General features: G+C 33.2%; 3 protein-coding genes and 1 long non-coding RNA gene across 19 annotated transcripts; all 4 read right to left on the reverse strand.

Annotated features, from left to right (window-relative positions):
* Positions 1 to 2,853: 2,853 nt before the first annotated feature.
* CPSF160 (cleavage and polyadenylation specificity factor 160) lies at positions 2,854 to 27,095 on the reverse strand. 4 transcript variants are annotated; one of them, XR_011085509.1, is made up of 26 exons: positions 26,601 to 27,084; positions 24,057 to 24,203; positions 18,451 to 18,604; positions 16,500 to 16,635; positions 14,657 to 14,802; positions 13,996 to 14,091; positions 13,781 to 13,833; positions 13,449 to 13,580; positions 12,731 to 12,782; positions 12,494 to 12,613; positions 12,151 to 12,282; positions 11,854 to 11,982; positions 11,569 to 11,646; positions 11,069 to 11,209; positions 9,979 to 10,073; positions 9,500 to 9,696; positions 8,475 to 9,253; positions 7,999 to 8,079; positions 7,826 to 7,891; positions 7,662 to 7,739; positions 6,697 to 6,924; positions 6,476 to 6,607; positions 6,233 to 6,359; positions 5,720 to 5,905; positions 3,829 to 4,211; positions 2,854 to 3,455 (listed from the first exon to the last, which is right to left on the reverse strand). XR_011085509.1 is itself a non-coding variant. In XM_068646835.1 (26 exons), the coding sequence occupies exons 1-26, from the start codon at positions 26,903 to 26,905 to the stop codon at positions 3,341 to 3,343; spliced, it is 4,338 nt and encodes a 1,445-aa protein (XP_068502936.1). In that variant the 5' UTR covers positions 26,906 to 27,095; the 3' UTR covers positions 2,854 to 3,340. The 4 variants fall into 4 exon arrangements, 2 of the variants coding, with proteins under 2 accessions (XP_068502936.1, XP_090157288.1); XR_016520361.1 differs by having other exon boundaries at positions 4,930 to 5,905; positions 6,183 to 6,359; XM_068646835.1 differs by having other exon boundaries at positions 6,183 to 6,359; positions 26,601 to 27,095.
* Positions 27,096 to 30,564: 3,469 nt separating this feature from the next.
* LOC150028114 (cleavage and polyadenylation specificity factor subunit 1-like) lies at positions 30,565 to 48,666 on the reverse strand. 7 transcript variants are annotated; one of them, XM_090301746.1, is made up of 10 exons: positions 48,167 to 48,666; positions 45,623 to 45,769; positions 40,017 to 40,170; positions 38,066 to 38,201; positions 36,223 to 36,368; positions 35,562 to 35,657; positions 35,347 to 35,399; positions 35,015 to 35,146; positions 31,065 to 31,122; positions 30,822 to 30,960 (listed from the first exon to the last, which is right to left on the reverse strand). In XM_090301746.1, exons 1-9 carry the CDS (start codon positions 48,469 to 48,471, stop codon positions 31,113 to 31,115), a joined length of 1,179 nt encoding a protein of 392 aa, XP_090157872.1. In that variant the 5' UTR covers positions 48,472 to 48,666; the 3' UTR covers positions 30,822 to 30,960; positions 31,065 to 31,112. The 7 variants fall into 7 exon arrangements, with proteins under 7 accessions (XP_090157868.1, XP_090157872.1, XP_090157873.1 ...); XM_090301742.1 differs by lacking the exon at positions 31,065 to 31,122 and having other exon boundaries at positions 30,565 to 30,934; XM_090301747.1 differs by lacking the exon at positions 31,065 to 31,122 and having other exon boundaries at positions 30,940 to 30,960.
* Positions 48,667 to 52,130: 3,464 nt separating this feature from the next.
* LOC150028115 (cleavage and polyadenylation specificity factor subunit 1-like) lies at positions 52,131 to 62,724 on the reverse strand. 7 transcript variants are annotated; one of them, XM_090301885.1, is made up of 8 exons: positions 61,583 to 62,215; positions 59,632 to 59,767; positions 57,789 to 57,934; positions 57,128 to 57,223; positions 56,913 to 56,965; positions 56,581 to 56,712; positions 52,631 to 52,688; positions 52,388 to 52,526 (listed from the first exon to the last, which is right to left on the reverse strand). In XM_090301885.1, exons 1-7 carry the CDS (start codon positions 61,604 to 61,606, stop codon positions 52,679 to 52,681), a joined length of 597 nt encoding a protein of 198 aa, XP_090158011.1. In that variant the 5' UTR covers positions 61,607 to 62,215; the 3' UTR covers positions 52,388 to 52,526; positions 52,631 to 52,678. The 7 variants fall into 7 exon arrangements, with proteins under 7 accessions (XP_090158007.1, XP_090158011.1, XP_090158012.1 ...); XM_090301881.1 differs by lacking the exon at positions 52,631 to 52,688 and having other exon boundaries at positions 52,131 to 52,500; positions 61,583 to 62,724; XM_090301886.1 differs by lacking the exon at positions 52,631 to 52,688 and having other exon boundaries at positions 52,507 to 52,526; positions 61,583 to 62,214.
* Positions 62,725 to 65,781: 3,057 nt separating this feature from the next.
* Positions 65,782 to 69,891, reverse strand: LOC137837731 (uncharacterized). The gene is made up of 2 exons (XR_011085510.2): positions 66,282 to 69,891; positions 65,782 to 66,177 (listed from the first exon to the last, which is right to left on the reverse strand). It is a non-coding gene; the product is annotated as an uncharacterized LOC137837731 (long non-coding RNA).
* Between the last annotated feature and the right edge of the window lie 2,198 nt (positions 69,892 to 72,089).

Raw genomic sequence — 72,089 nt, forward strand, 5'->3', positions numbered from 1 at the left:
CAATAAATTATAATACAATCTATATAAGAAATCATGACACATTTTTAATTCAAGATCATAAAATTATGAGCTTATGAATTTCTTTCTTATATACTATTTAATTTTATAATTTTTACTTAATATAGAACTCATAATCACACTTAAATTATTAAGAGAGTGACACTTCAATCATTTCTATCCTCAGCCACCACCATGAAAATGATTATTGTCTATAAAGTAACCTAATTGTGTGTTTTTTTGCCTTTTCTCATCATCAAATTAAAATGGTTACATCCATGAGTTCAGACTTGAGCATCTTCTTTCTTTTCCATCACGTTTCTCACAAGACTCCACACACATGAGGACAAACTCTCTTGCTCTTAGAATCAATCTTCTTGACTTCCTTGGTGGAAGTGATAAACTAGTTAACCACAACCATCAAACCTTAATCAAATATTAGATCAATAATATTCTTGCACACATTGGTTTAACCTTAATCAAATATTAGACCGATAATATTCTTGCACTCATTGGTTTAAAATTAGTGACTTGTGACTTCACCACTAATATTAATCCTCACCAATGCTAATATAAATATTATGTGTTAAGCTATAATACATTATAGAGTAATATTATAGGTTTGAACTTCGCTCACGTCTAAGTTTCTCACAACTAGTTTTTCTTTTTCTGATTGGTGTCTTGTCCCTTTAGTGTGTCTGTATTCACTTTAGTTGAATGTCGGAGAAAGTTTCTGTCAGATTTTGCCAGATTATGTAAGAGTTGCTTTGTTTCTTAAATGTTTAAAAAGTGTTATGCAATTAGGTTGTTCATACCTTTTTGTGTAAGGGTCGAATCTCCCCTGAAGTGATTCTGGTGTATATATATTCTTGATTGTTGATAAAAAAATAAAAAAATAGAGTAATATATTCATCAATTTCTTATATAAATGGGTGGGTGTGTAGTGACTAAGACAATTATCTGTATTGGCAAAGAAATGTATATCATTGTTGCGTCTTGTCGGCATAAACTTAGTGTATGTTTTATACTAAAACACCATTTCATTTTTGAGAAAAAAAATATTATTACGAAAGTTGTCTAACCATTATTAGTTCTTCTTTTCAGTTGGGACCGTGATGTTCTTCATTTCACAAAATTATATATATATTGACATAAATGTTTTTCTGCAATGCTGTAATAAAGAAATATTTATTTGGGTAAAATTTGCAAGAAATGTTGGTGTACGTATTTCAAATAATGAAGTGGAGAATCTGAAAAGATAATGTGAATGTGTAGAATGATTAAGAATTTCTCATTGGATTTACGCAACTGCAATCCGAAGCTGCCTAACTCACTATCACTTGCGTGTTGAAGAAATGGTGTGTGAAAATAGCAGCAATACTGTGAGGAAAAGTTTATGGAGAAATGGATAGTGGCGACAAAGAATTTACCAACAAATTGGAAGAGTTGTGTCATGTTTGAGTTGAACTGCATCATCTCAACATGTTGATTTGATTAATACAAGACATGTGGAGTTAACTTCTTCCCACTTTCACTTTCAACTTTAATTAGGTTAACAGCTTCAACACATCTAAAACAGACCATTGGTAAAGCAGGTTTACGTGGTTTGCATTTATGTTGTGTTTGCACGTGCAATCATAATTGGATTACTGTTTATTTTTGGAATGGATCCAAATCATAGGTGTTAGTTATCTTTTAACTCATTTTGGTAAGTACCAGATTTTGACTCGCTGAGCTGTACCATGCATACCAAATTGAAATGAAGAGAATAATAACTCAAATTTTGAAGTATGGAGAAGGGAATAGAGAATAGGGGTAACAATGGTAGTAGCTAATAAGCTTGAGTTTTAACTTCAAATGGTGATATTTCAATGTGCATGGTTATTATAGATAAGGGAAAATGTTGGAAAGTGTATAAGAAAACGAGTGATGTAATGAAAAAGAGATGAAAATAAGTTATGAAGTGATTATAAGACGTTATATAAATAATATAACTCTTTCTACAATGTGAGGTATAGTATCTGGTCACAACAGTTTGCTAATAGAATCATTGAATCAATGCCGAAACACTTCATTCTGTGATTTTGTGATGCCGCAAAGAGATTCAACATTCATCTTCATAGAAGTGGACATAGTTGGTGGCATCCTATCATCCTTTTTTGTATCGTGTCAGGGGAGGAGCATGAAATGAATGCTAACTTTTCAGCAGCCACTGCCCTTTGTTCCATGGATTAATCTTAACCTTACATAAGATTTTGATAGATAGGGTGGTACTTTTAAATTTCATCTTCTACTTCAAGGGAGCAAGATTTAAATTGCTATTGTAGTGGGGATTATGATGCGATTGGTAAATTTGCAGACCTGTATAATTACAATGACGATTGTGAAGATGTCTGAGATTGCATCCTTATGACCATAATTATGGTTGCAAATACAATTTACAATATTGTTAATTAAGATGAGTCTAATTTTCATTTTCAACAGAGAACCATTTTCAAAATATTAGTGGAGACACCCATGTATCATAACTGTCACCCAGAACAGAGGCGCATGACAACTTGTCTTATCTACCGATGTTAGTTATTAATGTTAGTTTTTGTTAACGGGAGAATTCGAACTCGTGACTAATCTTTCTCTCCTTCCACTTTTACCACTAAACAAACCCAATCCCAATATATCTCAAAAGCCGTGACAGATTAAAATGTCATTTGCAGTGAATCCATTATTATGGTGTGAGCAATAAGGGAAATGATGGTTGATGTGATGGATTTAAATATAAATATATATAATAAAGAATAAATTTATAATTAAATGATATAAAAAAATATTAAAATAATAATATTAGAAGATATAAGGTGATTGTATAAAAAATTTGGATTGTCAATATAAGCAATAATAATACTAATAATTACATGTTACAGAGAACTCTGAATGCTGACATACAGAAGAATATCTGGCTTTCTAGTGGGTTATGTTTCCTACTTGTTTCTTTAAGGGAACAAAATCCATTTTACATCCACCTCGTCCATTAGGGCATTAAACAGACTCCCCTACCACAAGGTCTACAAAACTATAGTTGAAGGACATCCATGAGCCACATGGCAAATTGACCTTTGATGTACAAAATACAGAATATGAAACATCCATTGGAATCAATTTTGGATATCACTATCCAAATACTGTCTGCTCTCACTGTTTCCAAGGGCTGTAAGAGAATTAAGCTATATGATATAATATCTTACCCAACCCCAACAAGACCTAATTGAATCCAAAATAAACAGATGCTAACAGCATGGGAAAATATGGGCAGCACTGTTCCTTGATCTACAAAAGATGACCGCGTTTACAAGAAGCTTGTTCCAAGAGATAGATCACTTAGATTTGAGAGAATTTGTGATCGAGTTGTCCCAACCTGGTGAGCAATTTCAAGCTGTTCCTCCAATGGAAGCATTTCATAACTGTAACAAAGAAGCCGAATATTATGAAATGTGCAGATACAATTGTTAATATCTGAAACAGGTAAGGTCTGAAAGTACAAGGTATAGCTTTTCACCACATTGGCGGTCATAGAAAGACTATGCAAGTGAAGAAATTTACCTAGATTTTCTTGCACTGTTACTTTGGTTTATTATCCACTATTTATTCCATTTCTGTTTGGAAGTACACAAGTTTAATGCATTTTATAGAGCCATTAATTTTTGGATGCAAATCGCAATTCTTCAACATTTATAGAATAACCAACAACCTCTTTATTTAATTTTTACACAGACTCGGTTTAACATTCATTTCACAACCCCCCATACAGTCATACTGGCTGAAGAATAAACTTACTGGCATAGCAGCTCGCAGTCAACTATACTGTCAGGGCCAGGTCGATGAGCCTTTCCATTTGACTGAAATTTTCTGAAAGCTCTGGGGTTCAGGCCAGCAACATGGGCTACAGCATCAACAAGCTTTTTCTGCAAAGACTGCAGTCTGCGAAATGTGATTTCATCAAGAGGGGCAATGCAGCCAATACTGCCATCCAAGGTCCCAAATAATAAGGCAAAACGATTAGTTTTATCTGAGCCTGGAGCTGAACCCGCTCTATCCGAAGTAGGTAGCATTTGCAACCTTAAGAATTTAGTCACATGAGCACCAACATGAAATTCAGCTCTTGAAAGAAGCTTCTGTCCTTTCCAACTCTCGGACATCTTTGGCGCATAGTAAAAAATCTGTGCGTCATACATTTCAAAGGACTTATATCAGGAGAAGGACAAGATAATAAAACAAAAATAAACACACAAAAAAACTTGATAACAATATTTTCATACAATAGCTTTCAACTTTTTTAAAAAAGAAGCAACTTTTCTGTTGGTTGGATAAAAAAATATATAAACAGAGAGAAGGTAAACTGCGTAGGAGTATATGAAATCCCAGTAAACAATAATAAGTCAAAATTACAGCCAAGAGAAATAAGGTAAATGGACAAACACCAAACTATAGATAAGGAAAGAACTGAGGGGAAGGAATACTTTCAGGTTAAGCTACCCTTAGTGAATTCTTCTAAATGGGACATCAAGAAGAAAAAAACTACCTTGGCAAAACATTTCCAGCAGCCTACAAGGTATTCTGATTCAATTCTATGCTAAGATCAAAGACAGATAGTTCAACCCATATAGTCAAAATAGAGAGCTAGATCGTGGAATTGTACGATTCCACGATTTCAAATCTTGTGTCCATTCCAGTGCCTATGTATGATAGGAACAGTTCTAGATCGGTGGAATCATCGCAATAAATAAAAAAACAAAGAATCACCATTCTGAGTTCTGTTTTGGGTAGCGGTCTTTGTTTGTTTCAAGCCCAACAAAGAAAATGTTCATCTATTTTGATGCAGGTGCATGCTGCAGTTTCATTTCTTCATTTGTGTTTTATTCTAGTACGGTGTGGTACCTCGTGCTGGTTTTCGTTTCGTTTTTCCTTCATCTACGTGCATTTACTTTTCATTTCTTCGTCTGTATGTGGTTTCTTCCGCATCTCCTTGCTTCCTTGCTCACCACGAAGCAATCGTAGTCACAAGTCACGGTTAGTTTCTGCTTTCGCATCTCGGTGTCATTTTTATCTCTTTCGTTTGTGACTCCTCTTTTATAAACATATATTGATTTTACAAAAAAAAACACAAAAGCACCAATACGTTATAATGGTTTCAGGAATTGAGGCTTCTAATCCCTCAGTGATGCTGCTGCTAATAGTTCCTTCTCACAAAATGTTCTTTAAAAAGTGGTAAAAAATGCTCCGGGTAGTAGAACAAACTTGGCTTGGAAGCCTGGAATATGTACAAACAGAGATCAAAGAAGAATTCAATGCAAATTTTGCCAAAATACTATAATAGGACGGTTTCTTTGCAACATCTCTGATAAACATTTTTTTGTGAGCTTTCGAAGCATCTTGACTGAAGGCTAGATAGGGGTAAACCCCAATTACAAAGAGAGCTTAGACTTTAGTTAAGATGAACCTTCCAATGGTAATTAAACTGGAAAAGGTCCATACAGACTAAAAATATTCCTAGGCACAAGTCAAAAAAACCAATATGCATGTTATTATTCTTCATATTATGTTCAAGAAGAAATTTTCAATTACAAGAACTTCATTTTATTTGCCAGAGATAAGTATCAAAAAGTGAAAATGCATATCATAAAAAATAAATGAAAACAATAAATTACCATTCAGTCGTAAGACAAACCTGGATATTTCTTTTATCATCTGAAACCATAAGACTAAGAGTACTTCCATCAATCAAAAATTCTGTCGCAAAACAATCGAGAGAAGAAAAATCTTTCGCTAATAAACTCAATTGAGCACCCTGCTCTTTCCAACTAAGAAAGTATATGCTTTTATGGATGTCGCCAATAAGGATGAAGTTCTTTACCTACACCAAAATGATGACAACCATTAAAAAGACAGGAAAATTAAAAACTCGATAGCATACACTTATTTGTGTTATTTGTTCATGTCTCATTGCAAAACTCTTTCATATCAAGCATCAACATGAAATATTATTGCTCTTGAAAACAACATAGAACACATTTCTAATTTGACCCAACCAACAAATTTTAATTCAATAAGAGAAACCTCAGAACGTTAAAGATGTTTTTTAATGGCCATTTATTCATCGTAATAAAAAGATTTAAGGAACAATCACTCACAATATTTAAGCTCACAACATGTAATGGCGGTGCATCAAAAAATGCAATACCATTCAACTCAGTGCCATTCCACTTGTGCAGAATAATTTTTGGACCAGACGCTATCAAGAGATGGCCCTGAAGTGAGGCCAAGGCAGATATAGCACCTTTTAATTCCTTAGAATACACCTCTGAAACCTGTAAAGAAGAAGGATATTTATGAGTCTCCAAATAAAGGCATCACCCAAATTTAGAGTGAGAGGGGGGGGGCACAATTTTGGTCACATTTCTGAAGAAAGCATTCATATGGATACCAGAGATTGTGGATTATCGGTATTTTTTCCCAAAGAAAACAGGAGGATGCGTCCTCTTGCAGCAACATCCTCTCCTTGCACATAAGCAGTCCCAATGGCTAAAAGTGTTTCATTTTCTTTTGAGGTTGTATTCTACAATAAAAATACATTTCAGAGAAATTTATTGAGGATCAGAAGCAATCAGTATCTCATTTTGAAAAAAGTAAAGAAAACTACATTACCAGCAGGGTAACCATCCTCACAGTGAGGGCATTTTCAGAACTTTGCATAGGTATTGTTGCTTTTGTTTGCCAAGGGCCACCAGACTTTTCTGGCTCCATAATTCGAACCTCAAATTCATCAATAGGATAAAAGCGGTTTTGCTCATCAGAATTCATATTCTGACTCTCATTCTGATGGTTGACATCTTGGTCAACCAAAGAAATAACTTGACTTAGTGGTTTAAGAACCTGATGAGAATGATTAGAATGTAGCATCACTTCCTGAACAAAAAAATCTGACTAAAAGACTAAAAAGCAATCAATCAAGTTGCTGCTTCTAAATTACAAGAATGAACAGAACAATTTAATTAATGGAGTAGGGGGAAAAAACTTTTAGCATTAGGACAAAAAATAATATAAAAACCATCAATTTTTAGTTACAAATATTGAATGCAAAAATGGGTTAAATTACTTAACAAAATTGACAAACTAGCGACCAGTTATTACTTGATAAGAAAATCCTAAATGTATTTTTTGTGGTATAATACGAAATACATGGACAAGATAGAACATAATTACTAATCACGACACAAGAATCTTTATAGGCAGGATTAATTTATGCAATCTAATTCTTAGCACAAAAGTATGAAATAACTTGATGTACTGAGTGTAAGTGATTACAAAATACTTGGATTATTAAAAATATTTGACATCTTGTTCGGGCGTATTAGAAAAATAATTACATTGTGTCAAGATTTTTCATAAGTTGAAAGAAATAAAAGTTTGAAAATAAGCTGATCTAAATTTTGACGAATGTTGAGTCTAAGACTCAAGCCACAAAAAATGCTTGTAATTATTATTAAATTAGTAGAATTATATGATTATTATTAAATGAGTAAGAATTATATAACCTTGTAAGCCTAACAACTATGCTCTTGACCATTTCAAGCAAATTAAAATAAAATAAAATAAAAAAATGTACTTACAGGAAAGGAAACAATAAGTGGATATAAATTCTTCTCCGCAAAATATGTCACTTGGTGTGGAGTGGCTTTTAGTGGAATCTAAGAATGACATCACAGATTAGAAAAGATCCAACCAAATCAGGTAGAAAATCTAGATTTCAAATTCTGAGGTGAAGAAAGCTAACTTTTTGTACAGGCCAGTAGCTGTCATAGTTTGAACCAGAAGGCAACTGGCATATCTTCAAAACACCCTATAGAGTACATTAAAAAAAAGTTAGCCACAAATATATATATATATATATATATATATATATAGTTTGAGATCATTTATCCGAAAAAGCAAAGTATCATCCTGTACCTGTGATGTAACATATATAAGTCCATGATTGCAGTTCACGTTGTGAAGGACAGTAAAAGCAACAATAGACCCATCACATAGCTGACATAGAAGACAACAGTGAGATAACTTTTCAAATTTCTTCTGTATAAAAAATATTACCAAAAGGAATTATAATGTACATTTAGGTAGTAAAATCAAGCAAAAAAATGCAGTAATGTGATGGCCGACCCATGAGGGTTCAAACATGAAATGCAGACCAATCAGCTGGTAAATGAAACTTGAATTGCAATTGGTAGTTGAGCCTACTCCAAAGCATATTAAATTAAGAGCATCTAATTTATTGTAACTGCCTTGTCCAACTTCTTCAAACATACTAATTGCAATGATGAAGGGAAATGTAAAATGTTACTCATAGGTATCCCAACAAATCTAGAAAGAAATTATAACACAAACACTTAATGTATATGATTACATAATGGTGGATTTGTTCAGACCTGTGGATGAACACGAAGTCGTTCCCTCAACACCATGACCCAAGCTGGTCTTGACCCTGATAGAAAGAATCCTTGATAACTACCAATATTCTTAAAAATAGTAATTTGTTGATGAAGAGATCCATTAGATGTCTCCTCCCTGGCATACGCATCTAAGGACACACGAACAAATCTCAAATTTCTAAGCCTGGAAATATTGGTAGTGCCAAGGCCAATGGACCCTCCTGCTGATGCTGAATCCTCAACTTTAGAAGTACCGTCTGGACTTTCATAAAGATAAGCATGGTAACAAAGAATAGTTCCATCACTCAAAATCCCAAAAAGAAATGGACGGCTATGTTGCCCAGACCATCTCTGCATAGCCAACTCTACAACCTTCATATCTGGTACATTTTCCTTCCTCCCTTGGATGATCACTCCATCTCTATCCCCCTTTTTAGAATCTTTTAGTACCTCTTTCATCAGAGCATCAACAAGATGGCTCTTTCCAGACATGAAATTTCCCACAGAAAAGACACAATTGAAATTGGGCACATCAAATATTTCAAGGTTACCATTATCAAAACAAACAACACAATAAATATCCCCATGGTCCTGAGCAGCACCATCAGTGCCATCAATAGCCTCACCAACACCAGTAGAAAGCCATGCATCAGTACTAGTCTTCCTCAGCCAAGGCTCAGGTCCTTTATCATGGTACAATGTGCATGAAGAAACTGATCCCTTGGTACTCTCGAATGAAGCTGGCGAGGTCACAGAAATGGTGCAAGTAATAGGATCTGTATATTGAAATGACAAGGAAAAAGGGCATCACAAAAAAGGGAAAACAAAAGCTCAATAGCATCCATAGGTTCCTGCACCATGTTACTCAATCCATGATTGTAGGTCCAAAAATAGTGAAACCAAGCAGCACAAGTATGCAAGCAAATAATAGACAAAAAGGACAAAGCTTATGAGAACTATGAAAGTGGAACTTAAAAATATATATAATTTGTTAGAATGAAAATAACTAACCAAAAATTTACCTCCAATTAGAAGTCGAACACTCCCATCACTCATTCTGAGTAAGACAAATGGATCAGCTATAGAAACAGAAAGTGCTATAGCACTCTCAGAAGCAGAAGCAGATTCTGAATTTGAAGCTCCAAAGGTTACATCTTGGGTCATAAAAGAACCATCTAGAATTCGGGCACCACGTTCATAGACTTGGATAACTCGACGCCTACGAACAAAACCAGGACAGCATTAGTTGTATTTATATAATTTTAATTTTAAATAAATCAACTGCATGGAAAATTGTGACATGACACTGGACTATATGAAAATTAACAGGGAGGTAAAGGTACATAGAACACACTTTCCATTTCACCAGCAAGTGATAACAGTCCATGGCTCCAAAAAGGAAATCAATAATCCCAGCCAAATGGTAACAGAAAGTAAAATTATAACCGATCTTCAAATTTTATTCTTACAGAAACATCAATACCAACCAATAAAGACCCACCTTCCAAATAAATTTCCCGCAGCAAGTGTTTTTCCTTGAACATAATAGTCCACACTTTCAGTAACCTCACTCAGAAGATCAGCTGTTTCTAGTACCTGTTTAAATTTGGCCCGGAAAACAAAAGTAACTTTGTTAAGTAAACCATAACGAACTATTATCATTTAGTTTTACAATAAAGAGGCACAACATATCAGGGGGCAGAAGAGCTTTGAAGCAAGAATAAAGCCTCAGTCTAGCCAACTCTTGACGTTAAAAATGATGTTGAAGCTTGACATGCTGCTGTAATCAAACAAAGGATTGTTTACTTAATTTTCTTTTATTGTCCATAAAATTAGGTGTTTGGTTTGCTTGTTATTGAGTTTTCCCTTAAATTTACTACATAATCAAAACCCAAATTCATCGGCAATCCAATTAAATGCCTCTGCATTTCCAGCAAACTAAACTTTTCTAGAAACACACAAGTGGACTTCTAGTTCCAAATCTTGCAATACTTAATTCACTAAAAAAACCTAATTTTCAAGTGTTAAATAGTTCACCCTTCATCCGTCCTGCTTCCCAAAGAGCAAAGGGTGAAGAAAGTTGATATGTCACTCAGCCAACAGAGACCAAAATAGAGATGACAAAGACAAGGAGGTTCAATGAATAAAACACGGAAAATTATAGACACTGATTAGATGCCTGCAGTACTTGCATAGTAGAGACCTATAAGTCAGTTCATGAGTACCAGTCTTTAATTTCCATTTAAGAAAATTAACAATAAAAACATGAAAAAATCAAAGGAAGTTTAGAAATAAGTTATAATACAAGTTTATGAAATACTTGACATCATGTATATACATACAATTATAGAAATATCTCTGAAATGCTGTATTAGTAGGAATCGTTACTCATGCCCAGTGATTGGAAACTATATACCCATATAAGGAGCCTGATTTATCCTCCCAACCTTTGTTTGGGCAGTGATGTAATACTTAAATTCCTCACCCCCAAATGATTTGACTAGAAAGGGTGTCCACACCAAAAAACATTAAAATCAAAACTCATTAGACTTTAGACATGCTTATCCTTCTAAAACAAATACTGTATTTACCATTGTACGAGCCTCCAAACTAATAATAAGATAGGCATGATACTCATCATCATCATCAGCCAGCTTAGAAGAATCAGTATTATGAGACCGTGTGCTCTTATGATACACAGTCCAAATTCCTTTGCAACCAGGAAGTTCAACCTGAAATTAAGCATTATGCAAAACCAAAAACACTATGAATATTGCATACCATTTGCAAGCTTTTGTCAATCAGAAATTGATTCATTACACATAAGATTCTCTTTAGAGTATTCAGCAAATTGCTAAACAAACAACTAAATGGGTGAAAGTAGTATATCACAGTCAATGTTTGATGCATCTAATAATAATGGATTTATTTTGCAATTGTAGTGATAAAATATAAAAAAAATTGAAATGTCAGTAGTCGTTTACATTGATCTTAAGAAAAACTTCAAAAATTATATCATAAACATAGCCATCATGATTAAACATATTCCATATATTAAAACACGTCCCACCAATGAAAACCATGGACAAACCTCGGTAATCACTTCTGGACGAATCGATTGCCGCAGAACACACAAAGAACCATTCTTTCCGTGACCAGAACAGCAGACCTGCATAGTGGCTCAATATATGAAAATCAAAAGAAATTGAGTGGAATTAAACTAGGATAAACATAATGTAAACAAACTCTATGGAATACTACAATTATACAGGCAGGTGGTACAAGCGCTTCTTACACTCCCGGACATGTTTCCCTGTCTAAGCAAAAGTAATAGAACTTGGATTAAAACATCGAGTAACACATAAGAATTACTAACCAATTCATAGTTACTCTGTTTGGCTATCCCTGTAGCATTTGCATCAGCATTTATTCTTAAACCATATGAGAAATCTTTCAAAGGGCCAACATTAATCAATGAATCCCTGACAGCAAATGAGAAGGATTTCTGCAGCAAAAATATAACTATTTAACTAGTTCAGTAAGTTTAATATGCAAAAGAATTTCAGCAAATACCACAGAAAAGACAAGGAATGTATTTATAAACAATTAAAAGACGTTAAGATGCCCACTAAATCTCCTGAAGACTTTTCCTCTATCCATATCGAGACACTACCTGAGCTGATTCTGTTCTATTTGGAGCAGACCCATACAAGGAGAGCTCCTCTCCACTAACCACGTCTTGCAGAGTATCAGAAGGTGACCTCCGCAATCTCTTTGATGGAGCATCTGCTTCAATATCACCAACCTACAAAATTGCAGGGGAATATTCTATAAATTACTTTACTGATAGAGAATACAAAGTAACGAAAAAGATAACAGCAGGTTTGCTAGAAATATTTATAGAACCCAAAAACAAACCTCAACTTCAATAGCATATTGCATCTACTAAAAGAAATGGTTTTGAAATTATCAATCAAAAGAAGGTAGAAGAGAAATTCAAGACATCCATTACATACCTCTTCTTTTAGATTGGATGACAACATTGAACCACCAGATCCACAAGAAAATTGCACCAACATACTATCCCCTAACCGACTGGCGAGAAAAAACAGAGAATTCCCAATGGTCGTAATACCCTTACATAATAATGCAGATAATAGAAAAACTATGGTCAGAATGAAAATTAATCTGAAAATGTTAGATTAGAATCTATAACAACATCAACACAACAGGATTAGAATTTTCAAACTTACAGATGACAGAACTGAAGCTTTTGACTTGGAAAGATCAAGTCTCTGTACAACCCTGAATGAAAAAAATATTTGTTGATTTATGTAGAGGAGATTCTATTATAATTGTGTTTAGCAATGTCTTGAACATATGAAAATGCAACAATGGTTGCAACAGGGGATAATACATCAACTCTTTATTTTTCTTCAATCACGCTGTCTACTCTAGAATTCTTCAAAATGATTTCCATCTACCCATCTACTATAGACCACAAATTTAAAAACTTAACTATTTTGTCTTCCTTTGATAAAAAAAATAAAAAAAAAAACTATTGGGTGCAGAAACACCTTGCACTTCCATAAAAGTGCATGAGATGATAGAATGACAAAAAAAGAAGATAGACCACAGAACACTTAAAAGACTTGTAAGATTCTCTTGTATGCAGTAAAGAACGTATTCCAACTATAAATCAGTTGGAGTTTACTCTCAATCTACACATCTACCTCCTAATCGGCTAAAATGAACATATGACCCACAACATAAAGAATGTGACCATATGCAAGACTACAGAACACTGAAAGACTTGTAAGATTCTCTTTTATGCATGTAAAAGACATATATTATATGTAGGCTGGAGTGTACTATCAATCCATACATCTATCTCCTAATCAGCTGGAGTGTACTATCAAACCAGAACATAAAGAATGTGAATGAGGGAGATAAAATGGAAAAGCAGCATACCTTCCATCATAAACAAGAGTAAGCAATAGTAGTTCGCCAGTTTTTGTAGACAGCAAGGCTACATCACTCAACAACCAAGTTGCATTGGCAGAATCAAGCTCCACATTAAAACTTGATCTCGGTATCTCCTGACTGGAAATATAAAAGGAAGGTAATTGGGGTTTTAAAAGTTAACATCCAAATACAATACGAGGAAAATAATTAATGTGCATAAGAGGATGTCAAATCACAGTATGAAAAATGAGGGGTAATGTCAAATAATTGTAAGAACTCATGCCTAGAATGTTATTTCCTTTTATATGAAGATTATATGAGAGAGAAAGAATCATCACCTATTGTCAAGTGAAACAGCATAGCTGTTCAAGGCCAATGCACAAGAAGCCGACTGCAAAAAATAACCTATATAATTAGATTATTCCCGGTATCTTGTAAACCAAAAACTGTAAAATGCAAGAATACACATACATGCAAAACTACAATTAAATATCTTGTCAATTAATAAAAATTGAAAAGATACCACACAACTATGCCTAGGCAACTCATTTACCTGACTGTGATAATGAACAGTATTAGCACCTATTACAAGAACACCACCTATTGGCGAAGGCACTGCAAGAAGCTTGTATGCATCATGGGGGAGATTCTGCAAAATAAATACAGCAGACAAATTTACAAAAATCAATTTAGGGTGTAAAAGAGAGGGAAAACAATCAGCAGAAGTTAAAAGATGCTGGACTTAAGACATACATACGATTTCCATGAGGAAATATTATTCAAACCATAAGGGCTAGATGGGCACATTAATTAATCACTTACTAAAGAGATCTCACATGGAAGGGGTGGTAAATTGTTTAAAAAAAGACAATATAATAGACACCATTACTCAAATTCACTTTTGTTAGCCTACATGTTAAGGGACAACAAAACCAAAAATGTTTAAACAATATAATAGACACTATTAGTTACACTAATTTTGTTTGCCTACAACAAGTGCAAACAAAACCAAAATCTATACAATGAAAAGAAAATTCTAAATAAAAAAGAAATACATGGCAAACACCAATAAGGAGGTTAATAAACTAGCCATATCTTAAATACTCCAGCTTCTCTAAGATATTGAAGTGTGGAGGGTAAAAATCTTCCATTTTGCTATTGCAAGTTTTGAAAATCACATTGAAGTGCCATCTAGGCATCTACGTTGAACTTACAACAGCTGACCAAATAAGTGGATGCTGCTTTAAGGTTGTGCTGATACTAAGTGCTGATATCATGCAAGTATGATGCTTCCATGAGACACGCCCAGCCCAAGTGAGTTCACGTTCATGTAAAATAACCATTACAGGTTCAATATAGCCTGTACAAAAAGTTGAAGCACTACTTGTTAAGTAAAAAATAACACAAACTTATGTATAATACTATCTTTTCATGCAGAGAAAATAGATACACAAGTACTGCAATAAAGCACCAGAATCATAATCCATTATATTTTGATTTTTAAATAATGATTGTAAATTATAAAATTAGTTAATTCAGTTTTTGATCCAGAAACAACACAACTAATTATTCAAATTATAAAGAGGGCTACAAAATAAGCAAACAGGAAATAAATTTAAGAAACATGTCATTTAACTAAACCAACGGTCAATATTTTATTGTGCACAAACACAATAAATGCTTATATATACATTTGAACCATGTATTATAATCACAAAGTAAAGTCTGTCTCTTTCCTCGGTGTATGAATGAATTAAATACATGCATAAAGAAAATAAAATGTTATTAACTGATTTTAACGAAAGAATTAATGTGCAAAACCATTATGCCTTGTTTGGCTGAGTGGAGGGAGAATGATGGGGAGGGAGAGAAATAATGTGGTGTGTTTGGTGTGGAGAGAATAGAGAGAAGAAATACTTTATTAAAATGGTGGGAACCATTTCATTATTTCTCACTTTTTTACTCGTCTCTCTATCTCTCTCCTTATCTTCTATCAATTCAATCTAATTACACACCTTCTATAAAACTTTCAATTTCTCACCTATTTCTGTTCAGCAAACAATTAAACATTCAATTTTATTTCTTTCTCTTTTTCCAACTTATTTCTTCTCGATTTCTCCATTCCCTCTATTTCTCTCTTGACGACCAAATAGGGCCTTGGGGTTAAGAAAATAATAAAATCCCATGTTATGATTTATCATTGATTTTGAAAACAAATTTTCAGCAAGTATTTCATACAACTGATGTGGTGTGGTGGTGTTTGGAAGAGTTTATACAGAACTTATGTTGGCTTATAAATATAACTTGCACTCCTATAACCTCTAATTACATTTTTTAAACGTGCTTTTCAATGACACTTATAAAAATAAACTCTCTTTATTTTGTTACAATAAGTTTCACGGTCAACTTTATGACATAAGCTATCATTTGAAAAGAGCTTATTAAATAAACATGTAACTAAGATGTTTATAGAACTGCATCTGCACCCTAAATTTTATTTGAATGTCAATAGTGGTCTTTCAAACTTAGAGGAATAATTTTTTTGTGTTGCACTAAGGCAGGGTTCAGTTACAAAGACAATCTCTTTTTCTAGTCACATTTATTACTGCTATATTAGAGTTACGAGTTCTATTTCACCGTGAGGGAAATAAATTTGCAGAATGACTCATCAACTGGAGCCAGCAACTTTCTCCTGAATTCAATGTGATTCCTGTCCCTTCTAGTGATTTATCCATACTTATTACTGCAGATATAGGGAGACATACTTATTATTCCTGTCCCTGCTCTTTCCTTTTTCTTTAACTTTGTAGCTTTTGGATTAAGCCCAATTTTCTTCTTCACTCCACCACCCCACAAAATTAGAAAAGAAACAAGAATACCATACATTTATAAAAACTTCTAATATTGATGTTGCGGAAAACAACCATGATTCCATTTTTTATCAAAAAAACTAAATCTAAATTCCATCTCGAGAAGAGATGGTAGAACTTTCATTATATAATTTATAAATACATAAAAGAGACAAGATGAAAAATATTAATATTCTCTTCAACTCACCATGAACAAATGTAAAATCTTTTACATGCCTCATATCCAAGTCACGGAGGTTTATCATATAAGATGACTCGATACGTGCAGCAACTGCTCCTGAAAATCCCAAGGCATCATCATCCCCAACTAAGCCAGAACCAGCCTGACAAAAAAAATACAACAATTAAAAGACAATAAAAAATATAATTGATAAAGAAAATTTTCCAAAAGAAATAAACTGACAAAATGAATTACTATTGATTTTAAATGTTAGGTGGATTACAGAATGCAACGCTGGGTTACAACAGATCATTTGCATCAGTTACTTAATTAAAATTATTAAACAAAAGGTCAAGCAACCTGGTAATGTCCCTTAGATTGGATCCCATTCTTCTGCATTAATATGCACCTAGAATCATTTGCTAAGCAATACAACCAACTTATCTGAAAGAAGTAGAGTGGTTGTGACACTATCCTAAAAATTAAGGCATTCTCTCTAACCAAAATCACCAAATCGCTTCTCAGATAGCATGCTGCAGTGGTACCTAGCTAGCTATTTAAATTCCTAGTCCATTCAAAAGCACTAAAATGGGATGAGAACTTTATCCAAAAGACCTAAATCCTCTCTAGAAATCCAGTTTTCCTAATTATATTAAAAGTGAAATGTCCGCACAATAAATGTCTTACTGCTGCTATACAGATGTTTTAGTAAAAGAAAGATTTTTTAAGAACAAAGTAGAGACAGACATACAGGAGAATAAGAAACTCTTAAAAACTGTATAGTGATACAGTACAATGGGATATTATACAGAGACAACTGAATTACAGAAACCCAACCAGTGAAAAAAATTAGAAAAAGAAAGCATCCATAAAACTATCTAACCACCCGGACATGATTCAAGGGACATTCTTGTTGGAGATCTCACATCGACTAGAAATATGGTCAATTTATAGTATATAATCTAGTCCCACACTCAAGCCTAGTTCTTGAAGTGTGAGAGGGTGTGTTGGAAATTCTACGTCGACTAAAGATATGATCAAATTATACTACATGAGTGGGTGGAAACTCACCTTATATGCCCCAAGAGATTACCACCCATAGCAACTCCTAGATAGGTCAATCATCATTTAAGTGATTGAAATCCCACCAAATAGATGAAAACGGATAAAGACTGTTTAACCTCACTTTCTAGGAGTTAGTAAAGGTGTGGACCAAGAGATTCCACCCACAAGAACTCTTAGATAGGTCAATCAACATTTAAGTGATTGAAATCCCACCAATTAGACAAAAACAGATAAAGACTGTTTAACCCTGAAAGGTTGATCTGTAGCCCTGAAATGATTTCAAACAGCCTAAGATGGAAGGACAAATAAGAAAATAATTAACATTTGGTTATAATAACAGGACAGAATGATCAGAAAATTGAAAATGTGATACTAAAACACCCTCAGAGCCTATTCATGTAAAAAAAATTGAGGCACAAAACACAATGGAGGGAAACCTTAGTGTGGTTTGCAAATCCACAACAAAGCATTAGTATCAATCCTTTTATGTAACAGCAATTCAAATGAAATACATTGCCTTGGATAGAAACTTGGACTTTCAAAACTGGTATACAAAAAAATATGTATCCCCTATTTGGAGAAAAGGTGAGGAATTTAAAACAGAACCTGCAACAGCATGACTAGACACCCTGAAACTTGAAGCCAAATCCTACTTTCTAGTGCAGATGCATGAAAAAAAGAATTCACATTTATGGAACTAACGGATATTTCAAGGGAGTTCCCTTTAAAGACATGTACAGAGACTGGGCATGTTAGGCTGCACCTTCCATTTCTAGTGAACAATTATTGTTTTTAATAAACAGGCATACAAAAATTAGTATATAATAGTGAACAATGATTGTTTTTAATAAACAGATATAAAAAAATAGTATATAATAAAGTATTTCAAATTCACAGGGCATAGAGGATAAACCTGAGTAGCCTTTAGTATTATCATTTGCAAATCATATATCAGAGTTCCACCACACCTGCCTTGAGGATCAACCTTTACCACCGGTCCTCTTGCAAATTGTTCTCTTCCTCTTTTCAGATGAAGCCACTCTGGACCCTCAAAACAATGTAAAGAACTAGGAGGTAGAAACAAGAGTTAAAGACAAGACATAAACTAAATCCTTTACAGAAGAAGAGATATGAGTTTGATGTAAAATGACTTGACTTCTGATCCTCAACTGAGTACTGGCATGCTACAGGTCAATGAACTAACTGTTTTATGTTATACTCAATACCCTGACCGTAAACAGCAAAATAGAAAGAAATAGCAAAGCAACAGCTTGCTTTATGCAAACCATGTACATCTACCAAATTCAACCCCTCAAAAAGACTGTGGTAGACTAATATTACTGGCACTGCAGTCAAATGTCATCAATAGAAAAACATGTCTCTCTTTAGAACTTGAAGTAAAACAAACATAACAAAAGTACCCCAACCTAGATTGATTCAACCTAGTCTCCCACCCTACCATGTTGAACTAAAATGTTACTTGAGAATAATACAAAGGAATTTCAAATTTAGAGTCTCTTTCCCTCCCTTAGAATCTCATATTTACAACTACTTTAGATAGACCAGATACAATATATACTTTAGATAAACCAAATACAAAGTATGAGAGGGAAGAGAGAAGAGAATCTCAAATGAAATAAATTATGTTTAAGACTATTTAATCTAACACTCCCCCAATACCTGGAGCATACAAATTGTATGTGCCAAGCTTGAAACAGAGGTCCTCTCAAGGATTTTGTTAGTACATCTGCAAGCTGATATTTGATCTGACAATTTCAGTGCAAATTTCCTTGGACAACAACTTTTCTCGAATAAAATGACAATCAATTTCAATGTTTAGTTCTCTCGTGGAACACTGGATTGGAAGCAATGGGAATAGCCGCTTGGTTATCACAATAAATCTTCATTGGCTCAATCTCACAAAAATACAATTCTTGTAGGAACTGTTTTACCCATAAAAGCTCACGCGTGAGGGACGTCATTACTACTTTATACTCAAGCAGATGATCATGCAACAACATTTGTTTCTTGGCCTTCCAATAGAAAATATTTCCTCCAAGCAAAACACAATAACCTATGGTAGAACATCCATAGGAGAACCAGCCCAATCAGCGTCACAATACCAAAAGATTGGATATTCCCTTTATCTTCATAAAGTAGTCCTTGTCTTGGAGGATTTTTGGGATATCTTGGAATACAAATGACAGCATTCTAGTGATCAATACAAGGATTTAGCATGAATTGACTGCAAAAGACAAATCTGGTCTAGTAATAGTGAGATAAATGAGTTTTCCAACCAGTCTTCTATGACTTTTTGGATTAGAGAAAAATTCTCCCTATTCTGCCATTAATTTCCACAAGACAATCTACTAGTTTGAAATCAATCATACCTATCTCGTTAAGGATGTCAAGAGCATATTTTGTTTCAAAGATTACAACTCTTTCCTTTGATTGGTCTACTTCTATGCCCAAAATATATTTGAGATTTCAAAGATCCTTGGTTCGAAAATGACTGCACAGGAGTTTCTTTAATTAAGAGATTTTAGCATCATCATTCCCTATGATTACTATATCATCAACATACACAATTAAGTACATAAATTTTCCAAGGAAAATGAGACAATAGAAAATATAGTGGTTTGCCTCATTGCGTTTCAGCACAAAGGATTGAACAATGTGGCTAAACTTTCAAAACCAAGCACGGAGAGACCCTTTGAAACCAATGTTGTCAAGATCGCGAGTTTATTCGCATATTCGCCCAAGTCAGCGAGTTTGGAAAGCCAACCGAGGTGACTCGATCGGCGAAACCGGATCAGAGCGCAACGTTGCACAGCTCGGTGCATTGACAGAGGTTGTCGATTCTGGATCGTCACTCATGCACGGCCATTTTTGGCAAAAAAAATGGAACTTGGTTGCTCCAGTTAAAACCCACATGTCGTCGCTCATGCTCGCCACCGTTGTCAACGCCACCCTAACACTCGTCGTCCTCCCTCGCTGTTGTTGTCGTCACTTGCGCTCGCTCTCGCCGTCAATCGCCATCTCTTGCGCTCGTTGTTGGTCACCAATCACACCGTTGAGCCCACCTTGGTGTTCTCCTTTTTTAACACACACCGTTATTCTCTTTCTATTCTCCTCTTTTTTATTCCATCACAGTGCTTTTCTCTTTTTATTCTTGTTCTCTTTTTTTTTCCTTCACAATGCTCTTCTCTTTTATTCTAGGTACATTTTATAATGGCTTCAACTAATTAGTTTATTTATTTATGAACATTTTATGAATTATGAACATTTTTCATTTGTGTTATATTATGTATTGAATATTATTTTTCATATGTTACTAAGTCTTACGAGGCGAGTTACAATCCTCGAGTTACGATCTTTTATCTTCTTTCCGATCCTCTTACGATTTATGAGTTTGACAACATTACTTGAGACCATAAAGAGAGAGGCGCAACTTACAAACAAGACCAGATTCCGTCTAAGCAACAAACCCAAAGCGGTTGCTCCATGTACACTTTCTCTTCTAAATCCTCATGCAGAAAAGAATTTTTAATATCTAATTAATGAAGGGACCAATGACGAATGGCTGCCATGGCAAGGAAAAGTCAAATAGTCATTTTGGCCACTAAAGAAAAAGTATCAGTGTAGTCAAGGCCATAGATTTAAAAAAATTCTTTAGCCACAAGTCAAGCTTTAAAGCGATCAACTTCACAATTAGGTCCAACTTTAATGGCATAGACCCAACAACAACCTATTGTTTTCTTCCCAAAAAAAGGAGGAACTAACTCTCGTGTTTTGTTATGTTCAAGAGCTTGCATATCAGTAGTCATGGCTAGTCGCCACATAGTATGATCAAGTGTTTCTATCACATTTTTAGAAATAGTAATAGAAGAGACAAAAGAAATAAAGAAAAATAGGAAGCAAATAAAGAATGGTAGATAAGAAAATTATAAATAGGATATAGATACGGGTAGATCGAGTCTATTTGCAAATGGCAATGGACCAACTTAAGTCATGATGATCAAGAGACGTGGTATTAGATGATGATTGAAAAGCACCTGCTGAAAAGGACTATTGGACTAGCCATTTGGTTCTTACATTGATAGGTAATAAGAGGCGGTGACGATGGTTTAGGAGGATTTTATAGGGTATTCTAGATGTTGGAAGCAAAAGGAACGCAAAGCTCAACTAAGGGTATAAGAAGGACAAGTTGGAGAGAATTAGAATCTTGTGTTAAAGGAGGAAAGAAGGGAGTTGGTTCAGAAAAGGTGACATTGGCAAACATATAGTATTTATTGGTCTAAGGAGAGTAGCATCGATATCTTTTTGAAGTCGAGAATAGACCAAGAAGACACATTTGATGGCTTTAGCTGAGAGTTTATCTAAACTTGGGGACATATCATGGACAAAACATACACAACCAAAAACACGTGGAGTGATATGAAACAGGGGTTTTTGGAAATAGAATGGAGTAGGGAACTTTATTATCAAGTGAAGAAGGTGTTCTATTAATGAGAAAACAAACAGCTAGGATACGAGAGGTTTCAACCAGATGTCTATTTTTCCTTTCTGCTATACCATTTTGCTAAGGTGCATGAGGGCAAGTAGATTGATGCAAAATGTCGTGTGAGCTTAAGAGTTTAGATAAATTAGAGAAAAAATATTCTTTGGGGATTATCCTTTCGTAAGACTTTGATTATTTTTCCAAATTGATTTATGACTTCATTAAGGAAAGCCATAAAATAAACAAAATTTCATGACGATCTTTCATTAGATAAATCCAACTACATTTAGAAAATTCATCAATGAATGTAACAAAATATTTAAAACCAAAAGATGACACACGACTTGGCCCCCAAATGTTAGAGTGGATGATAGAAAAGGCAGAATTACATCTAGACTCACAAAATTTACGAAAAGAATACCTAACATGTTCTCCTAATTGACAGGATTCACATTCCAAAGTTTGGAGACTACTAAGTTTAGGAACCATTTTTTTTATTTTTGTCAAATGAGGATAATGAGGATGTCTTATGCGTTCATGTACCAATTTAGGAGATACGGATGCAAAACAAGATACAGATGAACTAGTAACAAGGTAGTATAGGCCTCTAGATTCATGTCCTTTGCCAATCATCTGACGTACCACGTTCCTATATAACAAAAGAATTGGCATCAAAGGTTACTAAACAATCTAATGTTTTAGTTAATTGGTTTAAAGAAATGAGACTAAAGGGATGGACAAGTACAAAAAGAATATATTTTATGTTATGTTTAATTGTAAAGATGTTGGATAACATTCACAAAACTATTTTGGGCCTTTTTTTCCAGAAGGAATTACTTGTTTTGAATGACTTGAGAGTACTCAAAATATTGAGTTTTACTGATAGCCAAAGTAGAGCATAAAGCTGAAAAACAGTTTTCTTCCACTGTTGAATTTGATCTGAGTGGAATTGCACACCATCTTCTTCTAAATGATCATGGAAACCTTGGCCAAAGAACCAAAATTCAACTGAAGCATACCAAGATAAATATTTTTTCCCATTTAACTTTTCAAAAGTTATGGAAGGAGTCCCGAAAAAAGAGGAAATAGTCCCTCGAGACATGTTGAACAAGGTAGAGGCAAGAACATAGTCCAGTAATGCAACAGAGAAGAACAACAGCCAACCTAGGGTTTCTAGAGAGAGAAACCTAGGGTTTCAAGTGAGAGAAATTGTGGTCAACACTAGAAGACTCACCAAATGGTCCTTAAACAAAGGACTAAGGGCAAAAACGAGCTAATAATGCTCTGACGACTCAAACCATGGTGATTCAGGAAAATTCCAACCATTGGAAGGTGGTGCGTGAGACACGTGCAAGGTCAGTGGCGGTGGTTGGACAACATGTGGTGGTGCATTGACCGGAATTTGGACGAGCGACCACCGAGGTTGGGTTGCACTCCTCAAGGTGCACCAAACCCAAGTGTTGAAGGACAACTCCGACATTGAACAGTGATCGTGTCAGACAAAGACATGTAGAGCAGATCCCGCTCTGTTACAAACTTGAGAATTATACAAAGGAATTTGAAATTTAGAGTGTGTCTTTCCCTCTCTTGGGATATCATATTTACAACTACTTTAGATAAACCAAATACAATGTATGAGTGGGAAGAGAAGAGAATATGAAATGAAATAAATTCTATTTGAGACTATTTAATCTAATTTAATCTAACTTAATCTAATTGTCCACACATCCACATATAACATTCCAAATAGTGTACGATTTCTCTACAATTCAACTAAGTATCTAACCATTTTAATATCAATCAAGTAGCATAAAATGTGTATACTAAGAGTATAACAAAGAGTTGAATAAATCCATTTTCAACGAAACTCCCACCAAATTTTAAGGTTATTTTTTCCACTAATGATCTTTTCATTTTTAGTTCACAGAAGTACAGAGCCAAATATCACACTAAAGAACATAATTTAATATAACAAAAGCATAATTTGTTCATAAGCTAATTTAAACATATGCACTCACCTAGTTCGAAGTCCATGAATAGAATCATCATACTCGAGAACTGAAATTTTTGCATCTGCAAAAGTTAAGATGATAGAATCTCTCTTTCTAGAAGCATCACCACCTCCAATGCTCAACACAGCCATGGTTTCAACATTGCCATGCAACCTGAATCATATGTATAATAGCATTTGCCAGGTAAGATGCAAAAATCAATCAATAAATCCAATAGATTAAAGAAGTAAATAATCAAGGTCATGTCCAACATTCCCATAATCATCAAGGAAACCCATGCAAGGATCACTAACTAAACTCCTTTCACCCAATCCACACAATACTTTATGAAAATAAAACAAAATAAATTTTCCAAACTTCAGATTCTAAATTCACATACAACTTGAGTCAGTCAGTAAAATTAACAGCTAAAAGAAGCAAAAGCAATCTACTCGATATCCTGACATCATCAAGGAAACCCACTTCTTACAACTAATGTATTTACACAGCTCAATCCACAACATACCTATCAATTGCAAAACAATACTTAAAGAAAAAATAAATATCTACAAATTTAACATTTTATATTCCAACATAAGCAACACGGTTAGATTTACATTGCAGCATAAGATTCAACTCCATCAGTAAATTCAGCACACTGACAAAGCTGAACATTAACCCAGGCTACATCCACCATTAACCAAACAGAAACAATTATCACAAACTATATTGCCACTACTCGATCCACAATGTACGTATCAATTGTTATGAGAACTAGAAAAACACAAAAACATAAGCTCTTTTATTCACTTCCCTTTTATTTAATTACACAGGTGTACTCAGTGCTATCAATCAATGGCCTTGGCGGCACCATGGCAGAAAGCAGTGGTGGATTTTTTGCCGCCTGCCACAACATGGGGTTGGCAAATCAGGTTTTCTGTAGCATCACATCTTATACACAACCCAAACCAAACCCTAAATTAAAAAACCTAAGCTGCAGACCAAAAATGCAGACATGCTCTGCTTCAGCTACCGTAGATGCTGCAGTGAGCCACTGGTGACATCGCCACAGCCTGTGGCCTGTTCCTTTGCCACATGTGACGTGTTCCACCATTATTGATCAACTGCAGCACGAACAAGTGAATACACATTCTCTATACTCATTCATTCTCTATAAAACTAAAACCCCTGAATATCTATTTTTCAGTGACCCAATGATAACGAATTAGAAATTTAGGATTTTTGTCCTATGTTTTGACATTATTTAGAGTCTTCAACTCAGTTTTGCTTTGATTTTATTGTTATTTGAATTTCTAGACTTGATGTTATTATTAATTGTATGGTTGTATTTCATTATGTTAGTGTTGCAATTATACTTCTGCATTTTTTATATATCAGTATGAATATATTGTATTTTCTTTTTGTCTGCAATGCTTCAACCATAATATGTTATGGCTCCAGATATATTTCTAGAAAGGATTTTTTATTTGCCAATATTTTCTGATATCAATAACATTGTGGATGTACTTCTTTGGAGACAATCTAGTTTGCGCAGGGTTGAACACTAAATGTGAACATCTATCAAAAGCAATTCAAACCTTGGTCTGCCACGTCGCCCATACTAATCCCTTCCACAAGACCCAACCCATAAATTCCAGTAAATCCTCACAGCCTCCCCTCAACTCTACCAGTAAATTCAGCAAACTAACAAAGATGAAAATAACCAAATCTACATCCCAACACCATTAACCAAGCACATACAATTACCATAGACTAAATCACCACTACTCAATCCACAATGTACCATCAATTGCAAACAAAACAAGAACTAAAAATAGCTAAGAAACAAAAACAGTCTTCTGGACCACATTTTTTTTTTAATTTCACAAATGTATAGACAATCATATTTCAGCACAGTCAGAAACCATATATGAGAAACCTCTCTCGATAGAAAATCAAACATTCGTTTGCCACATTGTCAGGAGGACTAACCCCTCCCATTAAATTCTACCAAAATCACACAACAATCACAGCTCTAATGTCTAGTTCAGATCATTTCCATGAAATTAATCGCTATTTTCTCTATTTCTTTAAAATAAGCTAATCCAATCACAATTTAGACTCCAGAACAAGTGACCAAACACTAAATGTGAGCAGCTCTTAACGACAACTGGAACCTTGTTAGTGTTCGCCACATTATAGAAATTAACCTTTTACGTTAGAATCAACCCAACCCTTATCGGCGCTAAACATTATAATTCCAGCAAGTCCATACAACTACCACAGCTCAAATGTCTAGTCCAGATCATTTCAAGTACTCGCTATTTTCACTATTTCTTTAAACAAACTAATCTAATCACAATGCAGACTCCAGAACAAGTGAACAAACACTCAATGTGAGCACCTCTCTCAACGGGAATTAAAACCCCGTCAGCAAATCCACACGACTACCCTACACAGCTCAAAATGTGCGGTCTCGAGGAAATAATCGCTTATTATAATTTCTTCAAAATGAGCTAATCCAAGCACACAATTCAAATTCCAGAACAGATAAGTGGAAAGAGGCGAAACCTGTAGTGGCACACAAGCTCAAGAGAGGCTCCGTCGATTCCATCGAGGAGAGTGCCGCGGCGGGGGTCGGCGGCCTTGGGCGGCTGGTCCTCCTGGATGCGGACGGTGTAGACTTCGAGGACGTTGGCGGCGGTGACGACGAGGTTGGGGAGGGGGCCGACGCGGCGGGGGCGGGAGGGCCACTCGGCGTCTAGGTCTTCGGGCTGGAGAGGAACGGAATCGGCGCGTGAATGCGTGAGGAAGCCGGCTGCGCAGTTGTCGATTCCAGTGGAACACTGCATCATCTTGTACGCCGCGAAACTCATGGTTGAAGGAGACGCGCGAAAACCTAATTCGGAAGTGAAACGGTTAAAGAGAAAAGGATTCGGTTATGTTGTGAGAGCTTAAACCCTCGATTAGGGTTTGGGTTTGGCGGGACACAGTGTTTCTGCGTCCCCTGAGTCTGTGTCTGTCAGTGTAGTTCACTCTCCGCGGCGAGGGAAACAATTTGAGTTTGGAACAAATTAATAAATAAATAAATTTTAGTGACACTGTATAATTATTAAGACATGTGTTTGTTTTAATTTTATTTTGTTGAATTAACATGTAATTGTAAATTTAAATTTATTTTATATAATTTATTTAATTTTATGTTATTGTGTTATAATTTAATATATTGAGAAAACAAATGTAGTGTGAAAGAATAGAGGTTATAAAAACTAAAAAAATTGAATGAAAATCAAATTTGAGGGTTATTGTAAGAGATAAAGCAAAAGAAAATAGAAGAGTGATTTTACATTAGAGTATATTAAAAGGAATCTCATTTATATTATATTATTATTACTATTAATATTATTGAAATTTTGTGAAATTAAATGTTATCATCTGTATTATTTTCGTGAATAAATTGAAAAAAAAATATAGAATAATGTAATGTTTTACGACTGCTGGTAAATTTGAAAAGAGTTATTAAATAAAAATTCTAATTTAAACATGAGCTCAGATGAAGGAATTTTAAATTTACTTATTTTATAGTTGGATAGAATTAATTTTCATAAACTTATTTAAATTATTGAATGTATTAAAATAAATGTTTAAATAAAGCTTAATCGATCTGATATGTTTGATAGATAATTATACTCTGTAAATTTCATGTTTATTTATGGAAGAGCATTTGTCCACAAAAGTCATTCATTTACCTAAAAGGGTGAGGGATTGGTATTTTTGTTTTTTTATTTATTTATTTTGAATTCGAACAAAAAATAAATCATCTATAAAATCTTATTAAAAACATAAAAAATATTTTGTCTTAACATGATATATATATATATATATATATATATATATTATTAAAATATATCTTTTTTGTGGGTTTTTTCTTAAAATTGTGTAATTTATTTCATATTTCCTAAAATGGGTAAATTATTATTTTTATTTAAAAATTAGGTAAATCATGAGAGTTCGGAATAATTTTAAAGAAATCGTTATCTATATTTACTGTTTTCAAAAAAAAAAAAAAATCGTATATGACAAATAGGAGTTTTGATTAAAGTTTGCACTAATAGCATTTTGTAAAGAAATTGTATTTGGTTCATACTATTATATTTAGCAGATAAAAAATATTTATGCTAAAATCATACATGTTAAAAATGATTTTGGTAAAATATTGCCTAATCAAATTCGTATTTGTAATGTAACTTCAGTTATATATCATATTGTATTGAACTTGTCTTTACCATTTACAACCTCAGTTTAATGTTTGTTTGTTTTTTGGAAGAAAATTTATTATTTTTTAAAAAAATAATAAAATAATTTAAGAAAGATTTTGTTGTGTTATTTTGATTGAAAATAATGTATGAAAATTAATAATGGTGATAAAATCTTAAATCTAATGCGCTAAAAATAAACCAGAAATCTAAAATTGAGAATAATAAGTAGTAAACCCTAAAATAAATAAAAAACTTAAATCAATAAAGACACGTGTAACCGTAATCCTTAACCATAAAGTGTAAATTTGTAAACAATATATCAAAAAATCTATTAAAGTAAAAGATTTAAACTCATAATCCTCTATCCAAAATGATAAACCTATAAACCCTAAAATCACAACTAGCAAAGTTAAAGTCCACAATTATTTAACTAATGAGTGAAACAATACTCCATAATTTTTTGAAAATGTTGAAAAATGTTATGAAAAAATGTTTAATATGTAGTAAAATATTCTTTGTATTTATTTTGAGTGAGTTGTTAGTAATATATGTATATAATTCACTAAATTAGTTTCGCTTTAACATAAAATAAAAAATTGTGAATTTAATTAAAGAAATTGTCATATAGAAAGTAGAAAAATATTACAAAAGTTTACAATTAGTCCTATTGTGTCATTTTTTCCTATAGTAAAAGTATTTATTTAGTTTAATTGAACGTGTTTCATCCATTTCATTATGTATACGGTTAATTATTGGTCAGCTTGATTCTTTACCGCACATGTGGGCCTCTGGGATCAAATTCGATCTCATATAACTAGACCTATAATCTTGATTTTTAATTGGAAGAAATTGAATTTCGTAAGCCTTGAAAATATAGTGCAAATTGTAGATAAGGTCAACGAATGTCATTAGTTATAAATTACATGTCGAACAAACAACAATCATATGAGTATAAGGAAGGTGGAGAGCTTGAAACTTCGTACAATCACACCACCAGTCATTTAGTCTTATTGTGTATGACATATGTGGGCGTTGTAGTTGGGGAATCAGTAGCTTTTGAACATCAAACTCTTAATTTTCTCTATTGTACCTCTAGACATGACACATAGCTGATAGTTGTTCATTTTTCCATAACACGACAGTAATATTTTCAGGATATTGATGGTCAACTCATAACATGCACATTGTCTTCGTCCCTCGTTCAACAAACCAGGATTTGGTTCTTTCAAAAGTTGTCTTCAGGATAGCATAAATGGATAACAATTGTGTTCCCTTTAGTAATGAGTTCATACACCCCACTAAATTTGTTGTCATGTGGTCATACCTCCTACCTCCGTCATATGCTTGCGTCCATGTTTTCAAACGTATTTGATCCATCTAGCCAAAAGCTCAGCGAAATTGTGATCTTAAAGCCGACAATTTTTCTTGACGAATTGGGTTTTTCATTTCTTAACATGTGACAATGTCAAAAATAAAATGATTTAAAGCTAATGCGTTGCATCAAAACTGATTAATAAAAGTAAATTAAATTTAAATAGATACTTGTGTCTATCAAGTGTTTATTCAACTCGACATTCTTGAACTTCTTATTGAAGTCATATGCAATGTGGAGTGTGCAATATACTGATAGGAGACCATTTCCTTCCCAACCAACTTCTGAAGATTTCAATGCTGATAAAATGGTTTTTCCTCTATCATTTATCATGCATATCTTTTGTTGTGGTATGACATGTGGTCACAATAGTCAGAAGAACCAGATCAATGTTTTTTTTGTTTCACCTTCAAAATACTGCAAAAGTTAAAGGGAAGATATTTTGGTTGTCATCTTGACCAATTGTTGTTAGCAAAGTCCCATGATATTTTTCAATCAAGAATGTTCCATCAACTTTGACTATTGCTTTGCAATAATTGAAGCCATCAATGCATGGTTTGAAAGCCCAAAATACACATATCAAGATGTAAGACAAAGTGTCTTAAACACTGTCTAGAATAAAAGACAAAGTAACAGATCGACAATTGTCCTAAGGACATTTTCTTGAACCGCCTGCAACTATCTTGGAAGATAATTATATGATTTGTCTCATTCACCGAATTTCACGACAAACACCTTTTGTTTTTTCATCCATGTTTTTTTATATGTTACATAATAACCATAACAACTTTAATTTTTGCAATTAAACTTTTCATTAGGATTGATGGATTTGTTTTAACGAAATTGACCACAATAGTTGTGATTTGGGTGGAGTCCAAATTTACGTGATCATCAGAAAGAGTGATCAACAAACATGTATGGGGCGCTTCAATATTTTTTTTATCTCCCATGTATTGCGGATATCTTCAACGTTGACATCCATTGTTGCAGTTAATGCACTGGGCTACATATTGATCCGTCTTTGACTCGACGACAACAAATTTATAGCCTTGAACTATGTGATATTGTTTTATCACACACATAGTAGCCTCTTTATTAAGAAAAACCATTCGTTCATAATGGTCATATTCAATTACTTGTCTCAATCGACTATAGGAATCACCTTGTTGGAGTGATGACGTTACGAAACCACCTTCTTCTCATCGATGTCATCATCTTTACTAAATTCATGAATAATATCTCTGATCACGGACACTTTCTGGGTGCCCATAAAACTGCCTCCAATGTAAAAGGGATTCATCTACCACATGCAACATCAAAATATAATTGTTACTGTAAAGTGCATTGAATGAGTGTGACTACTAGTTGTTAGAAGGATTTTCAATACAAACTTTAAAGTATTACCTTGTCAATATCAATGTATAAAACAAGTTGTGCTCCAATCGAAAACTTCTAACCAAGACTTGTTTGATAAATATGCAAAAAACTTTGGTGAATGAGTATTTTTGCATTGCATTGGTTGGTTCATCAGAATATATAACATAGTTACTTAAAGTTTAAAATTATTAAAAGCAACACAATAACTTTCTCATGACACTGAATTCACATATTGGTACATAGTACAAGGCATAACATACAAGCTACATTTTTCATACATTATATATAATATGTACTAGTAAGTTCAAGAAATTAAATAATAATGTAGTCATGCATGTGTGTGTGGTATAGTCATTCACTCTTACAAAGTAGTGTTCCTTTGACCAATGCATCGTGCTTCAAAATTCATACATACAAGGTTCAACAAGATGGCATGTGCTTTATGAGCAATGCATACAAAACATAATATCAATTTCATATCACACGTTATATATCATACTGATACTTTGCTATACTTTTTTAAATGGGTATTAAAATTTCCCCTACTATACCAAATATTGATATGACTTTTGACAAATAATACATGGATACCCCATATTAGTTTATTTTAAAGAGAGAAATATATGCATACATAATAAATATATAACATGATATAAATGAAAAGAGACAATAAAAAGTATTGAATTAAACACCACACGCCCACTTGAAATGATAGAGGCTAAATTACTGCTCCTTTAAATTTAAAGATGCAACTCCATAATCAAGACAATCAGTCATAGTCTCTATTGAATTCAAATGTGCAAGTCATTTTGTCTTATACACTTTCAATTCAAAAATGAATCTTGTTACAAGTGACACTATTGTGCCTATACTCATTCCAATGTGTACACATGAATGGCGATTTCAATTCAACAAATATTCTTGAAATCGTAGTAGGGAAAATGTACTATCAATTTAAATCTTCATCCACTTCTCAACTTGTAGTGGTTTTGAGTCAACGTTTTCTCCATGCATTGCTTTGACATGTAATAAAGCTTGGAAGAGAGATCCCTGGATGTAGTTCATGTTCAACCTTCAATGTCACCCACAACCTTCAAATGTACATACGTGTGTTCCTTCAATGTCACACAGTTCCTTTAAATCTACATATGCGCTAGAGTTGTAGGTGGAATTCACTAAATTTATGTGTATTATTAAATTTATGACCATATATTCACACAAGCATACTACTCTTGCACCATTTACTGAATTGTGTTGGCTGGTTTTTGTGCTTTTGGAGTTCAAGTATTGTCTTTTTCGTTATACTACTATCTACTCACCCTTTAAATTCATGTAAGCATTGTTTTGTATTGAACCTTTCCATTCATCTACGTAACATTCACTTTCTTTCATCCATAACACCAATTATTCCTTCAGCAGTGTTGGAGTTGCATTAGTTTTAACACACACAGACACCTTACACTAAGTCAGTCTTAAGTTTATTTTGTCAAAGTTACCTTCTTAGTATTTAAGAAATTTTGAACTTTCATATATATTTTTTGTATAGGTTCGGATAACAATGACAACCAATGCACGACTACCATAACATATGTCCATCTTACAGCTACAACATAAACATGTGAAAAAGACTTTATGGGAAGGGAACAAAAGACTCATACGACCTAAACGACATGCCATATGGGTTCTCAAACATTTTGAACGACTTGATCACCTAGTCATAAATTTAATTGAACATGTTGAGTTCGAAATCTTATTGATTTTGACGAACATTGACATAAATCACCATCTAGTTACAACATTGGTCGAGAGGTGGAAAGCTGAGCCACACACCTTTCATTTGCCACTCCAAAAGCCACAATCACCTTAAAAGATGTTACAGTTCAACTTGGACTCCCAATTGATGGGGAACTTGTGATGGGTGATAGTAGTGGTGACTTGGTATGTGTGTGTGAGGAATTGTTGAAATTTGTGGCAGCAAAAACTATGGTTCAAGGAAACACAATCAATATATCTTGGTTGAATAGTTCTTTTTGATATTTGGCACATGATGCAACTGATGTTATTATTACACAACATGCATGAGTGCACTTGTTGAGATTGATTGGAAATGTATCAATGTCAGACACATCAAAGAGTCAAGTTCATCTAATGTATCTATTGTTACTGGTTGACTTAAATAATGTGTCAAACTTTAGTTGGGGGTCAACTGTGTTGGCTTGTTTGTATCGTGCACTGGATCACAATATCAATTATAATTAAGACAATATCGAATGGTGCATGATGTTTTTATAATGCTAGATGTGGGGCCGAATGACATGTTTTTCATCGACTACTGACCCATTGAGTGTTGAGGAGATAGTTGTCGGTGTTGTTTTTTCACTTGCGAAAAGGTTATTCTTTTTTTTTATTCATGTTAATGTTGTGTGTTTAAAAAGTTTGTATTAATTATTTCATGACAAACGTTTATCGCATATGGTCTAGAAACTTACTTTGAACAAACACAAATGTGATTATAGTGGGTCAAATTCAGAAGACGCTTGATCAGATGCGGTTGAAACAAGTTATCATTTTATCCTTAAACAACTAATTTTTTTCCAAATAATCCAAAAAAGTAATAATGTTATTTTTTGTCGTTGAATGTTTTTGTGGACTCCACATCGATGACTCAAAATTAGTGGTATAATTACAATATATTTTTCAGTTGTAAGTTGTGCGATTATACTTGTAATTTGTTTTGAAACTATCAAATTTCATCAAGCACACCGAATGATGCGACAATTCTAGTTTCAACAACATATTCCACATGACCCATGCAACCTCAATGAAGTTCACAGAGAAGACATGCGTGGAAGAACAAATATGTATTGACCACAATATCACCAAAGGTGGATAACAATGTGGAATGATTGACAAAACCTTAATTTAGGGAATATCATTCTATGAAAAATGGTCATTTGTACGATGTTTCAACTTACACACAATAGATCACCAATCATACCATCCGCTACGTCTCACCTAGAGAGGTCATGTCTAAAGACAATGTAAGCTAAATCTACAACTTATTTCATATTTTAATTTTATTAAACACTATATTAATTATTATTTTAAACAACAATATGGCACGCCACCCGACAGTCAACCCCACCATTCTGAAGGCCATCATCATCATGTTGAGTCTTATTCAAATGTTGCACAATTTGGACAACAAACTTTTTTTCAATAGTTCTCCCTATCAACCACCAGAAATATTCAACTTTATGGAGTATCACCCCAACATGTCTGGCCATTTCTCTACCAACAAATGTCATCAACTTACACCAATTTTCCATTGCATGGAAATATTTTTCTCCAAGTCCATCACAAATGTTTAGTACTTCAATAGTGACACCATCTTCCACATTTCGTCCAATTCTCACCACACATTATTATCAATCCACAATGTCTTCATATGGATCCAAATTTCCATGAAAAACTAACGAAGGGGAAAACAATAAGGACGATAGTCCACGTCCATCGAGACAACGAAGAAGACCCTCGTGTGGGACATAATCTCATAGATAGTTCGTTCATCTTTATGTTAAAATAATTCTGTAAATTGTTCAAATTAAATTAAATTGTCAGTGTATTTCACTTAATGTCAGACTTCCATGTTATTAAATTGTAAGATTCTCTTGTATGCAGTAAAGAACGTATTCCAACTATAAATCAGTTGGAGTTTACTCTCAATCTACACATCTACCTCCTAATCGGCTAAAATGAACATATGACCCACAACATAAAGAATGTGACCATATGCAAGACTACAGAACACTGAAAGACTTGTAAGATTCTCTTTTATGCATGTAAAAGACATATATTATATGTAGGCTGGAGTGTACTATCAATCCATACATCTATCTCCTAATCAGCTGGAGTGTACTATCAAACCAGAACATAAAGAATGTGAATGAGGGAGATAAAATGGAAAAGCAGCATACCTTCCATCATAAACAAGAGTAAGCAATAGTAGTTCGCCAGTTTTTGTAGACAGCAAGGCTACATCACTCAACAACCAAGTTGCATTGGCAGAATCAAGCTCCACATTAAAACTTGATCTCGGTATCTCCTGACTGGAAATATAAAAGGAAGGTAATTGGGGTTTTAAAAGTTAACATCCAAATACAATACGAGGAAAATAATTAATGTGCATAAGAGGATGTCAAATCACAGTATGAAAAATGAGGGGTAATGTCAAATAATTGTAAGAACTCATGCCTAGAATGTTATTTCCTTTTATATGAAGATTATATGAGAGAGAAAGAATCATCACCTATTGTCAAGTGAAACAGCATAGCTGTTCAAGGCCAATGCACAAGAAGCCGACTGCAAAAAATAACCTATATAATTAGATTATTCCCGGTATCTTGTAAACCAAAAACTGTAAAATGCAAGAATACACATACATGCAAAACTACAATTAAATATCTTGTCAATTAATAAAAATTGAAAAGATACCACACAACTATGCCTAGGCAACTCATTTACCTGACTGTGATAATGAACAGTATTAGCACCTATTACAAGAACACCACCTATTGGCGAAGGCACTGCAAGAAGCTTGTATGCATCATGGGGGAGATTCTGCAAAATAAATACAGCAGACAAATTTACAAAAATCAATTTAGGGTGTAAAAGAGAGGGAAAACAATCAGCAGAAGTTAAAAGATGCTGGACTTAAGACATACATACGATTTCCATGAGGAAATATTATTCAAACCATAAGGGCTAGATGGGCACATTAATTAATCACTTACTAAAGAGATCTCACATGGAAGGGGTGGTAAATTGTTTAAAAAAAGACAATATAATAGACACCATTACTCAAATTCACTTTTGTTAGCCTACATGTTAAGGGACAACAAAACCAAAAATGTTTAAACAATATAATAGACACTATTAGTTACACTAATTTTGTTTGCCTACAACAAGTGCAAACAAAACCAAAATCTATACAATGAAAAGAAAATTCTAAATAAAAAAGAAATACATGGCAAACACCAATAAGGAGGTTAATAAACTAGCCATATCTTAAATACTCCAGCTTCTCTAAGATATTGAAGTGTGGAGGGTAAAAATCTTCCATTTTGCTATTGCAAGTTTTGAAAATCACATTGAAGTGCCATCTAGGCATCTACGTTGAACTTACAACAGCTGACCAAATAAGTGGATGCTGCTTTAAGGTTGTGCTGATACTAAGTGCTGATATCATGCAAGTATGATGCTTCCATGAGACACGCCCAGCCCAAGTGAGTTCACGTTCATGTAAAATAACCATTACAGGTTCAATATAGCCTGTACAAAAAGTTGAAGCACTACTTGTTAAGTAAAAAATAACACAAACTTATGTATAATACTATCTTTTCATGCAGAGAAAATAGATACACAAGTACTGCAATAAAGCACCAGAATCATAATCCATTATATTTTGATTTTTAAATAATGATTGTAAATTATAAAATTAGTTAATTCAGTTTTTGATCCAGAAACAACACAACTAATTATTCAAATTATAAAGAGGGCTACAAAATAAGCAAACAGGAAATAAATTTAAGAAACATGTCATTTAACTAAACCAACGGTCAATATTTTATTGTGCACAAACACAATAAATGCTTATATATACATTTGAACCATGTATTATAATCACAAAGTAAAGTCTGTCTCTTTCCTCGGTGTATGAATGAATTAAATACATGCATAAAGAAAATAAAATGTTATTAACTGATTTTAACGAAAGAATTAATGTGCAAAACCATTATGCCTTGTTTGGCTGAGTGGAGGGAGAATGATGGGGAGGGAGAGAAATAATGTGGTGTGTTTGGTGTGGAGAGAATAGAGAGAAGAAATACTTTATTAAAATGGTGGGAACCATTTCATTATTTCTCACTTTTTTACTCGTCTCTCTATCTCTCTCCTTATCTTCTATCAATTCAATCTAATTACACACCTTCTATAAAACTTTCAATTTCTCACCTATTTCTGTTCAGCAAACAATTAAACATTCAATTTTATTTCTTTCTCTTTTTCCAACTTATTTCTTCTCGATTTCTCCATTCCCTCTATTTCTCTCTTGACGACCAAATAGGGCCTTGGGGTTAAGAAAATAATAAAATCCCATGTTATGATTTATCATTGATTTTGAAAACAAATTTTCAGCAAGTATTTCATACAACTGATGTGGTGTGGTGGTGTTTGGAAGAGTTTATACAGAACTTATGTTGGCTTATAAATATAACTTGCACTCCTATAACCTCTAATTACATTTTTTAAACGTGCTTTTCAATGACACTTATAAAAATAAACTCTCTTTATTTTGTTACAATAAGTTTCACGGTCAACTTTATGACATAAGCTATCATTTGAAAAGAGCTTATTAAATAAACATGTAACTAAGATGTTTATAGAACTGCATCTGCACCCTAAATTTTATTTGAATGTCAATAGTGGTCTTTCAAACTTAGAGGAATAATTTTTTTGTGTTGCACTAAGGCAGGGTTCAGTTACAAAGACAATCTCTTTTTCTAGTCACATTTATTACTGCTATATTAGAGTTACGAGTTCTATTTCACCGTGAGGGAAATAAATTTGCAGAATGACTCATCAACTGGAGCCAGCAACTTTCTCCTGAATTCAATGTGATTCCTGTCCCTTCTAGTGATTTATCCATACTTATTACTGCAGATATAGGGAGACATACTTATTATTCCTGTCCCTGCTCTTTCCTTTTTCTTTAACTTTGTAGCTTTTGGATTAAGCCCAATTTTCTTCTTCACTCCACCACCCCACAAAATTAGAAAAGAAACAAGAATACCATACATTTATAAAAACTTCTAATATTGATGTTGCGGAAAACAACCATGATTCCATTTTTTATCAAAAAAACTAAATCTAAATTCCATCTCGAGAAGAGATGGTAGAACTTTCATTATATAATTTATAAATACATAAAAGAGACAAGATGAAAAATATTAATATTCTCTTCAACTCACCATGAACAAATGTAAAATCTTTTACATGCCTCATATCCAAGTCACGGAGGTTTATCATATAAGATGACTCGATACGTGCAGCAACTGCTCCTGAAAATCCCAAGGCATCATCATCCCCAACTAAGCCAGAACCAGCCTGACAAAAAAAATACAACAATTAAAAGACAATAAAAAATATAATTGATAAAGAAAATTTTCCAAAAGAAATAAACTGACAAAATGAATTACTATTGATTTTAAATGTTAGGTGGATTACAGAATGCAACGCTGGGTTACAACAGATCATTTGCATCAGTTACTTAATTAAAATTATTAAACAAAAGGTCAAGCAACCTGGTAATGTCCCTTAGATTGGATCCCATTCTTCTGCATTAATATGCACCTAGAATCATTTGCTAAGCAATACAACCAACTTATCTGAAAGAAGTAGAGTGGTTGTGACACTATCCTAAAAATTAAGGCATTCTCTCTAACCAAAATCACCAAATCGCTTCTCAGATAGCATGCTGCAGTGGTACCTAGCTAGCTATTTAAATTCCTAGTCCATTCAAAAGCACTAAAATGGGATGAGAACTTTATCCAAAAGACCTAAATCCTCTCTAGAAATCCAGTTTTCCTAATTATATTAAAAGTGAAATGTCCGCACAATAAATGTCTTACTGCTGCTATACAGATGTTTTAGTAAAAGAAAGATTTTTTAAGAACAAAGTAGAGACAGACATACAGGAGAATAAGAAACTCTTAAAAACTGTATAGTGATACAGTACAATGGGATATTATACAGAGACAACTGAATTACAGAAACCCAACCAGTGAAAAAAATTAGAAAAAGAAAGCATCCATAAAACTATCTAACCACCCGGACATGATTCAAGGGACATTCTTGTTGGAGATCTCACATCGACTAGAAATATGGTCAATTTATAGTATATAATCTAGTCCCACACTCAAGCCTAGTTCTTGAAGTGTGAGAGGGTGTGTTGGAAATTCTACGTCGACTAAAGATATGATCAAATTATACTACATGAGTGGGTGGAAACTCACCTTATATGCCCCAAGAGATTACCACCCATAGCAACTCCTAGATAGGTCAATCATCATTTAAGTGATTGAAATCCCACCAAATAGATGAAAACGGATAAAGACTGTTTAACCTCACTTTCTAGGAGTTAGTAAAGGTGTGGACCAAGAGATTCCACCCACAAGAACTCTTAGATAGGTCAATCAACATTTAAGTGATTGAAATCCCACCAATTAGACAAAAACAGATAAAGACTGTTTAACCCTGAAAGGTTGATCTGTAGCCCTGAAATGATTTCAAACAGCCTAAGATGGAAGGACAAATAAGAAAATAATTAACATTTGGTTATAATAACAGGACAGAATGATCAGAAAATTGAAAATGTGATACTAAAACACCCTCAGAGCCTATTCATGTAAAAAAAATTGAGGCACAAAACACAATGGAGGGAAACCTTAGTGTGGTTTGCAAATCCACAACAAAGCATTAGTATCAATCCTTTTATGTAACAGCAATTCAAATGAAATACATTGCCTTGGATAGAAACTTGGACTTTCAAAACTGGTATACAAAAAAATATGTATCCCCTATTTGGAGAAAAGGTGAGGAATTTAAAACAGAACCTGCAACAGCATGACTAGACACCCTGAAACTTGAAGCCAAATCCTACTTTCTAGTGCAGATGCATGAAAAAAAGAATTCACATTTATGGAACTAACGGATATTTCAAGGGAGTTCCCTTTAAAGACATGTACAGAGACTGGGCATGTTAGGCTGCACCTTCCATTTCTAGTGAACAATTATTGTTTTTAATAAACAGGCATACAAAAATTAGTATATAATAGTGAACAATGATTGTTTTTAATAAACAGATATAAAAAAATAGTATATAATAAAGTATTTCAAATTCACAGGGCATAGAGGATAAACCTGAGTAGCCTTTAGTATTATCATTTGCAAATCATATATCAGAGTTCCACCACACCTGCCTTGAGGATCAACCTTTACCACCGGTCCTCTTGCAAATTGTTCTCTTCCTCTTTTCAGATGAAGCCACTCTGGACCCTCAAAACAATGTAAAGAACTAGGAGGTAGAAACAAGAGTTAAAGACAAGACATAAACTAAATCCTTTACAGAAGAAGAGATATGAGTTTGATGTAAAATGACTTGACTTCTGATCCTCAACTGAGTACTGGCATGCTACAGGTCAATGAACTAACTGTTTTATGTTATACTCAATACCCTGACCGTAAACAGCAAAATAGAAAGAAATAGCAAAGCAACAGCTTGCTTTATGCAAACCATGTACATCTACCAAATTCAACCCCTCAAAAAGACTGTGGTAGACTAATATTACTGGCACTGCAGTCAAATGTCATCAATAGAAAAACATGTCTCTCTTTAGAACTTGAAGTAAAACAAACATAACAAAAGTACCCCAACCTAGATTGATTCAACCTAGTCTCCCACCCTACCATGTTGAACTAAAATGTTACTTGAGAATAATACAAAGGAATTTCAAATTTAGAGTCTCTTTCCCTCCCTTAGAATCTCATATTTACAACTACTTTAGATAGACCAGATACAATATATACTTTAGATAAACCAAATACAAAGTATGAGAGGGAAGAGAGAAGAGAATCTCAAATGAAATAAATTATGTTTAAGACTATTTAATCTAACACTCCCCCAATACCTGGAGCATACAAATTGTATGTGCCAAGCTTGAAACAGAGGTCCTCTCAAGGATTTTGTTAGTACATCTGCAAGCTGATATTTGATCTGACAATTTCAGTGCAAATTTCCTTGGACAACAACTTTTCTCGAATAAAATGACAATCAATTTCAATGTTTAGTTCTCTCGTGGAACACTGGATTGGAAGCAATGGGAATAGCCGCTTGGTTATCACAATAAATCTTCATTGGCTCAATCTCACAAAAATACAATTCTTGTAGGAACTGTTTTACCCATAAAAGCTCACGCGTGAGGGACGTCATTACTACTTTATACTCAAGCAGATGATCATGCAACAACATTTGTTTCTTGGCCTTCCAATAGAAAATATTTCCTCCAAGCAAAACACAATAACCTATGGTAGAACATCCATAGGAGAACCAGCCCAATCAGCGTCACAATACCAAAAGATTGGATATTCCCTTTATCTTCATAAAGTAGTCCTTGTCTTGGAGGATTTTTGGGATATCTTGGAATACAAATGACAGCATTCTAGTGATCAATACAAGGATTTAGCATGAATTGACTGCAAAAGACAAATCTGGTCTAGTAATAGTGAGATAAATGAGTTTTCCAACCAGTCTTCTATGACTTTTTGGATTAGAGAAAAATTCTCCCTATTCTGCCATTAATTTCCACAAGACAATCTACTAGTTTGAAATCAATCATACCTATCTCGTTAAGGATGTCAAGAGCATATTTTGTTTCAAAGATTACAACTCTTTCCTTTGATTGGTCTACTTCTATGCCCAAAATATATTTGAGATTTCAAAGATCCTTGGTTCGAAAATGACTGCACAGGAGTTTCTTTAATTAAGAGATTTTAGCATCATCATTCCCTATGATTACTATATCATCAACATACACAATTAAGTACATAAATTTTCCAAGGAAAATGAGACAATAGAAAATATAGTGGTTTGCCTCATTGCGTTTCAGCACAAAGGATTGAACAATGTGGCTAAACTTTCAAAACCAAGCACGGAGAGACCCTTTGAAACCAATGTTGTCAAGATCGCGAGTTTATTCGCATATTCGCCCAAGTCAGCGAGTTTGGAAAGCCAACCGAGGTGACTCGATCGGCGAAACCGGATCAGAGCGCAACGTTGCACAGCTCGGTGCATTGACAGAGGTTGTCGATTCTGGATCGTCACTCATGCACGGCCATTTTTGGCAAAAAAAATGGAACTTGGTTGCTCCAGTTAAAACCCACATGTCGTCGCTCATGCTCGCCACCGTTGTCAACGCCACCCTAACACTCGTCGTCCTCCCTCGCTGTTGTTGTCGTCACTTGCGCTCGCTCTCGCCGTCAATCGCCATCTCTTGCGCTCGTTGTTGGTCACCAATCACACCGTTGAGCCCACCTTGGTGTTCTCCTTTTTTAACACACACCGTTATTCTCTTTCTATTCTCCTCTTTTTTATTCCATCACAGTGCTTTTCTCTTTTTATTCTTGTTCTCTTTTTTTTTCCTTCACAATGCTCTTCTCTTTTATTCTAGGTACATTTTATAATGGCTTCAACTAATTAGTTTATTTATTTATGAACATTTTATGAATTATGAACATTTTTCATTTGTGTTATATTATGTATTGAATATTATTTTTCATATGTTACTAAGTCTTACGAGGCGAGTTACAATCCTCGAGTTACGATCTTTTATCTTCTTTCCGATCCTCTTACGATTTATGAGTTTGACAACATTACTTGAGACCATAAAGAGAGAGGCGCAACTTACAAACAAGACCAGATTCCGTCTAAGCAACAAACCCAAAGCGGTTGCTCCATGTACACTTTCTCTTCTAAATCCTCATGCAGAAAAGAATTTTTAATATCTAATTAATGAAGGGACCAATGACGAATGGCTGCCATGGCAAGGAAAAGTCAAATAGTCATTTTGGCCACTAAAGAAAAAGTATCAGTGTAGTCAAGGCCATAGATTTAAAAAAATTCTTTAGCCACAAGTCAAGCTTTAAAGCGATCAACTTCACAATTAGGTCCAACTTTAATGGCATAGACCCAACAACAACCTATTGTTTTCTTCCCAAAAAAAGGAGGAACTAACTCTCGTGTTTTGTTATGTTCAAGAGCTTGCATATCAGTAGTCATGGCTAGTCGCCACATAGTATGATCAAGTGTTTCTATCACATTTTTAGAAATAGTAATAGAAGAGACAAAAGAAATAAAGAAAAATAGGAAGCAAATAAAGAATGGTAGATAAGAAAATTATAAATAGGATATAGATACGGGTAGATCGAGTCTATTTGCAAATGGCAATGGACCAACTTAAGTCATGATGATCAAGAGACGTGGTATTAGATGATGATTGAAAAGCACCTGCTGAAAAGGACTATTGGACTAGCCATTTGGTTCTTACATTGATAGGTAATAAGAGGCGGTGACGATGGTTTAGGAGGATTTTATAGGGTATTCTAGATGTTGGAAGCAAAAGGAACGCAAAGCTCAACTAAGGGTATAAGAAGGACAAGTTGGAGAGAATTAGAATCTTGTGTTAAAGGAGGAAAGAAGGGAGTTGGTTCAGAAAAGGTGACATTGGCAAACATATAGTATTTATTGGTCTAAGGAGAGTAGCATCGATATCTTTTTGAAGTCGAGAATAGACCAAGAAGACACATTTGATGGCTTTAGCTGAGAGTTTATCTAAACTTGGGGACATATCATGGACAAAACATACACAACCAAAAACACGTGGAGTGATATGAAACAGGGGTTTTTGGAAATAGAATGGAGTAGGGAACTTTATTATCAAGTGAAGAAGGTGTTCTATTAATGAGAAAACAAACAGCTAGGATACGAGAGGTTTCAACCAGATGTCTATTTTTCCTTTCTGCTATACCATTTTGCTAAGGTGCATGAGGGCAAGTAGATTGATGCAAAATGTCGTGTGAGCTTAAGAGTTTAGATAAATTAGAGAAAAAATATTCTTTGGGGATTATCCTTTCGTAAGACTTTGATTATTTTTCCAAATTGATTTATGACTTCATTAAGGAAAGCCATAAAATAAACAAAATTTCATGACGATCTTTCATTAGATAAATCCAACTACATTTAGAAAATTCATCAATGAATGTAACAAAATATTTAAAACCAAAAGATGACACACGACTTGGCCCCCAAATGTTAGAGTGGATGATAGAAAAGGCAGAATTACATCTAGACTCACAAAATTTACGAAAAGAATACCTAACATGTTCTCCTAATTGACAGGATTCACATTCCAAAGTTTGGAGACTACTAAGTTTAGGAACCATTTTTTTTATTTTTGTCAAATGAGGATAATGAGGATGTCTTATGCGTTCATGTACCAATTTAGGAGATACGGATGCAAAACAAGATACAGATGAACTAGTAACAAGGTAGTATAGGCCTCTAGATTCATGTCCTTTGCCAATCATCTGACGTACCACGTTCCTATATAACAAAAGAATTGGCATCAAAGGTTACTAAACAATCTAATGTTTTAGTTAATTGGTTTAAAGAAATGAGACTAAAGGGATGGACAAGTACAAAAAGAATATATTTTATGTTATGTTTAATTGTAAAGATGTTGGATAACATTCACAAAACTATTTTGGGCCTTTTTTTCCAGAAGGAATTACTTGTTTTGAATGACTTGAGAGTACTCAAAATATTGAGTTTTACTGATAGCCAAAGTAGAGCATAAAGCTGAAAAACAGTTTTCTTCCACTGTTGAATTTGATCTGAGTGGAATTGCACACCATCTTCTTCTAAATGATCATGGAAACCTTGGCCAAAGAACCAAAATTCAACTGAAGCATACCAAGATAAATATTTTTTCCCATTTAACTTTTCAAAAGTTATGGAAGGAGTCCCGAAAAAAGAGGAAATAGTCCCTCGAGACATGTTGAACAAGGTAGAGGCAAGAACATAGTCCAGTAATGCAACAGAGAAGAACAACAGCCAACCTAGGGTTTCTAGAGAGAGAAACCTAGGGTTTCAAGTGAGAGAAATTGTGGTCAACACTAGAAGACTCACCAAATGGTCCTTAAACAAAGGACTAAGGGCAAAAACGAGCTAATAATGCTCTGACGACTCAAACCATGGTGATTCAGGAAAATTCCAACCATTGGAAGGTGGTGCGTGAGACACGTGCAAGGTCAGTGGCGGTGGTTGGACAACATGTGGTGGTGCATTGACCGGAATTTGGACGAGCGACCACCGAGGTTGGGTTGCACTCCTCAAGGTGCACCAAACCCAAGTGTTGAAGGACAACTCCGACATTGAACAGTGATCGTGTCAGACAAAGACATGTAGAGCAGATCCCGCTCTGTTACAAACTTGAGAATTATACAAAGGAATTTGAAATTTAGAGTGTGTCTTTCCCTCTCTTGGGATATCATATTTACAACTACTTTAGATAAACCAAATACAATGTATGAGTGGGAAGAGAAGAGAATATGAAATGAAATAAATTCTATTTGAGACTATTTAATCTAATTTAATCTAACTTAATCTAATTGTCCACACATCCACATATAACATTCCAAATAGTGTACGATTTCTCTACAATTCAACTAAGTATCTAACCATTTTAATATCAATCAAGTAGCATAAAATGTGTATACTAAGAGTATAACAAAGAGTTGAATAAATCCATTTTCAACGAAACTCCCACCAAATTTTAAGGTTATTTTTTCCACTAATGATCTTTTCATTTTTAGTTCACAGAAGTACAGAGCCAAATATCACACTAAAGAACATAATTTAATATAACAAAAGCATAATTTGTTCATAAGCTAATTTAAACATATGCACTCACCTAGTTCGAAGTCCATGAATAGAATCATCATACTCGAGAACTGAAATTTTTGCATCTGCAAAAGTTAAGATGATAGAATCTCTCTTTCTAGAAGCATCACCACCTCCAATGCTCAACACAGCCATGGTTTCAACATTGCCATGCAACCTGAATCATATGTATAATAGCATTTGCCAGGTAAGATGCAAAAATCAATCAATAAATCCAATAGATTAAAGAAGTAAATAATCAAGGTCATGTCCAACATTCCCATAATCATCAAGGAAACCCATGCAAGGATCACTAACTAAACTCCTTTCACCCAATCCACACAATACTTTATGAAAATAAAACAAAATAAATTTTCCAAACTTCAGATTCTAAATTCACATACAACTTGAGTCAGTCAGTAAAATTAACAGCTAAAAGAAGCAAAAGCAATCTACTCGATATCCTGACATCATCAAGGAAACCCACTTCTTACAACTAATGTATTTACACAGCTCAATCCACAACATACCTATCAATTGCAAAACAATACTTAAAGAAAAAATAAATATCTACAAATTTAACATTTTATATTCCAACATAAGCAACACGGTTAGATTTACATTGCAGCATAAGATTCAACTCCATCAGTAAATTCAGCACACTGACAAAGCTGAACATTAACCCAGGCTACATCCACCATTAACCAAACAGAAACAATTATCACAAACTATATTGCCACTACTCGATCCACAATGTACGTATCAATTGTTATGAGAACTAGAAAAACACAAAAACATAAGCTCTTTTATTCACTTCCCTTTTATTTAATTACACAGGTGTACTCAGTGCTATCAATCAATGGCCTTGGCGGCACCATGGCAGAAAGCAGTGGTGGATTTTTTGCCGCCTGCCACAACATGGGGTTGGCAAATCAGGTTTTCTGTAGCATCACATCTTATACACAACCCAAACCAAACCCTAAATTAAAAAACCTAAGCTGCAGACCAAAAATGCAGACATGCTCTGCTTCAGCTACCGTAGATGCTGCAGTGAGCCACTGGTGACATCGCCACAGCCTGTGGCCTGTTCCTTTGCCACATGTGACGTGTTCCACCATTATTGATCAACTGCAGCACGAACAAGTGAATACACATTCTCTATACTCATTCATTCTCTATAAAACTAAAACCCCTGAATATCTATTTTTCAGTGACCCAATGATAACGAATTAGAAATTTAGGATTTTTGTCCTATGTTTTGACATTATTTAGAGTCTTCAACTCAGTTTTGCTTTGATTTTATTGTTATTTGAATTTCTAGACTTGATGTTATTATTAATTGTATGGTTGTATTTCATTATGTTAGTGTTGCAATTATACTTCTGCATTTTTTATATATCAGTATGAATATATTGTATTTTCTTTTTGTCTGCAATGCTTCAACCATAATATGTTATGGCTCCAGATATATTTCTAGAAAGGATTTTTTATTTGCCAATATTTTCTGATATCAATAACATTGTGGATGTACTTCTTTGGAGACAATCTAGTTTGCGCAGGGTTGAACACTAAATGTGAACATCTATCAAAAGCAATTCAAACCTTGGTCTGCCACGTCGCCCATACTAATCCCTTCCACAAGACCCAACCCATAAATTCCAGTAAATCCTCACAGCCTCCCCTCAACTCTACCAGTAAATTCAGCAAACTAACAAAGATGAAAATAACCAAATCTACATCCCAACACCATTAACCAAGCACATACAATTACCATAGACTAAATCACCACTACTCAATCCACAATGTACCATCAATTGCAAACAAAACAAGAACTAAAAATAGCTAAGAAACAAAAACAGTCTTCTGGACCACATTTTTTTTTTAATTTCACAAATGTATAGACAATCATATTTCAGCACAGTCAGAAACCATATATGAGAAACCTCTCTCGATAGAAAATCAAACATTCGTTTGCCACATTGTCAGGAGGACTAACCCCTCCCATTAAATTCTACCAAAATCACACAACAATCACAGCTCTAATGTCTAGTTCAGATCATTTCCATGAAATTAATCGCTATTTTCTCTATTTCTTTAAAATAAGCTAATCCAATCACAATTTAGACTCCAGAACAAGTGACCAAACACTAAATGTGAGCAGCTCTTAACGACAACTGGAACCTTGTTAGTGTTCGCCACATTATAGAAATTAACCTTTTACGTTAGAATCAACCCAACCCTTATCGGCGCTAAACATTATAATTCCAGCAAGTCCATACAACTACCACAGCTCAAATGTCTAGTCCAGATCATTTCAAGTACTCGCTATTTTCACTATTTCTTTAAACAAACTAATCTAATCACAATGCAGACTCCAGAACAAGTGAACAAACACTCAATGTGAGCACCTCTCTCAACGGGAATTAAAACCCCGTCAGCAAATCCACACGACTACCCTACACAGCTCAAAATGTGCGGTCTCGAGGAAATAATCGCTTATTATAATTTCTTCAAAATGAGCTAATCCAAGCACACAATTCAAATTCCAGAACAGATAAGTGGAAAGAGGCGAAACCTGTAGTGGCACACAAGCTCAAGAGAGGCTCCGTCGATTCCATCGAGGAGAGTGCCGCGGCGGGGGTCGGCGGCCTTGGGCGGCTGGTCCTCCTGGATGCGGACGGTGTAGACTTCGAGGACGTTGGCGGCGGTGACGACGAGGTTGGGGAGGGGGCCGACGCGGCGGGGGCGGGAGGGCCACTCGGCGTCTAGGTCTTCGGGCTGGAGAGGAACGGAATCGGCGCGTGAATGCGTGAGGAAGCCGGCTGCGCAGTTGTCGATTCCAGTGGAACACTGCATCATCTTGTACGCCGCGAAACTCATGGTTGAAGGAGACGCGCGAAAACCTAATTCGGAAGTGAAACGGTTAAAGAGAAAAGGATTCGGTTATGTTGTGAGAGCTTAAACCCTCGATTAGGGTTTGGGTTTGGCGGGACACAGTGTTTCTGCGTCCCCTGAGTCTGTGTCTGTCAGTGTAGTTCACTCTCCGCGGCGAGGGAAACAATTTGAGTTTGGAACAAATTAATAAATAAATAAATTTTAGTGACACTGTATAATTATTAAGACATGTGTTTGTTTTAATTTTATTTTGTTGAATTAACATGTAATTGTAAATTTAAATTTATTTTATATAATTTATTTAATTTTATGTTATTGTGTTATAATTTAATATATTGAGAAAACAAATGTAGTGTGAAAGAATAGAGGTTATAAAAACTAAAAAAATTGAATGAAAATCAAATTTGAGGGTTATTGTAAGAGATAAAGCAAAAGAAAATAGAAGAGTGATTTTACATTAGAGTATATTAAAAGGAATCTCATTTATATTATATTATTATTACTATTAATATTATTGAAATTTTGTGAAATTAAATGTTATCATCTGTATTATTTTCGTGAATAAATTGAAAAAAAAATATAGAATAATGTAATGTTTTACGACTGCTGGTAAATTTGAAAAGAGTTATTAAATAAAAATTCTAATTTAAACATGAGCTCAGATGAAGGAATTTTAAATTTACTTATTTTATAGTTGGATAGAATTAATTTTCATAAACTTATTTAAATTATTGAATGTATTAAAATAAATGTTTAAATAAAGCTTAATCGATCTGATATGTTTGATAGATAATTATACTCTGTAAATTTCATGTTTATTTATGGAAGAGCATTTGTCCACAAAAGTCATTCATTTACCTAAAAGGGTGAGGGATTGGTATTTTTGTTTTTTTATTTATTTATTTTGAATTCGAACAAAAAATAAATCATCTATAAAATCTTATTAAAAACATAAAAAATATTTTGTCTTAACATGATATATATATATATATATATATATATATATTATTAAAATATATCTTTTTTGTGGGTTTTTTCTTAAAATTGTGTAATTTATTTCATATTTCCTAAAATGGGTAAATTATTATTTTTATTTAAAAATTAGGTAAATCATGAGAGTTCGGAATAATTTTAAAGAAATCGTTATCTATATTTACTGTTTTCAAAAAAAAAAAAAAATCGTATATGACAAATAGGAGTTTTGATTAAAGTTTGCACTAATAGCATTTTGTAAAGAAATTGTATTTGGTTCATACTATTATATTTAGCAGATAAAAAATATTTATGCTAAAATCATACATGTTAAAAATGATTTTGGTAAAATATTGCCTAATCAAATTCGTATTTGTAATGTAACTTCAGTTATATATCATATTGTATTGAACTTGTCTTTACCATTTACAACCTCAGTTTAATGTTTGTTTGTTTTTTGGAAGAAAATTTATTATTTTTTAAAAAAATAATAAAATAATTTAAGAAAGATTTTGTTGTGTTATTTTGATTGAAAATAATGTATGAAAATTAATAATGGTGATAAAATCTTAAATCTAATGCGCTAAAAATAAACCAGAAATCTAAAATTGAGAATAATAAGTAGTAAACCCTAAAATAAATAAAAAACTTAAATCAATAAAGACACGTGTAACCGTAATCCTTAACCATAAAGTGTAAATTTGTAAACAATATATCAAAAAATCTATTAAAGTAAAAGATTTAAACTCATAATCCTCTATCCAAAATGATAAACCTATAAACCCTAAAATCACAACTAGCAAAGTTAAAGTCCACAATTATTTAACTAATGAGTGAAACAATACTCCATAATTTTTTGAAAATGTTGAAAAATGTTATGAAAAAATGTTTAATATGTAGTAAAATATTCTTTGTATTTATTTTGAGTGAGTTGTTAGTAATATATGTATATAATTCACTAAATTAGTTTCGCTTTAACATAAAATAAAAAATTGTGAATTTAATTAAAGAAATTGTCATATAGAAAGTAGAAAAATATTACAAAAGTTTACAATTAGTCCTATTGTGTCATTTTTTCCTATAGTAAAAGTATTTATTTAGTTTAATTGAACGTGTTTCATCCATTTCATTATGTATACGGTTAATTATTGGTCAGCTTGATTCTTTACCGCACATGTGGGCCTCTGGGATCAAATTCGATCTCATATAACTAGACCTATAATCTTGATTTTTAATTGGAAGAAATTGAATTTCGTAAGCCTTGAAAATATAGTGCAAATTGTAGATAAGGTCAACGAATGTCATTAGTTATAAATTACATGTCGAACAAACAACAATCATATGAGTATAAGGAAGGTGGAGAGCTTGAAACTTCGTACAATCACACCACCAGTCATTTAGTCTTATTGTGTATGACATATGTGGGCGTTGTAGTTGGGGAATCAGTAGCTTTTGAACATCAAACTCTTAATTTTCTCTATTGTACCTCTAGACATGACACATAGCTGATAGTTGTTCATTTTTCCATAACACGACAGTAATATTTTCAGGATATTGATGGTCAACTCATAACATGCACATTGTCTTCGTCCCTCGTTCAACAAACCAGGATTTGGTTCTTTCAAAAGTTGTCTTCAGGATAGCATAAATGGATAACAATTGTGTTCCCTTTAGTAATGAGTTCATACACCCCACTAAATTTGTTGTCATGTGGTCATACCTCCTACCTCCGTCATATGCTTGCGTCCATGTTTTCAAACGTATTTGATCCATCTAGCCAAAAGCTCAGCGAAATTGTGATCTTAAAGCCGACAATTTTTCTTGACGAATTGGGTTTTTCATTTCTTAACATGTGACAATGTCAAAAATAAAATGATTTAAAGCTAATGCGTTGCATCAAAACTGATTAATAAAAGTAAATTAAATTTAAATAGATACTTGTGTCTATCAAGTGTTTATTCAACTCGACATTCTTGAACTTCTTATTGAAGTCATATGCAATGTGGAGTGTGCAATATACTGATAGGAGACCATTTCCTTCCCAACCAACTTCTGAAGATTTCAATGCTGATAAAATGGTTTTTCCTCTATCATTTATCATGCATATCTTTTGTTGTGGTATGACATGTGGTCACAATAGTCAGAAGAACCAGATCAATGTTTTTTTTGTTTCACCTTCAAAATACTGCAAAAGTTAAAGGGAAGATATTTTGGTTGTCATCTTGACCAATTGTTGTTAGCAAAGTCCCATGATATTTTTCAATCAAGAATGTTCCATCAACTTTGACTATTGCTTTGCAATAATTGAAGCCATCAATGCATGGTTTGAAAGCCCAAAATACACATATCAAGATGTAAGACAAAGTGTCTTAAACACTGTCTAGAATAAAAGACAAAGTAACAGATCGACAATTGTCCTAAGGACATTTTCTTGAACCGCCTGCAACTATCTTGGAAGATAATTATATGATTTGTCTCATTCACCGAATTTCACGACAAACACCTTTTGTTTTTTCATCCATGTTTTTTTATATGTTACATAATAACCATAACAACTTTAATTTTTGCAATTAAACTTTTCATTAGGATTGATGGATTTGTTTTAACGAAATTGACCACAATAGTTGTGATTTGGGTGGAGTCCAAATTTACGTGATCATCAGAAAGAGTGATCAACAAACATGTATGGGGCGCTTCAATATTTTTTTTATCTCCCATGTATTGCGGATATCTTCAACGTTGACATCCATTGTTGCAGTTAATGCACTGGGCTACATATTGATCCGTCTTTGACTCGACGACAACAAATTTATAGCCTTGAACTATGTGATATTGTTTTATCACACACATAGTAGCCTCTTTATTAAGAAAAACCATTCGTTCATAATGGTCATATTCAATTACTTGTCTCAATCGACTATAGGAATCACCTTGTTGGAGTGATGACGTTACGAAACCACCTTCTTCTCATCGATGTCATCATCTTTACTAAATTCATGAATAATATCTCTGATCACGGACACTTTCTGGGTGCCCATAAAACTGCCTCCAATGTAAAAGGGATTCATCTACCACATGCAACATCAAAATATAATTGTTACTGTAAAGTGCATTGAATGAGTGTGACTACTAGTTGTTAGAAGGATTTTCAATACAAACTTTAAAGTATTACCTTGTCAATATCAATGTATAAAACAAGTTGTGCTCCAATCGAAAACTTCTAACCAAGACTTGTTTGATAAATATGCAAAAAACTTTGGTGAATGAGTATTTTTGCATTGCATTGGTTGGTTCATCAGAATATATAACATAGTTACTTAAAGTTTAAAATTATTAAAAGCAACACAATAACTTTCTCATGACACTGAATTCACATATTGGTACATAGTACAAGGCATAACATACAAGCTACATTTTTCATACATTATATATAATATGTACTAGTAAGTTCAAGAAATTAAATAATAATGTAGTCATGCATGTGTGTGTGGTATAGTCATTCACTCTTACAAAGTAGTGTTCCTTTGACCAATGCATCGTGCTTCAAAATTCATACATACAAGGTTCAACAAGATGGCATGTGCTTTATGAGCAATGCATACAAAACATAATATCAATTTCATATCACACGTTATATATCATACTGATACTTTGCTATACTTTTTTAAATGGGTATTAAAATTTCCCCTACTATACCAAATATTGATATGACTTTTGACAAATAATACATGGATACCCCATATTAGTTTATTTTAAAGAGAGAAATATATGCATACATAATAAATATATAACATGATATAAATGAAAAGAGACAATAAAAAGTATTGAATTAAACACCACACGCCCACTTGAAATGATAGAGGCTAAATTACTGCTCCTTTAAATTTAAAGATGCAACTCCATAATCAAGACAATCAGTCATAGTCTCTATTGAATTCAAATGTGCAAGTCATTTTGTCTTATACACTTTCAATTCAAAAATGAATCTTGTTACAAGTGACACTATTGTGCCTATACTCATTCCAATGTGTACACATGAATGGCGATTTCAATTCAACAAATATTCTTGAAATCGTAGTAGGGAAAATGTACTATCAATTTAAATCTTCATCCACTTCTCAACTTGTAGTGGTTTTGAGTCAACGTTTTCTCCATGCATTGCTTTGACATGTAATAAAGCTTGGAAGAGAGATCCCTGGATGTAGTTCATGTTCAACCTTCAATGTCACCCACAACCTTCAAATGTACATACGTGTGTTCCTTCAATGTCACACAGTTCCTTTAAATCTACATATGCGCTAGAGTTGTAGGTGGAATTCACTAAATTTATGTGTATTATTAAATTTATGACCATATATTCACACAAGCATACTACTCTTGCACCATTTACTGAATTGTGTTGGCTGGTTTTTGTGCTTTTGGAGTTCAAGTATTGTCTTTTTCGTTATACTACTATCTACTCACCCTTTAAATTCATGTAAGCATTGTTTTGTATTGAACCTTTCCATTCATCTACGTAACATTCACTTTCTTTCATCCATAACACCAATTATTCCTTCAGCAGTGTTGGAGTTGCATTAGTTTTAACACACACAGACACCTTACACTAAGTCAGTCTTAAGTTTATTTTGTCAAAGTTACCTTCTTAGTATTTAAGAAATTTTGAACTTTCATATATATTTTTTGTATAGGTTCGGATAACAATGACAACCAATGCACGACTACCATAACATATGTCCATCTTACAGCTACAACATAAACATGTGAAAAAGACTTTATGGGAAGGGAACAAAAGACTCATACGACCTAAACGACATGCCATATGGGTTCTCAAACATTTTGAACGACTTGATCACCTAGTCATAAATTTAATTGAACATGTTGAGTTCGAAATCTTATTGATTTTGACGAACATTGACATAAATCACCATCTAGTTACAACATTGGTCGAGAGGTGGAAAGCTGAGCCACACACCTTTCATTTGCCACTCCAAAAGCCACAATCACCTTAAAAGATGTTACAGTTCAACTTGGACTCCCAATTGATGGGGAACTTGTGATGGGTGATAGTAGTGGTGACTTGGTATGTGTGTGTGAGGAATTGTTGAAATTTGTGGCAGCAAAAACTATGGTTCAAGGAAACACAATCAATATATCTTGGTTGAATAGTTCTTTTTGATATTTGGCACATGATGCAACTGATGTTATTATTACACAACATGCATGAGTGCACTTGTTGAGATTGATTGGAAATGTATCAATGTCAGACACATCAAAGAGTCAAGTTCATCTAATGTATCTATTGTTACTGGTTGACTTAAATAATGTGTCAAACTTTAGTTGGGGGTCAACTGTGTTGGCTTGTTTGTATCGTGCACTGGATCACAATATCAATTATAATTAAGACAATATCGAATGGTGCATGATGTTTTTATAATGCTAGATGTGGGGCCGAATGACATGTTTTTCATCGACTACTGACCCATTGAGTGTTGAGGAGATAGTTGTCGGTGTTGTTTTTTCACTTGCGAAAAGGTTATTCTTTTTTTTTATTCATGTTAATGTTGTGTGTTTAAAAAGTTTGTATTAATTATTTCATGACAAACGTTTATCGCATATGGTCTAGAAACTTACTTTGAACAAACACAAATGTGATTATAGTGGGTCAAATTCAGAAGACGCTTGATCAGATGCGGTTGAAACAAGTTATCATTTTATCCTTAAACAACTAATTTTTTTCCAAATAATCCAAAAAAGTAATAATGTTATTTTTTGTCGTTGAATGTTTTTGTGGACTCCACATCGATGACTCAAAATTAGTGGTATAATTACAATATATTTTTCAGTTGTAAGTTGTGCGATTATACTTGTAATTTGTTTTGAAACTATCAAATTTCATCAAGCACACCGAATGATGCGACAATTCTAGTTTCAACAACATATTCCACATGACCCATGCAACCTCAATGAAGTTCACAGAGAAGACATGCGTGGAAGAACAAATATGTATTGACCACAATATCACCAAAGGTGGATAACAATGTGGAATGATTGACAAAACCTTAATTTAGGGAATATCATTCTATGAAAAATGGTCATTTGTACGATGTTTCAACTTACACACAATAGATCACCAATCATACCATCCGCTACGTCTCACCTAGAGAGGTCATGTCTAAAGACAATGTAAGCTAAATCTACAACTTATTTCATATTTTAATTTTATTAAACACTATATTAATTATTATTTTAAACAACAATATGGCACGCCACCCGACAGTCAACCCCACCATTCTGAAGGCCATCATCATCATGTTGAGTCTTATTCAAATGTTGCACAATTTGGACAACAAACTTTTTTTCAATAGTTCTCCCTATCAACCACCAGAAATATTCAACTTTATGGAGTATCACCCCAACATGTCTGGCCATTTCTCTACCAACAAATGTCATCAACTTACACCAATTTTCCATTGCATGGAAATATTTTTCTCCAAGTCCATCACAAATGTTTAGTACTTCAATAGTGACACCATCTTCCACATTTCGTCCAATTCTCACCACACATTATTATCAATCCACAATGTCTTCATATGGATCCAAATTTCCATGAAAAACTAACGAAGGGGAAAACAATAAGGACGATAGTCCACGTCCATCGAGACAACGAAGAAGACCCTCGTGTGGGACATAATCTCATAGATAGTTCGTTCATCTTTATGTTAAAATAATTCTGTAAATTGTTCAAATTAAATTAAATTGTCAGTGTATTTCACTTAATGTCAGACTTCCATGTTATTAAATTGTAAGATTCTCTTGTATGCAGTAAAGAACGTATTCCAACTATAAATCAGTTGGAGTTTACTCTCAATCTACACATCTACCTCCTAATCGGCTAAAATGAACATATGACCCACAACATAAAGAATGTGACCATATGCAAGACTACAGAACACTGAAAGACTTGTAAGATTCTCTTTTATGCATGTAAAAGACATATATTATATGTAGGCTGGAGTGTACTATCAATCCATACATCTATCTCCTAATCAGCTGGAGTGTACTATCAAACCAGAACATAAAGAATGTGAATGAGGGAGATAAAATGGAAAAGCAGCATACCTTCCATCATAAACAAGAGTAAGCAATAGTAGTTCGCCAGTTTTTGTAGACAGCAAGGCTACATCACTCAACAACCAAGTTGCATTGGCAGAATCAAGCTCCACATTAAAACTTGATCTCGGTATCTCCTGACTGGAAATATAAAAGGAAGGTAATTGGGGTTTTAAAAGTTAACATCCAAATACAATACGAGGAAAATAATTAATGTGCATAAGAGGATGTCAAATCACAGTATGAAAAATGAGGGGTAATGTCAAATAATTGTAAGAACTCATGCCTAGAATGTTATTTCCTTTTATATGAAGATTATATGAGAGAGAAAGAATCATCACCTATTGTCAAGTGAAACAGCATAGCTGTTCAAGGCCAATGCACAAGAAGCCGACTGCAAAAAATAACCTATATAATTAGATTATTCCCGGTATCTTGTAAACCAAAAACTGTAAAATGCAAGAATACACATACATGCAAAACTACAATTAAATATCTTGTCAATTAATAAAAATTGAAAAGATACCACACAACTATGCCTAGGCAACTCATTTACCTGACTGTGATAATGAACAGTATTAGCACCTATTACAAGAACACCACCTATTGGCGAAGGCACTGCAAGAAGCTTGTATGCATCATGGGGGAGATTCTGCAAAATAAATACAGCAGACAAATTTACAAAAATCAATTTAGGGTGTAAAAGAGAGGGAAAACAATCAGCAGAAGTTAAAAGATGCTGGACTTAAGACATACATACGATTTCCATGAGGAAATATTATTCAAACCATAAGGGCTAGATGGGCACATTAATTAATCACTTACTAAAGAGATCTCACATGGAAGGGGTGGTAAATTGTTTAAAAAAAGACAATATAATAGACACCATTACTCAAATTCACTTTTGTTAGCCTACATGTTAAGGGACAACAAAACCAAAAATGTTTAAACAATATAATAGACACTATTAGTTACACTAATTTTGTTTGCCTACAACAAGTGCAAACAAAACCAAAATCTATACAATGAAAAGAAAATTCTAAATAAAAAAGAAATACATGGCAAACACCAATAAGGAGGTTAATAAACTAGCCATATCTTAAATACTCCAGCTTCTCTAAGATATTGAAGTGTGGAGGGTAAAAATCTTCCATTTTGCTATTGCAAGTTTTGAAAATCACATTGAAGTGCCATCTAGGCATCTACGTTGAACTTACAACAGCTGACCAAATAAGTGGATGCTGCTTTAAGGTTGTGCTGATACTAAGTGCTGATATCATGCAAGTATGATGCTTCCATGAGACACGCCCAGCCCAAGTGAGTTCACGTTCATGTAAAATAACCATTACAGGTTCAATATAGCCTGTACAAAAAGTTGAAGCACTACTTGTTAAGTAAAAAATAACACAAACTTATGTATAATACTATCTTTTCATGCAGAGAAAATAGATACACAAGTACTGCAATAAAGCACCAGAATCATAATCCATTATATTTTGATTTTTAAATAATGATTGTAAATTATAAAATTAGTTAATTCAGTTTTTGATCCAGAAACAACACAACTAATTATTCAAATTATAAAGAGGGCTACAAAATAAGCAAACAGGAAATAAATTTAAGAAACATGTCATTTAACTAAACCAACGGTCAATATTTTATTGTGCACAAACACAATAAATGCTTATATATACATTTGAACCATGTATTATAATCACAAAGTAAAGTCTGTCTCTTTCCTCGGTGTATGAATGAATTAAATACATGCATAAAGAAAATAAAATGTTATTAACTGATTTTAACGAAAGAATTAATGTGCAAAACCATTATGCCTTGTTTGGCTGAGTGGAGGGAGAATGATGGGGAGGGAGAGAAATAATGTGGTGTGTTTGGTGTGGAGAGAATAGAGAGAAGAAATACTTTATTAAAATGGTGGGAACCATTTCATTATTTCTCACTTTTTTACTCGTCTCTCTATCTCTCTCCTTATCTTCTATCAATTCAATCTAATTACACACCTTCTATAAAACTTTCAATTTCTCACCTATTTCTGTTCAGCAAACAATTAAACATTCAATTTTATTTCTTTCTCTTTTTCCAACTTATTTCTTCTCGATTTCTCCATTCCCTCTATTTCTCTCTTGACGACCAAATAGGGCCTTGGGGTTAAGAAAATAATAAAATCCCATGTTATGATTTATCATTGATTTTGAAAACAAATTTTCAGCAAGTATTTCATACAACTGATGTGGTGTGGTGGTGTTTGGAAGAGTTTATACAGAACTTATGTTGGCTTATAAATATAACTTGCACTCCTATAACCTCTAATTACATTTTTTAAACGTGCTTTTCAATGACACTTATAAAAATAAACTCTCTTTATTTTGTTACAATAAGTTTCACGGTCAACTTTATGACATAAGCTATCATTTGAAAAGAGCTTATTAAATAAACATGTAACTAAGATGTTTATAGAACTGCATCTGCACCCTAAATTTTATTTGAATGTCAATAGTGGTCTTTCAAACTTAGAGGAATAATTTTTTTGTGTTGCACTAAGGCAGGGTTCAGTTACAAAGACAATCTCTTTTTCTAGTCACATTTATTACTGCTATATTAGAGTTACGAGTTCTATTTCACCGTGAGGGAAATAAATTTGCAGAATGACTCATCAACTGGAGCCAGCAACTTTCTCCTGAATTCAATGTGATTCCTGTCCCTTCTAGTGATTTATCCATACTTATTACTGCAGATATAGGGAGACATACTTATTATTCCTGTCCCTGCTCTTTCCTTTTTCTTTAACTTTGTAGCTTTTGGATTAAGCCCAATTTTCTTCTTCACTCCACCACCCCACAAAATTAGAAAAGAAACAAGAATACCATACATTTATAAAAACTTCTAATATTGATGTTGCGGAAAACAACCATGATTCCATTTTTTATCAAAAAAACTAAATCTAAATTCCATCTCGAGAAGAGATGGTAGAACTTTCATTATATAATTTATAAATACATAAAAGAGACAAGATGAAAAATATTAATATTCTCTTCAACTCACCATGAACAAATGTAAAATCTTTTACATGCCTCATATCCAAGTCACGGAGGTTTATCATATAAGATGACTCGATACGTGCAGCAACTGCTCCTGAAAATCCCAAGGCATCATCATCCCCAACTAAGCCAGAACCAGCCTGACAAAAAAAATACAACAATTAAAAGACAATAAAAAATATAATTGATAAAGAAAATTTTCCAAAAGAAATAAACTGACAAAATGAATTACTATTGATTTTAAATGTTAGGTGGATTACAGAATGCAACGCTGGGTTACAACAGATCATTTGCATCAGTTACTTAATTAAAATTATTAAACAAAAGGTCAAGCAACCTGGTAATGTCCCTTAGATTGGATCCCATTCTTCTGCATTAATATGCACCTAGAATCATTTGCTAAGCAATACAACCAACTTATCTGAAAGAAGTAGAGTGGTTGTGACACTATCCTAAAAATTAAGGCATTCTCTCTAACCAAAATCACCAAATCGCTTCTCAGATAGCATGCTGCAGTGGTACCTAGCTAGCTATTTAAATTCCTAGTCCATTCAAAAGCACTAAAATGGGATGAGAACTTTATCCAAAAGACCTAAATCCTCTCTAGAAATCCAGTTTTCCTAATTATATTAAAAGTGAAATGTCCGCACAATAAATGTCTTACTGCTGCTATACAGATGTTTTAGTAAAAGAAAGATTTTTTAAGAACAAAGTAGAGACAGACATACAGGAGAATAAGAAACTCTTAAAAACTGTATAGTGATACAGTACAATGGGATATTATACAGAGACAACTGAATTACAGAAACCCAACCAGTGAAAAAAATTAGAAAAAGAAAGCATCCATAAAACTATCTAACCACCCGGACATGATTCAAGGGACATTCTTGTTGGAGATCTCACATCGACTAGAAATATGGTCAATTTATAGTATATAATCTAGTCCCACACTCAAGCCTAGTTCTTGAAGTGTGAGAGGGTGTGTTGGAAATTCTACGTCGACTAAAGATATGATCAAATTATACTACATGAGTGGGTGGAAACTCACCTTATATGCCCCAAGAGATTACCACCCATAGCAACTCCTAGATAGGTCAATCATCATTTAAGTGATTGAAATCCCACCAAATAGATGAAAACGGATAAAGACTGTTTAACCTCACTTTCTAGGAGTTAGTAAAGGTGTGGACCAAGAGATTCCACCCACAAGAACTCTTAGATAGGTCAATCAACATTTAAGTGATTGAAATCCCACCAATTAGACAAAAACAGATAAAGACTGTTTAACCCTGAAAGGTTGATCTGTAGCCCTGAAATGATTTCAAACAGCCTAAGATGGAAGGACAAATAAGAAAATAATTAACATTTGGTTATAATAACAGGACAGAATGATCAGAAAATTGAAAATGTGATACTAAAACACCCTCAGAGCCTATTCATGTAAAAAAAATTGAGGCACAAAACACAATGGAGGGAAACCTTAGTGTGGTTTGCAAATCCACAACAAAGCATTAGTATCAATCCTTTTATGTAACAGCAATTCAAATGAAATACATTGCCTTGGATAGAAACTTGGACTTTCAAAACTGGTATACAAAAAAATATGTATCCCCTATTTGGAGAAAAGGTGAGGAATTTAAAACAGAACCTGCAACAGCATGACTAGACACCCTGAAACTTGAAGCCAAATCCTACTTTCTAGTGCAGATGCATGAAAAAAAGAATTCACATTTATGGAACTAACGGATATTTCAAGGGAGTTCCCTTTAAAGACATGTACAGAGACTGGGCATGTTAGGCTGCACCTTCCATTTCTAGTGAACAATTATTGTTTTTAATAAACAGGCATACAAAAATTAGTATATAATAGTGAACAATGATTGTTTTTAATAAACAGATATAAAAAAATAGTATATAATAAAGTATTTCAAATTCACAGGGCATAGAGGATAAACCTGAGTAGCCTTTAGTATTATCATTTGCAAATCATATATCAGAGTTCCACCACACCTGCCTTGAGGATCAACCTTTACCACCGGTCCTCTTGCAAATTGTTCTCTTCCTCTTTTCAGATGAAGCCACTCTGGACCCTCAAAACAATGTAAAGAACTAGGAGGTAGAAACAAGAGTTAAAGACAAGACATAAACTAAATCCTTTACAGAAGAAGAGATATGAGTTTGATGTAAAATGACTTGACTTCTGATCCTCAACTGAGTACTGGCATGCTACAGGTCAATGAACTAACTGTTTTATGTTATACTCAATACCCTGACCGTAAACAGCAAAATAGAAAGAAATAGCAAAGCAACAGCTTGCTTTATGCAAACCATGTACATCTACCAAATTCAACCCCTCAAAAAGACTGTGGTAGACTAATATTACTGGCACTGCAGTCAAATGTCATCAATAGAAAAACATGTCTCTCTTTAGAACTTGAAGTAAAACAAACATAACAAAAGTACCCCAACCTAGATTGATTCAACCTAGTCTCCCACCCTACCATGTTGAACTAAAATGTTACTTGAGAATAATACAAAGGAATTTCAAATTTAGAGTCTCTTTCCCTCCCTTAGAATCTCATATTTACAACTACTTTAGATAGACCAGATACAATATATACTTTAGATAAACCAAATACAAAGTATGAGAGGGAAGAGAGAAGAGAATCTCAAATGAAATAAATTATGTTTAAGACTATTTAATCTAACACTCCCCCAATACCTGGAGCATACAAATTGTATGTGCCAAGCTTGAAACAGAGGTCCTCTCAAGGATTTTGTTAGTACATCTGCAAGCTGATATTTGATCTGACAATTTCAGTGCAAATTTCCTTGGACAACAACTTTTCTCGAATAAAATGACAATCAATTTCAATGTTTAGTTCTCTCGTGGAACACTGGATTGGAAGCAATGGGAATAGCCGCTTGGTTATCACAATAAATCTTCATTGGCTCAATCTCACAAAAATACAATTCTTGTAGGAACTGTTTTACCCATAAAAGCTCACGCGTGAGGGACGTCATTACTACTTTATACTCAAGCAGATGATCATGCAACAACATTTGTTTCTTGGCCTTCCAATAGAAAATATTTCCTCCAAGCAAAACACAATAACCTATGGTAGAACATCCATAGGAGAACCAGCCCAATCAGCGTCACAATACCAAATGCTGTTGAATTTTAAATTTACTTATTTTATAGTTGGATAGAATTAATTTTCATAAACTTATTTAAATTATTGAATGTATTAAAATAAATGTTTAAATAAAGCTTAATCGATCTGATATGTTTGATAGATAATTATACTCTGTAAATTTCATGTTTATTTATGGAAGAGCATTTGTCCACAAAAGTCATTCATTTACCTAAAAGGGTGAGGGATTGGTATTTTTGTTTTTTTATTTATTTATTTTGAATTCGAACAAAAAATAAATCATCTATAAAATCTTATTAAAAACATAAAAAATATTTTGTCTTAACATGATATATATATATATATATATATATATATATATTATTAAAATATATCTTTTTTGTGGGTTTTTTCTTAAAATTGTGTAATTTATTTCATATTTCCTAAAATGGGTAAATTATTATTTTTATTTAAAAATTAGGTAAATCATGAGAGTTCGGAATAATTTTAAAGAAATCGTTATCTATATTTACTGTTTTCAAAAAAAAAAAAAAATCGTATATGACAAATAGGAGTTTTGATTAAAGTTTGCACTAATAGCATTTTGTAAAGAAATTGTATTTGGTTCATACTATTATATTTAGCAGATAAAAAATATTTATGCTAAAATCATACATGTTAAAAATGATTTTGGTAAAATATTGCCTAATCAAATTCGTATTTGTAATGTAACTTCAGTTATATATCATATTGTATTGAACTTGTCTTTACCATTTACAACCTCAGTTTAATGTTTGTTTGTTTTTTGGAAGAAAATTTATTATTTTTTAAAAAAATAATAAAATAATTTAAGAAAGATTTTGTTGTGTTATTTTGATTGAAAATAATGTATGAAAATTAATAATGGTGATAAAATCTTAAATCTAATGCGCTAAAAATAAACCAGAAATCTAAAATTGAGAATAATAAGTAGTAAACCCTAAAATAAATAAAAAACTTAAATCAATAAAGACACGTGTAACCGTAATCCTTAACCATAAAGTGTAAATTTGTAAACAATATATCAAAAAATCTATTAAAGTAAAAGATTTAAACTCATAATCCTCTATCCAAAATGATAAACCTATAAACCCTAAAATCACAACTAGCAAAGTTAAAGTCCACAATTATTTAACTAATGAGTGAAACAATACTCCATAATTTTTTGAAAATGTTGAAAAATGTTATGAAAAAATGTTTAATATGTAGTAAAATATTCTTTGTATTTATTTTGAGTGAGTTGTTAGTAATATATGTATATAATTCACTAAATTAGTTTCGCTTTAACATAAAATAAAAAATTGTGAATTTAATTAAAGAAATTGTCATATAGAAAGTAGAAAAATATTACAAAAGTTTACAATTAGTCCTATTGTGTCATTTTTTCCTATAGTAAAAGTATTTATTTAGTTTAATTGAACGTGTTTCATCCATTTCATTATGTATACGGTTAATTATTGGTCAGCTTGATTCTTTACCGCACATGTGGGCCTCTGGGATCAAATTCGATCTCATATAACTAGACCTATAATCTTGATTTTTAATTGGAAGAAATTGAATTTCGTAAGCCTTGAAAATATAGTGCAAATTGTAGATAAGGTCAACGAATGTCATTAGTTATAAATTACATGTCGAACAAACAACAATCATATGAGTATAAGGAAGGTGGAGAGCTTGAAACTTCGTACAATCACACCACCAGTCATTTAGTCTTATTGTGTATGACATATGTGGGCGTTGTAGTTGGGGAATCAGTAGCTTTTGAACATCAAACTCTTAATTTTCTCTATTGTACCTCTAGACATGACACATAGCTGATAGTTGTTCATTTTTCCATAACACGACAGTAATATTTTCAGGATATTGATGGTCAACTCATAACATGCACATTGTCTTCGTCCCTCGTTCAACAAACCAGGATTTGGTTCTTTCAAAAGTTGTCTTCAGGATAGCATAAATGGATAACAATTGTGTTCCCTTTAGTAATGAGTTCATACACCCCACTAAATTTGTTGTCATGTGGTCATACCTCCTACCTCCGTCATATGCTTGCGTCCATGTTTTCAAACGTATTTGATCCATCTAGCCAAAAGCTCAGCGAAATTGTGATCTTAAAGCCGACAATTTTTCTTGACGAATTGGGTTTTTCATTTCTTAACATGTGACAATGTCAAAAATAAAATGATTTAAAGCTAATGCGTTGCATCAAAACTGATTAATAAAAGTAAATTAAATTTAAATAGATACTTGTGTCTATCAAGTGTTTATTCAACTCGACATTCTTGAACTTCTTATTGAAGTCATATGCAATGTGGAGTGTGCAATATACTGATAGGAGACCATTTCCTTCCCAACCAACTTCTGAAGATTTCAATGCTGATAAAATGGTTTTTCCTCTATCATTTATCATGCATATCTTTTGTTGTGGTATGACATGTGGTCACAATAGTCAGAAGAACCAGATCAATGTTTTTTTTGTTTCACCTTCAAAATACTGCAAAAGTTAAAGGGAAGATATTTTGGTTGTCATCTTGACCAATTGTTGTTAGCAAAGTCCCATGATATTTTTCAATCAAGAATGTTCCATCAACTTTGACTATTGCTTTGCAATAATTGAAGCCATCAATGCATGGTTTGAAAGCCCAAAATACACATATCAAGATGTAAGACAAAGTGTCTTAAACACTGTCTAGAATAAAAGACAAAGTAACAGATCGACAATTGTCCTAAGGACATTTTCTTGAACCGCCTGCAACTATCTTGGAAGATAATTATATGATTTGTCTCATTCACCGAATTTCACGACAAACACCTTTTGTTTTTTCATCCATGTTTTTTTATATGTTACATAATAACCATAACAACTTTAATTTTTGCAATTAAACTTTTCATTAGGATTGATGGATTTGTTTTAACGAAATTGACCACAATAGTTGTGATTTGGGTGGAGTCCAAATTTACGTGATCATCAGAAAGAGTGATCAACAAACATGTATGGGGCGCTTCAATATTTTTTTTATCTCCCATGTATTGCGGATATCTTCAACGTTGACATCCATTGTTGCAGTTAATGCACTGGGCTACATATTGATCCGTCTTTGACTCGACGACAACAAATTTATAGCCTTGAACTATGTGATATTGTTTTATCACACACATAGTAGCCTCTTTATTAAGAAAAACCATTCGTTCATAATGGTCATATTCAATTACTTGTCTCAATCGACTATAGGAATCACCTTGTTGGAGTGATGACGTTACGAAACCACCTTCTTCTCATCGATGTCATCATCTTTACTAAATTCATGAATAATATCTCTGATCACGGACACTTTCTGGGTGCCCATAAAACTGCCTCCAATGTAAAAGGGATTCATCTACCACATGCAACATCAAAATATAATTGTTACTGTAAAGTGCATTGAATGAGTGTGACTACTAGTTGTTAGAAGGATTTTCAATACAAACTTTAAAGTATTACCTTGTCAATATCAATGTATAAAACAAGTTGTGCTCCAATCGAAAACTTCTAACCAAGACTTGTTTGATAAATATGCAAAAAACTTTGGTGAATGAGTATTTTTGCATTGCATTGGTTGGTTCATCAGAATATATAACATAGTTACTTAAAGTTTAAAATTATTAAAAGCAACACAATAACTTTCTCATGACACTGAATTCACATATTGGTACATAGTACAAGGCATAACATACAAGCTACATTTTTCATACATTATATATAATATGTACTAGTAAGTTCAAGAAATTAAATAATAATGTAGTCATGCATGTGTGTGTGGTATAGTCATTCACTCTTACAAAGTAGTGTTCCTTTGACCAATGCATCGTGCTTCAAAATTCATACATACAAGGTTCAACAAGATGGCATGTGCTTTATGAGCAATGCATACAAAACATAATATCAATTTCATATCACACGTTATATATCATACTGATACTTTGCTATACTTTTTTAAATGGGTATTAAAATTTCCCCTACTATACCAAATATTGATATGACTTTTGACAAATAATACATGGATACCCCATATTAGTTTATTTTAAAGAGAGAAATATATGCATACATAATAAATATATAACATGATATAAATGAAAAGAGACAATAAAAAGTATTGAATTAAACACCACACGCCCACTTGAAATGATAGAGGCTAAATTACTGCTCCTTTAAATTTAAAGATGCAACTCCATAATCAAGACAATCAGTCATAGTCTCTATTGAATTCAAATGTGCAAGTCATTTTGTCTTATACACTTTCAATTCAAAAATGAATCTTGTTACAAGTGACACTATTGTGCCTATACTCATTCCAATGTGTACACATGAATGGCGATTTCAATTCAACAAATATTCTTGAAATCGTAGTAGGGAAAATGTACTATCAATTTAAATCTTCATCCACTTCTCAACTTGTAGTGGTTTTGAGTCAACGTTTTCTCCATGCATTGCTTTGACATGTAATAAAGCTTGGAAGAGAGATCCCTGGATGTAGTTCATGTTCAACCTTCAATGTCACCCACAACCTTCAAATGTACATACGTGTGTTCCTTCAATGTCACACAGTTCCTTTAAATCTACATATGCGCTAGAGTTGTAGGTGGAATTCACTAAATTTATGTGTATTATTAAATTTATGACCATATATTCACACAAGCATACTACTCTTGCACCATTTACTGAATTGTGTTGGCTGGTTTTTGTGCTTTTGGAGTTCAAGTATTGTCTTTTTCGTTATACTACTATCTACTCACCCTTTAAATTCATGTAAGCATTGTTTTGTATTGAACCTTTCCATTCATCTACGTAACATTCACTTTCTTTCATCCATAACACCAATTATTCCTTCAGCAGTGTTGGAGTTGCATTAGTTTTAACACACACAGACACCTTACACTAAGTCAGTCTTAAGTTTATTTTGTCAAAGTTACCTTCTTAGTATTTAAGAAATTTTGAACTTTCATATATATTTTTTGTATAGGTTCGGATAACAATGACAACCAATGCACGACTACCATAACATATGTCCATCTTACAGCTACAACATAAACATGTGAAAAAGACTTTATGGGAAGGGAACAAAAGACTCATACGACCTAAACGACATGCCATATGGGTTCTCAAACATTTTGAACGACTTGATCACCTAGTCATAAATTTAATTGAACATGTTGAGTTCGAAATCTTATTGATTTTGACGAACATTGACATAAATCACCATCTAGTTACAACATTGGTCGAGAGGTGGAAAGCTGAGCCACACACCTTTCATTTGCCACTCCAAAAGCCACAATCACCTTAAAAGATGTTACAGTTCAACTTGGACTCCCAATTGATGGGGAACTTGTGATGGGTGATAGTAGTGGTGACTTGGTATGTGTGTGTGAGGAATTGTTGAAATTTGTGGCAGCAAAAACTATGGTTCAAGGAAACACAATCAATATATCTTGGTTGAATAGTTCTTTTTGATATTTGGCACATGATGCAACTGATGTTATTATTACACAACATGCATGAGTGCACTTGTTGAGATTGATTGGAAATGTATCAATGTCAGACACATCAAAGAGTCAAGTTCATCTAATGTATCTATTGTTACTGGTTGACTTAAATAATGTGTCAAACTTTAGTTGGGGGTCAACTGTGTTGGCTTGTTTGTATCGTGCACTGGATCACAATATCAATTATAATTAAGACAATATCGAATGGTGCATGATGTTTTTATAATGCTAGATGTGGGGCCGAATGACATGTTTTTCATCGACTACTGACCCATTGAGTGTTGAGGAGATAGTTGTCGGTGTTGTTTTTTCACTTGCGAAAAGGTTATTCTTTTTTTTTATTCATGTTAATGTTGTGTGTTTAAAAAGTTTGTATTAATTATTTCATGACAAACGTTTATCGCATATGGTCTAGAAACTTACTTTGAACAAACACAAATGTGATTATAGTGGGTCAAATTCAGAAGACGCTTGATCAGATGCGGTTGAAACAAGTTATCATTTTATCCTTAAACAACTAATTTTTTTCCAAATAATCCAAAAAAGTAATAATGTTATTTTTTGTCGTTGAATGTTTTTGTGGACTCCACATCGATGACTCAAAATTAGTGGTATAATTACAATATATTTTTCAGTTGTAAGTTGTGCGATTATACTTGTAATTTGTTTTGAAACTATCAAATTTCATCAAGCACACCGAATGATGCGACAATTCTAGTTTCAACAACATATTCCACATGACCCATGCAACCTCAATGAAGTTCACAGAGAAGACATGCGTGGAAGAACAAATATGTATTGACCACAATATCACCAAAGGTGGATAACAATGTGGAATGATTGACAAAACCTTAATTTAGGGAATATCATTCTATGAAAAATGGTCATTTGTACGATGTTTCAACTTACACACAATAGATCACCAATCATACCATCCGCTACGTCTCACCTAGAGAGGTCATGTCTAAAGACAATGTAAGCTAAATCTACAACTTATTTCATATTTTAATTTTATTAAACACTATATTAATTATTATTTTAAACAACAATATGGCACGCCACCCGACAGTCAACCCCACCATTCTGAAGGCCATCATCATCATGTTGAGTCTTATTCAAATGTTGCACAATTTGGACAACAAACTTTTTTTCAATAGTTCTCCCTATCAACCACCAGAAATATTCAACTTTATGGAGTATCACCCCAACATGTCTGGCCATTTCTCTACCAACAAATGTCATCAACTTACACCAATTTTCCATTGCATGGAAATATTTTTCTCCAAGTCCATCACAAATGTTTAGTACTTCAATAGTGACACCATCTTCCACATTTCGTCCAATTCTCACCACACATTATTATCAATCCACAATGTCTTCATATGGATCCAAATTTCCATGAAAAACTAACGAAGGGGAAAACAATAAGGACGATAGTCCACGTCCATCGAGACAACGAAGAAGACCCTCGTGTGGGACATAATCTCATAGATAGTTCGTTCATCTTTATGTTAAAATAATTCTGTAAATTGTTCAAATTAAATTAAATTGTCAGTGTATTTCACTTAATGTCAGACTTCCATGTTATTTTTTGGTACTCTAACTTTTTTAAAACATCTAATTGTTACTTAATAACAATTATTATGTCTTAGGGTTTACATGTCACATTTTTTATTAAGATTATCTTTTACTATGTACATGATTTTAATACTATTTCTTAAGTTAAATATATAACTAAGTAACGACTCAGGTCCAGATTTAAAAAAAAATCCAATTTTCAAAAAAAATCCAATTTTCACAATTCAGTTAATTACAATTTTAGGTTTCTCCCTTTATCATTTGGGATATAGAATTTTGGGTTTAAATGTTTTACTTTATTAAGAAGTGGACTTTAAGTATAATTCAACCTCATAAAATCGGCTTATGAGGTGAGGTTTGCCCCCACTTGTATATTATGAAATGCTCTAAACTCTAGTCGATGTGTGATCTCCAACACACCCCGTCATGCCTAGAGTGACAACTCGTGCATGAAATAACATATTATGGGTGATCTGATAAACACAATAAACAATCGCTAGGATAGGCTCAAATCGGCTATGATACCATATTAAGAAGTGGACTTTAAGCCTAACTCAACCTCATAAAACCAACTTATGAAGTGAGGTTTGCACTCACTTGTATACTATGAAATGTTCTAATCTGTGCTCAATGGGGGATCTCCAACAACCTTAACAAATTTTAGCATTAATAGTTACAAGTTTATGTTTTACAGTTATAAGCTACATTTATACGATTTACTGCTTAACAATCTCTCAGTTTTAAGTTTTCAATTAAGGTTTTCAGAAAATTTTCAACATCTTAGATTTACCATAATTATTAAATTTTATATATTCTTTTCAAACAAAATAACACAACCAAATCTTTCTTAAATTATTCTACCATTTAAAAAAAATTAACAAGTTTTCTTTCAATAACAAAATCATTGAAATAAAATTATACATGAACGAGTTTAGTATAATCTGATATAAGTATAGTTGTACATAATAACAAAGTACAAATTCAGTTTAACAACATTTTACATAAATCATTGTTCAGATGCACAATTTTAACATAATTTTTTTTTTATCTTTTAATTAAAATCATATGAACCAAATACAATTTATTTACAAATGCTATCCGGCCAAAATTTAACCCAAACTTATATTTGTCATGTAATTTCTTTAAAATTTCTTTAAAATTATTTCGTACTTTCCATATACGATTTGCCTAATTTTAAAATAAAAAACAATTTGTCCATTTCAAAACATAAATATGAAATCAAATTATATCCTTTTAGGAAAAAAAAATCTTCCTTTGTAAATGAGAGCTACCAAATGCGTGACAATTAAACACATTAGCTTGCATACTATTATTACTAAATTGGAAATTTTATATGAATTGTATAATTTGATTATAGTTTTTTAAACAAAACTATAAATTTGTTAAACTCGGGTAATTTTGGAAAAAAATATTAAGATTAAAATTGAAATCGAAATACAAAACAACAATATATTAAATAAATATTTGGAATCTTTTAAATTTTGGACTAAATTATATATTCAATCCCCTTTAATTTTTAATACATAATTTTAATCTCTATTGTTTTTTCTGCAATGTTAGTATTCAGTTTTTAAAATTTCAATTTTTTTTATCTAATGCTAAATTGTAACTAAAATCAGAAGATGAATAGAAAAAAAATCACAAATTGAGGAATCTGGAGAACCAAATATTAACTTGACCTATTTAAAAATTAAATTCTATTTACAGAGAATATATTTACTTGTCCAATTACTCTCATTGAAATGAATGTTATATCATCCATAATTTATTAGATATTCATCTTAATTTTCTGAATCTTATAATACCACATAAATTTAAATATTCTAAAAAAACCACTCCAATATCAAAGTTGCTAAAACAAATACTTAACTTAATTTCATAAATTATATAATAGAAAATATATTAATACTTAAAACATTATCACTTTTTGTTCAAAACATTTTTTTTCTCAAACAACTATGTTTATATTGCAATATCACCTCACTTGCTCCTATAGTAGATTTTGTCAAGCACCATTGCTTAACTTTTAACCAACATTTTATAAGTGCAACAACATAGAACATTGTATATCTAAAGTATGGGGTGATTTATTCCTTCCATCGTTTCTATGTCTTATCAGGATCATTGAAAAGGAACCTCATCTGATTAGTTTTTTTTTCTTGGCTTATGC

Source organism: Phaseolus vulgaris, chromosome 4 (assembly GCF_051622355.1).
Source record: "Phaseolus vulgaris cultivar YP4 chromosome 4, ASM5162235v1, whole genome shotgun sequence".
In the NCBI taxonomy this organism is placed as follows: domain Eukaryota; kingdom Viridiplantae; phylum Streptophyta; class Magnoliopsida; order Fabales; family Fabaceae; genus Phaseolus; species Phaseolus vulgaris.

Excerpts from the sequence above, each read along its gene's own strand:
- CPSF160 (XM_068646835.1), bottom strand. The coding sequence starts at position 26,905 with ATGAGTTTCGCGGCGTACAAGATGATGCAGTGTTCCACTGGAATCGAC. Across the intron at positions 9,254-9,499 it reads TGTTCGACTTCTAATTGGAG|ATCCTATTACTTGCACCATT; the intron begins GTAAATTTTTGG and ends TTCAATATACAG. Across the intron at positions 7,892-7,998 it reads TTATATATGTTACATCACAG|GGTGTTTTGAAGATATGCCA; the intron begins GTACAGGATGAT and ends TGTACTCTATAG.
- LOC150028114 (XM_090301741.1), bottom strand. The coding sequence starts at position 48,471 with ATGAGTTTCGCGGCGTACAAGATGATGCAGTGTTCCACTGGAATCGAC. Across the intron at positions 35,400-35,561 it reads CTGTTCATTATCACAGTCAG|TCGGCTTCTTGTGCATTGGC; the intron begins GTAAATGAGTTG and ends TATTTTTTGCAG. Across the intron at positions 35,147-35,346 it reads GCTGTTTCACTTGACAATAG|TCAGGAGATACCGAGATCAA; the intron begins GTGATGATTCTT and ends TTATATTTCCAG.
- LOC150028115 (XM_090301880.1), bottom strand. The coding sequence starts at position 61,606 with ATGATAATACTAAAGGCTACTCAG. Across the intron at positions 59,768-61,582 it reads TAATACTAAAGGCTACTCAG|GCTGGTTCTGGCTTAGTTGG; the intron begins GTTTATCCTCTA and ends TTTTTTTGTCAG. Across the intron at positions 57,224-57,788 it reads CACTTATTTGGTCAGCTGTT|AATCTCCCCCATGATGCATA; the intron begins GTAAGTTCAACG and ends TTTATTTTGCAG.